The sequence below is a fragment of the Rutidosis leptorrhynchoides genome, chromosome 3, assembly GCF_046630445.1.
Source record: "Rutidosis leptorrhynchoides isolate AG116_Rl617_1_P2 chromosome 3, CSIRO_AGI_Rlap_v1, whole genome shotgun sequence".
In the NCBI taxonomy this organism is placed as follows: Eukaryota; Viridiplantae; Streptophyta; class Magnoliopsida; order Asterales; family Asteraceae; genus Rutidosis; species Rutidosis leptorrhynchoides.
In genome coordinates this window covers 680854650-680926738 of record NC_092335.1, presented here as the reverse complement: position 1 = coordinate 680926738, position 72089 = coordinate 680854650, and the positions used below count along the sequence as shown (strand labels likewise).

Here is a 72089-nt window from a genome sequence, read left to right as displayed (position 1 = left end):
GCGTTCGGTTTCTGTTTTGTTTCTCAAGACCACCACCGTAAATCTTCAACCTTGCTACTCCTACTATCGCATTTAAACATTATTAAACCACCATATAACCGTTGTACTTTCCTGTTTCAATTCTCTATTTCTCTATATATATACACACTTACCTACAATGCATCCTAAAACACAAAACCCACTTCTGTGTATCTATTTCCATCGAGACCCAACCACAACCATCTACAACCACCTTCACACTCTCCTTCCATCAATCAACCATCGGTCACAACCACCATCGTTGCCAGCATACACCATCACCTCACCACCATTGAAACCTCTGGTACCACCACTCTCATCGCCACACCACCATCATTTTCCGTTTTCTTCAACAAATAACAACCTTGAAACCCACTTTTATCAAACCATCGAAAAACCATAAAAACCATTTCAAACCTTGCTATATTATTTTTTTTTCTGTTGGGAATCGAAAATACCACCTTCTTGTTTCTGGAAAGTTGTCGTCATAATTACCAGACGTGAATCTAGCTGATTTAGCATCATATTTTTTTTAATCGAGCAATTTAAAGTGGAGTTTAAAAACCTTGCCACTTTAGATTTAATGAATATTAAAATACATTGCCTTGAGACAAAGTTATGCTTGTGGGACAAAACTGCAGCTCATGGCCGACCATATTGGAGTATTTAATTTTTTTTCTTCTTATTGTTGGTGCATAAATCCCGAGTTCTATTACGTTTATTATTCTATTTGTTATGTACTTGATATTTCAGTCATATATGTACGTGGACATTTATACTTTGTGTTTAAGATGCTTAGTATAATGTCGTGAATAGGTCAAGCAGTCGGTTGGCTGCTCAAGACCATCGACCGATGGTAGGGACCATCGGTCGAGGGACTGTCACCATCGGCCGAAGGTCCCCGACCACCGGCCGATGGTCACTGTATTTAGTATAAATACGGGTTTCGTGGTTTTGTGTTAGGTTACACACCATAAACCCTTAGGCCGTCGTATTACTTGCTGCTAATCGTCCCAAAACCCTTACCAACCGAATACACAGTCTTAGGCATCAATTCTATCAATTATTCATTGGTTAATTTGATCCCGTTAGTCTAATACGTATTCGACTCATTCTAATTAGTGTTTCCGCCATTAATCTAGATACAACGTATGATCTAAGGTCCGAATTACTTCTTCAAAGTGGTATCAGAGCGTTGTGTTGCTGATCCATACGTTTTTTGAGTCGAATTTTTGATTTTTGTGATTAGGGTTTGTGTCAAAACGGGTTTCAATTAAAAGGTTGGAACTTTTACGTTTAAATACAGTGTTTTCGAGTGTTTTTGTATTCAAAGGTGTTTTTGTGAAGTTTTCATCGGTTTTGTTTGAGTCCAGAACGTTAGAATCAATCATAATTTGAGTTTTGGCCAAAAACCCTAGTTTTTTTCTGCCCAGATACGTAAGAAATACCCTCGGCCGGTCGTCATTGACCATCGACCGAGTGTCTTGACCTTCGACCGATAGTCACTCACACTCGACCGACCGTCTTAAGTTGAACCGGAGGACAGTTTGTGATAACCTTGAACCGTTTGTCTAGACCATCGACCGTTCGTCCTTAGACCATCGACCGATTGTCTCAGTCCTCCGACCGATCGTCTCAGTCCATCGGTCGATCCTCTTTTAATCCAGAATAATTTAATTAATCCATAATTAATCACTTAATCAGTTAATGATGTCTGATACAAACGAGAAATTAACAAACGAATACAGTGCACTTGTTATTGCACCCGGAATTCAAAGACTATTATTAAGCGAAAGTGAATCAGGATCTAACAATAAAGTTCCGAGGCTTGAAAACTTAAAAGACTTTTTAGAATGGAAAGTTAGGTTTGTGATTTACCTTAATGGACAAGATTCTCGACTTTGGGAGTGTATTGTGACTCCTTTTGTTTGGCCATCAGGGGCTGACGGTGAACCTAAAGAAACTCATGATTTTGATCCCGCAGAACGCGAAGGGTATAATCTTGAGTGTCGGTGTTATGCTCAGTTAACGCAAGCCTTGTCTAAGGAAATCTTCGGTCAGTTTAAGAACCGTTATAAGACGTGCTATACTCTTTGGCAGGCTATTGTGTCCGCAACTGAGGGTACTGCTACTTATAAAGCAACTAAAGGTAAAGTGTTGAAGGATGAGTGGAAGGTGTTTGCAGCCCTTCCAACAGAAACTTTGAGCCAGACCTTAGAAAGGTACAGGTTATTGGTTGCCGAGATGACGGATTATGGGATTGAGGTAAAAGATGATAAGGCAATAAAAGTGTTGGCACTTGGTCTTCCTGAGAAGTGGGATTATGAAGTAGAGAAGATCCAAAACCTATATGTTGCTTCTGCACGTCCTTTGACATTGACTGCATTTACTTCAAAGTTAATGGAGAAGGATATTCAGGTTGAGGCCAAAAGGAAAAGGCTTGGTACTGTAGCAGCCAATGTCACATCTAGTGCTTCTTCTTCTGGTCATGCTCCATTGCAGACAGCGTACATCACAGCAAATGCAAATCAGATATCTGCACCAAAGTCACAATCTGGTTACTTTAATGCCAAAATACAGAACTCTACAATTAAGATGATTGAGGACGTTCCGACTCAGCAGACTCAGATTCCACCTCAGACTCAGACTCAGAGTCCTATGTTTCAAACTGACAATATCAGGAAAAGATCTATTGAGTCCATTCAGGAGGACATGGCTTTAGCTGCTATCGTTGTTAACTCTTACAACGATATGATTAGTGGACAGGTTCTTAACAATCATCTCGAGAATGAAGATTATGATCAGATCGATGAAGATGAGCTAGAGAGGATGGACATTCTGTACTGTATGGGTAGCATTGTTAGGCGTGCAAGGAAGTATTTAAAGAGAACTGGTCAACGATCTTTGAGTTTAAACAGGAATTCTAAGTTTGGTTTTAACATGGCGAAGGTTAGATGTTATAACTGTGATGAACTTGGTCACTTCAAGAAGACTTGTACTAGACCACCAAAGGCTGGTTATCATGATCCTTTTCTTAGTACAACCATCTCAGTGACTCCCCAACACGTCATTGTTGAGAAGGAATCATCTGGTTTTGCTCAACCTAAAGCCTTAACTGGTTCCACAATATATCCTGATGAAGTTTGTGACTGGTCTATTCCAGTTGATGCTCAGAAAGCTAATGTTGTATTTGTGGGAAAGAGTCCGGCTGAAATTGAGGAAGAAAGAGTAGTTCGAAGAAGAGCAGGTTGTAAGGGTAAAGATAATCCAAACTGCACATGCTACGTGTGCAAGTGTGATGCAAGGTTAAAGAGAGTTGAGGAGCTTATGAAATGGTGTTTCAGAAAGAGGGTTAAGGAACAGCTGTATGATAAGTTCCGGAAAGCCAAGGATTTGTCAGACATTGAGTTTACTACTGATCCATCCGATGAAGAAGAAGGTAAAAGTTGTCATGAGGGTACTTGGTTCAGAGAAGAGTTGGGTCATTTGCTCAACCGTGATTTTGTGAGTGGTGATAAGAAAGTTGTGACGGTTCAAAGTCAAGTTAGTTCAGATAATAGTGAGGGTAAGGAAGGTTATGAAGCTGATTATTCGGACAGCACAAGTTCGGAGTACGAATCAGAGTCAGATGCAGAATCACAGGATGGAAGGAATAACTATGCTTTTATGGCTAATACTTCAAGTAACGATAAGGTATGTACTGATTCAATTTCTAAATGTGCTTATTGTTTTGGTTATGAACAGGAAATTGAAAGACTTGAATGCGTTATTTCTAAGCTAAGTGAAATACCTGTTACATGTGAGACCTGCCCTAAACTTAGGACTGACCTTAAGAACCTAAGCTTAGAAAATCAGACCAACAAGAAGAACTATGAAGATGCCCTTTTCTACCTTAACAAACAGAAAGAATATGTTGAGGTGATTAAGTCTCTAGAAAACCAAATAGGTCACATGAAATCAACGATTAGAGATGATGAAAAGGTGATCACAATGTATTTGGGGCAAATAGAGACTCTTAAGGCTGAAAAGGATTCTTTTAAGTTAAAATATGAGTCTGAGAAAGCTAGAATAGATAACTGGCAGATGATGTCGTATGTGACTCAGACTTTTAATCATTCTAATCGGGAGGGTCTGGGATATTCTGAGGTTGCACCAACTCTTATGGGTGAGTATGTTAATAAGCCCGTAGAGAAGTTTAAGGAACCAGTGGTGGAACCACCATATGGTAAACCTAAGGAGACCCCAGTGGTTAGTGCTAGTAAGGTTGTTGATTCTAAGAACCCTACAGAGGTTGTTTATGAGACTGAGTCTGATACTGACATAGACACTGAGAAAGATAGCAAACCATTTGTACCAGTGACTAAGCCAGTTACGATTCTTAAGAATCCAAAACACAGTGAGAATAGGAGTGAGAGTCTTAAGACGCCGACAAAGAGTGTAGAAAGGCCCAAACAGAGTAAGAAAAAGACCACTTTGTCTACTCCTATTAAGTTTGTTAAAGAAAATAATTCAGGAAAACAGAAGGTTAGTGTTCCTAAGGTAGAACAACCACCTAAAGGTGGGAGTTCTAATTCTGAGATAGTGTCCAAGTATGTTCCGCCTAGTCGGCGTCAGACTGTTGAAAAACAGGTTTTGACACCCCCTACGATTAGACAACGTACTGAACAGCCTAGGAGACAGTTTTCACCGATTAGACGCAGGTTGTTTAACGTTAATGATTTTGATAATGTTAATTGTTTCAAATGTGGGAGGCTGGGACACAGGGCTGTGGAATGTGGACCCATTAGACAGACACCCCGCAGGAAGATTGATCTCAGTCCAAATCGTTCTTTTTATAGAAGATCATCTTCTCCTGTGCACAATTCAAATGTGAAAGTAATTGATTCAAAGGTTTTTCAAACTAACGATTATTATAGAAAACCATTGCCTAAAAATACAGTTTGGAGACCAAAATCTGAGGTGAAGGGTGTTCAACGTCCTGCAGGTCCTTCGGGATCCAAGGGACAATGGGTGGAATTGCCAGTTGTTGGCATTGACGGGAAACCCACTGCCATTAGGGCATGGGTTGCCCTTTCTAACTAATCCTCTTACTTTAATGTGCAGGTCGCCTACAATCCACGCTGCAGTACATGGATTGTTGATAGTGGGGCGTCCAGGCACATGACAGGGAACTTGTCCTTACTTTCTAATGTGAAAACAGTGGATGGTGGACCGGTTTCTTTTGCTGGTAGTGAAGGAGGGTTTATTACTGCTCAAGGTGTAATCGCGAATGAAAATGTCAGGTTTGATAAGGTTAATTTTGTGGGGCAGATGTCAAACAATCTGCTTTCAGTCTCTCAGGCTGCTGACAAGAAGTATACAGTAGCATTTGATGATAAACAATGCTATATTTTGAAGAAAGAATTTGTTATTCCGGAAGACATGATTCTGATGACTGCTCCTAGATGCAATGATCTCTATATCCTTGACATGTGTAAGGCTCATGTAAAGGAAGCTACTGGCCATCAGGCTTTCGTTTCTAAAGCTACTGAACAAGAGTCTATCATATGGCACAAGCGTATGGGTCATTTGAGTCTGAGGAAGATGAACAATCTAGTCCACAATGGATTAGTTGATGGTGTTAATCTTAAAAGTTTTCATATTCCTGATGTGTGTCTTCCATGTAAACAGGGGAAACAAACGAAAAAGTCACATGCTACCAAAAAGCATCATTCTGTTAACATTCCTTTGGAGCTGTTCCATATGGATCTCTTTGGTCCAGTCAACTGTAAAACTCTCACAGGAGAATCCTATTTCTTGGTAGTTACTGATGAATATTCACGTTTTTATTGGGTGGTGATGTTGAAGAATAAGTCGGATACTTTTGAGCATATTAAGGTGCTGATTCTAAAGCTCGAAAGTTTATATAAATTGAAAGTGAGAAAGATTCGTACTGATAATGGTACGGAGTTTAAGAACAATCAGATGCTGCAGTTTTGTAACGAAAAGGGGATACAACAGCAGTTCAGTCCTGCTTATACACCACAGTCAAATGGTGTTGCTGAGAGAAAGAACAGGACTTTGATTGAGACCGCAAGAACAATGTTAGCTGATTCATGTCTTCCGATTGCCTTCTGGGGTGAAGCAGTGAGTACAGCGTGTTATGTTATGAACCGAGTTCTCGTGGTGAAGCGTCATGGTAAAACTTGTTACGAGCTGCTGCATAAGAGAAAACCTAATATTAAACATTTCGAACCCTTTGGCGCACCTTGTACTATTTTGGTACGTGATGCTGGAGGAAAATTTAATTCAAAGGTTGTTTCTGGTATCTTCTTGGGTTACGGGAATCCGAAAACGGGTGTACAACAATGAGACAAAACGTCTGGAAGAACAGTTTGAAGTTGATATTCAGCGCAATGCACCGCCTCGTGTCAGTAAAGGTTATGCATGGCAGTTTGAGTATGATAAGCTTTTTGATTCATTCAATCTTCCACCAGGTGCTATAGAGGAAGAACTTCTGACTCAGATATTGTTTGATTCTCGAAATTCTTCAGAAAATGTTATCACTATTCCTACGCAGGTTCAGAATCCGGTTTCTAGCGTGCAACCAAGTCCACAAAGTGTTCAAGGTAATCTTGAGTCTAATGAGGACGGGGTAGTTGATACAGATGAAGATAGTGAGTTAGATGATGATGTGGAACGTACAGTATTGACAGAGAGACATCTGAATCCTCTATATAACCAACCATCTACTATGACTGATCCAGAACAGATAGCAGATGCAGGAGGTGTACGGAGATCGAATCGTGTTATTCTGCCACCAAAGCGTCTGGCAGACTATTATGTGGATACAAGAGGACTGCCTAGTGTCAATCCTCCTCAAACTACTACATCTGGGGCATCCACGTCAGGAGTTATCTCTACATCCGAGGTTCCCGCGGTTACTGAAAATATGACTGCAGTTGAAGATGTTCAAAGTGAAAGTGCGAATTTGGTGACAGCTTTTTATTCATCATTGAACAAGATAGGGAGAGTGTTTATTCATGCCCACTCGTGTTATGTGTGTCAAATCGAGCCGGAAGATGTATACGAAGCTTTAAAGTATGATGAGTGGGTAAGTGCTATGCAGGAAGAGCTGTTGCAATTTAAACATCTTAAGGTTTGGAGGTTAGTCAATCCACCGCATGGTTGTGTACCCTATGGTCTTCGTTGGGTTTTGAAGAATAAGAAAGATGAGCAGGGTATAGTGATTCGTAATAAAGCTAGATTGGTGGTTAAGGGATATCAGCAAATCCCGGAAATTGACTATGATGAGGTTTTTGCTCCAGTTGCGAGACTGGAGGCTATCAGGATTTTCTTGTCCTTCGCGTCCTATATGGGTTTCAAAGTTTATCAAATGGATGTGAAGAGTGCGTTTTTGTATGGTGAGATAAACGAGAAAGTGTTTGTTGAACAACCGCCTGGTTTTGAGGATCCGCATTTCCCAGAAAAGGTGTATCGACTAGAAAAGGCGCTATATGGTCTACACCAAGCTCCTAGAGCTTGGTATGCAACGTTGTCCAACTACATGCTTGAGAATGATTTTCGGAGAGGTGTCATTGATCAGACACTTTTCATCAAGAAGAAAGGACAACATCTTATGTTAGTGCAGGTCTATGTTGATGATATTATTTTCGGGTCTACAGATCAGAGTATGGTTGATGAGTTCGAGAAGGTTATGCAACGGAAGTTTAAGATGAGTTCCATGGGAACTATTAAGTTTTTCTTAGGTTTGCAGGTAGCTCAAACGGATAAAGGCATCTTCTTACATCAGACGAAGTATGTTGCTGATATCCTTAAGCGCTTTCAGGTAGATACAGAGAGACCAGCTAAGACTCCGTTGTCGGTTAATCATGGGATTTCACCAGATAAGGAGGGTGCTCCAGTGGACCCTACTTTGTACAGGGCTATCATAGGTTCTCTAATGTACCTAACTGCTTCTAGACCAGATATAATGTTTGCGGTGTGCCTGTGTGCTCGTTATCAGGCAAACCCTAATGTTCATCATATGTTAGTGGTCAAGAAGATTCTGAGGTATCTAAAAGATACTCCCAGCTTAGGGTTATGGTATCCGTGTGAGGATGGTTTTGATCTCACAGCGTACAGTGATTCAGACTATGGAGGTTGCAAGAAAGATTTCAAGTCAACATCAGGAGGGTGTCAATTTCTTGGTAGCAAACTAGTAACCTGGCAGTGTAAGAAGCAGACAGCAGTGGCTCAGTCCACTTGTGAAGCAGAATATATTGCCGCGGCCAGCTGTACATCACAGGTTATCTGGATACAACAGCAACTACGTGACTATGGTTTGAAAATCTCTAACACTCCTATTTATGTTGATAATACTGCTGCCATAGCTGTCACTAAGAATCCCGTAAATCACTCTAAAACGAAACATATAGGGATTAAATACCATTTCATTAGAGATTGCTATGAGAAAAAGTTAATTGATGTAGTGCAAATTGACACTACAGCCCAAAGGGCTGATCTCTTCACAAAAGCTTTTGATAAACCACGTTTTGAATTTCTATTAAATGAGATAGGTGTTAAGTTGCTTCAAGATGTAGTTCCTGAAACTGAAATTCCTGAAACTGAGGTACCTGACACAGAGGAATCTAAGCCTGAGACTGAGTTGTGAATGGTTAGAAACTGCTTGTAGAGTTTGAATAGTTGTGCATGATAGCTTCTAGATCATTTGCATTTTTCGTTTGCATGATAGATTAGTTTTTACTGAAATTTGCATGTTTGCTTAGGTTTTTAGATAGTTTTATGCTTTTGTACAGAGAAAATCAAAAAGCCATAAAAATTGAAAAACCAGAAAAACAAATAAAAATTAGAAAAATAGAAAATCCATAAAAAGTGAAAAATCAGAAAATGAGTTGCTTGTTATGTTTGTGGGGAACTGATTGCAATACTGAACTGACATGTAAGTTGTGAAAAACAAGTAATACAGGATGATTGATAATATGTTGGTAAACTTTATTGATCTAATTCTAGATAGAGATGATCACACTAATAACGCGTAAATATCATGATGAGGAAATCGTGGAAAGGTTTACAGCGGTTGAGGGTAGTCACCTACTTATCACTGAATATGTACCGAGAAATGATTGAACAGAAACTCGACAGACGGTTGAGGTCTCCCCTACTACGATTTATACTCGGTAGCAAAAGGATAATTTTGTGAGTTCCCAAGGTGAGCATATTTTGTCTAGGATGCATACTTGTTTCTATTTACCTTTATTACTTGGACCGAAATCCAACAACATACATATCGGGTACCCAAAGGGAGGTGTTTTCTCTAAAAGGGTTGAGAAGTGCAGTTTTGTATCACAGACACAGAATGATTTTTAAAAGGCAACATCATCGGGTTCTAGATTTCCACATACGAAGATTGGTTTTCCGTGCAGTTATAACAAATGTCAAAGACAGTGGTGCGTCATCATCATGTTTAGTTGTAATCATTTATTTATTTATTTTGTTTATGTATTGTAAGGAGAAAATGCAACATCAGAAAATCCAAAAAAAAAAAAAAAAAAAAATGCAAGTTATGGATTGCTTATGTTTATTTATGTATTTATTTCAATTTGTAAATAACATGATGCACTACATAGCTGCAAGAGAATCATGGATCAAGAATTGAACAGAGTTTCAGAGATTTCTCTGTTATCAATGTTTGAGACAACATACATTCCAATCGGAGACTTATTTGAACGATTTCGTTATCTACATCCGAGGGGGAGAATTTATCAGATCATTAGATATAGAGAACTTAAATCATTTAGTTCACATCTCAATTAGTGAACTTTACATCTTTTGTCTGTGATATGGGATTGTGCCTATTGACCTGGATAGAGGGAATATCTTCTGGAAGGTATCTTAGCGTTCCATCACTCAAATATTTATATCACTTCCATCCATCCAACACCATACATCATACTATTTCCGTTTAAGTATGGGGTTTATAGCGGCCGGTATGCGTCCTTAACAGAGTATGCAATAAATTTGAGATTAACAATGTTATCTGAAACGAAAGGTATAAGTTTAAGGTAGAAGCCAAAGGCTGACAGGGTTGCTAGAAACATCGTGAGATGGTTCTGTTCAATAGAATCGAAAGTACATTGATGATATAAGAGGACAGCGTCAACAGGTTTGTGCTCAATTGTTCTACCCGAGAAATCGTGCGATCTCAAACGAGGACTGACTTTGTGATGTAAATCTGACATTGAAAAATGTTAAAGTAATTAATCTAACGTGATCATCGAAGTCTAGGGTGAAAGTTGATGAATGTTTATTGATATATTTGAAGGTTGTTCTGTATATGCTTTAATGAATAAGTTCGTGAATGAACTATGGAATAACATGTCAATATAGTTCAGTTCTGATCCCCGAATCAAAAGGGTTCAATCAATTTTATATGCCAACTCAGAAAAGATATGTTATTCTTCTGGAAGTGTGACTAATGATAAGCAGTATTATTTGTTCCTATGCTGATAACATCATGAATTTGTTAATGTTAATGCTTTATGAAACTGATGTTAAAGGTTTATTATCCACAGATCTAAAAGGTTAAATGTTACTGATTATATCTGTTATTATATTGCTGATCATGATACACTTGATCTTGTACAGTTATTTGCTTTGTGTATTTGCATGAGCATGCTTTTCTGAATTAGTTTGCATTCATGTGTTAGTTGCATGTGCATTTATATTTCATCTTTTAAGTCCACAACTCAGTTCTGGGTAAGGTTTACTGTGAAAGGAACCTTAGGTTTCTTATTGTTTTGAATATAAGTTGTTTTGAGCTTAAAGGAACAAAGCGTGATGTTTTTTATTGTGGAGATCAGTCCCAGGGGGAGTTAGTGTAAATGGGTAAAAGTCTGATATTGAAAAGTGTTAAGTTTTAAAAGTTTTCAAATGTCAGACCACCGGCCGACAGTCCTTACATACGGCCGATGGACTCAGACCCTCGCCCGAGTGTCAAGACCATCGGGCCGACGGACTTGACCATCGGCCGATGGTCACTGACAGGGTATAAAAGGACCCAGCGACGAACGGGTCAGTCACTCTGGCCAAAATTGTGTGATTTTACCCTAATTTTCTGAAGTTAAGGAGAAAGGTTTTGATCCAGTTTTTATTATTCATCTTTTCTTTGTGATCTTAGCGCCGTAAACAAGGTAACATAACTCTTAATCGTTTGTTTGTAATCGATGATTTAGTGTTTGAAGTATAAACTTTAAATCGGATGAGTTTTATTTGAGATCTGTTGAAATTGATGTTTGATGTATGATAAACGGCCCCTTTAGCATCTGTTATAACAGGAATTTGAACTAGAAACGTCAAATCGGACGATTTGATCAATTTCGAGTCACAGATCTGATGAACTACCTCCGGCCGAGGGTCTCTGACCATTGACCGATGGTGTCCATCGATCGTCCGGACATCTTGTCACTCGGCCGAAGGTCGTTATTTGACCAGCGTGTGTATGTGGTTAGACCATCTGCCGTAGGTCTAGACCATCGGACCGATGGTCTCCACCATCGACCGATGGTCATTCTGTTGGACCAATGGTAGATTATTTTGATTAATTTTCATTGAATGATTGGTCTCTGATAATTTCTGTGATGCCCATCTAATGCTAGTGTTTGTAGTTTGTATTAGAATGTCAGGTGGCTCATTTGTTGGTCAATGGATGTTCAACATCGATCGTAGGAGAATCCTAGCTAGATATCGACCAATCTTAGTAGAACAAAAGGTCATTGCGACTCGACAGACTTATAGTCCTTGGGAACAGATTGGGTGTCAAGCTTTCATAGATATTGGGGATTATTACTGTCCTGCTCTACTTAGAGAATTTTACGCCAATGTTGCTTTAGAGGATGGTAAGAAGAAGTTTGTACACTCGGGTCTATTTAATCAACAGTATAGGTGGACTTTAGAGGAATTCTCAAACCTGTTAAACGTTCCTCATACTGGGGTTAAGATACTGTACCCTAGCAAAGATATCAGAAAGATTCCCAGTAGATTCAGATTGTCAGATGTTATTGTTAGGATATGCAAGCCAGAGAAGGTAGTGTATACTGGTAGAGTTGAGGTTAGTGATGAAGATATCTTGCCACAATATGAGATACATTTGAGAATCATCAAAAGAAATGTGACTTTTAGGAGAGAAGGAGATCATTTGCTGTCTGGTACTGAAGTCTTGTTTCTATATTGCCTACTAGAGGGTATTCAAGTGAATGTGGGACACTTTCTCATTCATGTGATGAAAGATTTTCTTGAATCAGAAGAACCATTCCCATATGCAGCTTTACTGTATAACTTGTTTGAGAAACTTGGTGTGATTCAACATGAAGAAAAGTTAGTGCCAGAGGATCCCATAATGGGATGATTGATTCTGATGTTATGTTTATGTTTGATTATTTTCAGATTATTGTGTAATTTGATAATGCTAGCCTGTTAGCATTGATACGGTATCTTATGTCTGTAATGATCTAACTTTGAACATGTGATTATGTAACCGTGATCGTATTAATGTGATATGTTCTGTGATGATAAATCAGTGATACTTAATTACTCATGAATTTAACGCTGATTAAGAATTGTGTTTGCAGTTTTTGTTAATCATGTCAGGTGCACAAATGGATCAAGAACAAGCTGTCCACAGTTCTGAGACTGAATCATCAAGGGGACCCACATCTGCTAGTCTTCCAGGGTTGAAGGCGAGCCCTAACTCTAATCTGATGGCGTGTCTAAATGACAAAGGTCCAAATGCTAGCAAGTACAAGACTGTGATTGAATTTTTGAAACGTTCAAGGATATTTGTTGCGGTGTCGATGCCATGTACTGCTTACTATTCTCATCAGAGAGAATTATGGGCTAACGCTAGAGTGGAAACTGTTGATAATAAGCCTGTGTTAGTAAGTCGAGTATGTGATCAAGAGGTTAAGATATCTGAGTATACTATTCGGAACACGTTTTTGTTTGAGGATGATGAGAAAATGCCCAAGAGACTGTCGAAGACTAAGATTACTGGATGTGTGCTGAGATGTGAGTATGCTGGTGATATTACACGTGCTACGATCAAAAGAAGCGGATTCACTTGTCACGACCCTGAAAATTTCGACTAATTTTAAACCAAACTCTCGATACGATGTAATATTCTTGACACAATAAGAGAAATCTGTTAGGTTGAGTCTCAAAAATTTTGAAGTGTTTCATTTAATCATTTGACCTTGACTATTTCCGACGATTCACGAACCATTGTTTGTAAATAAAAATATGTGTATATATAAATATATGAATATTACTTGTATATATATATTGTTACATTAAATTTAATTACTTAACATGTATAATTAATATATTTATTTGTGTGATAAAACTTGCCATTTAAAACTGTTTATATATAGAAAGAGAATTTATTAATGATAATTGATTTCGAACCTTTTTTTTTTATCAGGTTTCAAATAGTTAACGAGTGAAATAATTAATTTTATTTAGTTTAAAAGTTTGAGATTTTTCGAAACACTCATATACATTAACTGTTTAGCAATGGACACTGCACGTAAAAAAAAATTATTATTGTTAGGATACAGCCAACTTGATGATGGCTTTACTATTATAACTTTTGACATTTGGCACGATATATTTTCTGGTTACTATGCCCTTTTAGACTATCTTAATATTGAATATTATTTTATATATGTATAATTAAACGTTATTCTTCATTTATAATTTGTACTAGCAACTAGCAATAATATCATGTTTTCTATCAATAATAACAAATTTTTAAATAAGTTAAACCAAATTTATTAAAAATTACATTTCGTAAAAATAAAAGTAAGACTACTTGCTGTACAGATTAAGATAATGATCACAATTTAAAATATATGATAACAGCTGTATGTACTTGGCTATATATGACATTGATCATATTAAATAAAGCATATCATTCAAAACCCCTCTCTCTCTCTCTCGTTTTAATCATGGGTTGTTTTAATCATCCACCACCATCTCTACATATCCACGACACCATCACTAGCAAGTCATCTTCTTGAACCTTACACCGTGATCACCTTAACCTTAGCCGGTTACCACCAACATGGTCACGACCACCACCACCTTAAATATCTACCACAACCTTCACCACTTCACCCTTCCAATCTCCACATACTATGTCTTCTCCATCGACTTCCTTGACACCTTTACAACCATCACCCTACCAAGAACCACCGTGAGTCACCACCGTACAACACCTTGATTTGTTAATCACCTATCTCGCTATCTCTCTCAGTTGTGACCAAGAACCAACCATTGTCTGCCACCACACCTTGGTACACCGTTATTCTGTTCAAATTAAAACCAAACCGCCACCCTTTGATGAACATGTTTTCTGTTTCTTTGAACCCATCACTGTACGTTGCTGCAAAAGAACTCATTGTTTCCTGGTTCTGCTATAATCGAACTCCAAATAACCATTAATAAACACCACCTGTTACTTCCTTCTGTTTACAGCTCGAGAACCACAACCATCAAGAAACTTGCTCTCTTGTTCCTCTCAAACCCACTTCACCTGTATGTTTCTGTTTTCAATGTTAACCATCGACCACCGCCACCATAAAACCACCTTGAACCACCCACGTTTTGTTTATACAGGCCGTTTCTGTTTCCTTTGACACCCACACCTACTATTCATCATCTTGTTCGAACAAACCCACCTGCAACAAAACAAATGATCGGGTTTTCTATAGGACATTTACTATTCATGCTTCTGTTAGAAAATAACGAGTGGTGATGAAAATAAAACAACGATGAAGCATTAATTGCTGCTGTCTCTCTCTCTCTTGTTGAAAACCGCCATTGATCATCACCAATCACCACCAACAGCCACTATCTGCAACCATTCTAACCTCACCACCTGCAATTGTGCTGTTACTATTTTTGTTTTGAAGATCCGCTGCTCTATTTCTGTTTTAAGCCATCGAAAACACCACCTGCTATCTTCCTTCTCTCTCTTCGCTAAACAGACTGCTGCTGCAGTGCTTTTCCCGTTTCTGTTTCTATAAAAAAAAAAGATAAGAATATGATAAAACGGTAGGGTTATGATAATGATGTGCCTATATGATGTTATTATTGAGCTGTAAAGATGAGGATGGATTGAGAGCCGACAAAAGTGGAAAAGTTAAAAGTCGTGCTATATTTTTTTATAATCAAACTGGGCATCGATTTGTTTTAGTAGGCCGTAATAGTTATAGGTTTTGGGCTTCGGTTTATAATGTATAGTTGGGCTGGTTCTCGGACTTGCTGGGCTGGGTATCTGCTGTATACTTGTTGGGCTTGGGAACTGAGATGGGCTGAAGTAAAATGCGGCCCGAATGTTAACAGATAGGCATAAGCTACATAAATAAATCGGGGACATCAATTCATAGAAAAACTGCACAGATTGGTTGGTAAGGCGTGTTGTGGTTATGTGAGCGGGAGGTCATGGGTTCGAGTCCCGCTTGGTGAATTTTTTTTAGAAAGAGCTCTAGAAGGTAGTTTTCTATATTATAAATATCACTATTAATCTTTATCACATGTTATTATTAGTATTATTATTATTATTATTATTATTATTATTATTATTATTATTATTATTATTATTATTATTATTATTATTATTATTATTATTATTATTATTATTATTATTACTCTTAAAATTATCATTTTTGAAATAAGTATTATTAACAAAAGTATTTTTATTAAACTCATCATTTTTATTATTATTATAAGTATTATTATTTTAGTATCATAATTATTATTATCATCAATATTAAGAATATTTACTAATATTATTATTATAAAATAATACAACTTTTTATTATTGATATTATTTTATCAAATGATTTTTATATATATAAACTATAGTTAATACATATAACATATTTGTATTACAATAAATACTAATTATTTAAAGTGCAAATATTTAAATTGGTTGCTAATGAAACATAAAAATTTATTTAAAATAACAATTATACCATCATTAATATATAACTTTGTTCGGTTACAATTATATGTGTTAATAGATATATAAATGATATAGGTTCGTGAATTCGAGGCCAACCCTGCATTGTTCCATATAATCATATGTATTTTTACTACAAAATACATTAGGTAAGTTTCATTTGCTCCCTTTTTAATTGCTTTTGCAATACATATTTTTGGGACTGAGAATACATGCGCTGCTTTTATAAATGTTTTACGAAATAGACACAAGTACTTAAAATACATTCTACGTTGAGTTGTACCATGGCATATCTCTTTATACTTGGTAGCTAATATTTACGTGAGGAGCGTAAACGCGAATCCTGTTGATAGATCTATCGGGCCTGACAACCCCAACCGGGCTGGACGACCAGTTTTAAACGGTTGCACAGTACTTCGTTTCGTTACTACACTTGGTACGGTGTAGGGTTTATTTAAGAATATGCTGCTGTGATTTAAATGTTAAGTATGGTTACCAAGTTCTCAACGACTTTTTCATACACTTGCGAGTGTATTATGTTTATGATAACGGAAATCTTGTGGTCTATTAATATATTAAAAAGATTGTTATGATAAACCTATGAACTCACCAACCTTTTGGTTGACACTTTTAAGCATGTTTATTCTCAGGTACGAGTTAAGTCTTCCGCTGTGCATTTGCTCATTATAAGGACATTACTTGGAGTCGATCAACGCAATGTGACCAGATGTTGATGATTTCGTCCAGGGGGATAAGGACGGGTTGTTACATCACTCCACCGTACAGATATCTGTCTTTAGTGATTGTTAAGTGTTTGAGTACGTTACAAAGCGGATTTGATGAGCTGAGTGAGATTTATCAGGGAATGTTTGCTGCCTTGATTCTGAAAGCAGATTTCAATTTTTCGGGTGTTATCTTTGATCTGTTGATGGAGAATGTTACGAGCCTACAATACTTGATTTATCCGATGTTCCTGCAGATAATGATTAATGCTCAAACTATGGATCTGCCGAGATCAAAGAAGGACGTCATCAAGCTGAAACATATGACGGATCTTACGTTTAATCGATTAAATCAGAAGAAGAGTGCTAGTGATGGAAAGCTGGTGTGTCATCTTGCGAGGGAAGATTATCAATGTCCACCAGGCAAGAAGTGGAGGAATGAGAACAGTCTATCTGGTCATGAGCCTGATTTTGAGCTAGTAAACAGTGATGAAGAGGTTGATCAGCCGATGAATACGCAGGGTACAGGTGGTTCTGGTACTGGAGGTTTGGCTGATGAGCCCGTTGATGTTAATACTGGTACTGGTGAAGAAGCTCCTAGAGGTGAGAGGAGACGTCTGGTAGAAGATGAAGGTTCTCAGGTTTCTACAAAGATGAGACCGAGCAAGAGGTTTAAGTTGGTTTTGAAGAATCCAGGTGGTTCTGCTACAGGTGCTACACAAAGAACTGCACCTACTCAAGCACAAAGTCAACAACAGCAACAAAGTCAGCCACGGCAACAAACTTAACCGCAACATCAATCACAGCCAATTGTTCAACAATTGTCTCAAGAGACTGTGTCTACTCCAACTCCGGAGGCACCACATACAGGAGCAGAAGGAGGAGTTAGTTCATCTGCGCTTCAGAATCTGAATGATTTGTATGTTCAAGCTATGGCTGATAATCTGAGAATGAAGAAGGATATGGATGCGAAAGTGGAGGAGTTGAGAGAAGAGAATCGTGTGAAAACTGAGGATGTTACTAGGTTGAGAACTCAGGTTGATTTGTTACAGAAGAAAGTTGGTGATCAATCATTGTTGTTAACTGCTGCAAAGAAAGAAGCTTCTGAAGCTAGAAAGGTGGCAGAGTCGGCTTTGGCTAGGATTACTGCTTGGGAAGAGAAGTTTGATCTGGTTGAATTGCCAGAGGGAGAAACTGATGTTCAAATGGTGGTGGCTCCTGGTACTTCAAAAGAAACAGCACTGTCAGTAATTCCTTTACAAATTGATTATAGTTTTAGTGAATTCTTGTCTAAACAGGATGAGCTCAAGCATTCTGTTGTTTATGATGATTTAGAGGAGGGGGAGATCCCTCACAACTTCACCAGAGCTGAGCTGGACGAGCTGGTGCGTCTAGAGCAAGAAGAAGCTAAAGCTGCTGACGCACAATCCGATGATCCTCCATCAGAGGATGATTCTTTTGGCCCTGAGATTTCTAAGGATATCGATGATGGGGAAGTTGATGGTTTAATGGAAGATGTTACTTTTGAAGAATATCCTACGTATATGAATGATAGGAATGATGATCTTCCTGGTTTTGAGGAGTTGTTTAGAACAGATGACGAAGTTTTGAATCGAAGGTGTAAAGAGAAAGAGAGAACTGAGGTTTTGCCTGAAGGGTTCTTGCCAGTCAAGTATAATGATGAGGTTGCTGCGAAGTTAGAAGCTGACTGGCGTGATATCTTGAGGATTCGAAAGTATTGTGAAAAACCGAAGCTTGAGCCAAAGTATTTGAAGATGATAAATTTGAGGAAAGGTGCGAAAGGAAGGATCTTGGCCTGGGCATACATTGAAGAATTCAATATGTTTGCAATTAAACGAGAGTTTGGAGTTGACTACATCAAACATGGTCATGAGTTCAAGTCACTGCCGTATTTTGAGCTTATGCAGATTGCCAGGTTAAAGATGTTGTATTGTGGAATGAACGATCGCTCATCATTGTTGGTTAAGAAAATTCGAATCGCGTACAATTCGAATAACTGGAAGGATTTTAGACCACAGTATCCGAGGATTAAGTACAGGGTTGATCCTATTAGTGGAGTATCTCGACAAATTTTGAAGTATAAGCCGGCAAAGACTATGAAGAAGGTTCCGTTAAGAAAATTGCCGCATAATTGGAGTCAGAGATTTCGTTGGTGGTTTTATGATGATCGTTCTGAGGAAGCTGTGATTGTTTTAGATAAGCTGAAGGAAGATGATATCGATTGTATTCGTGTGTTGGATCCGATCTGGTTAAGGAACTGTACCGAGGCTGATATTTTTACTTTGTACTATAACCGTATGCATTATCGTCGTGGAAACAGGGTACAGGCTGAACAGTATGTTAAAGTGGCTAAGCTGTGCTACTTGAACAACATGGTGATCGATCCGTATGATGACTGAAGACTTATGGAATAGAACTAGGTCTTAGGGGGAGTTTGTTGGTGCATAAATCCCGAGTTCTATTACGTTTATTGTTCTATTTGTTATGTACTTGATATTTCAGTCATATATGTACGTGGACATTTATACTTTGTGTTTATGATGCTTAGTATAATGTCGTGAATAGGTCAAGCAGTCGGTTAGCTGCTCAAGACCATCGACCGATGGTAGGGACCATCGGTCGAGGGACTGTCACCATCGGCCGAAGGTCCCCGACCACCGGCCGATGGTCACTGTATTTAGTATAAATACAGGTTTCGTGGTTTTGTGTTAGGTTACACACCATAAACCCTTAGGCCGTCGTATTACTTGCTGCTAATCATCCCAAAACCCTTACCAACCGAATACACAGTCTTAGGCATCAATTCTATCAATTATTCATTGGTTAATTTGATCCCGTTAGTCTAATACGTATTCGACTCATTCTAATTAGTGTTTCCGCCATTAATCTAGATACAACGTATGATCTAAGGTCCGAATTACTTCTTCACTTATTAAACGAAATTGGTGATGATAGAGGAGAAAAGTAGGTGTCGTAATTGTGTTACAATTCCTATTTCGGTTATGCTATCAAACCGTAATCCAATTTAATTTTGTAAGTTGGGCCGAACTATCTATTGAGCTGATTGTTTGGGCTACATGTATCTACTTTCTGTTGGGCTGTTGAGGTGAACTACGGCCCAATTATCAAACTGATTAATATCTAGCCATCGGTTAATATATTAAATACGGGAATTACTTCAAGAAAGACACTAGCGGAGTAGTGGTTAGGGGTGTTTTCGAAAAACGAGAGGTCTTGGGTTCGAGCCCTGTATGAGGCATTCTTTTTAGGGAAAAAGCTTTTGAAGGTTCGTGAATCTGAGGCCAACCCTGCATTGTTCAGTTCCGTCGTATGCATATTTTTACTACAAAATATCGTATTGTGAGTTTCATTTGCTCCCTTTTTAATTGCTTTTGCAATCTATATTTTTGGGCTGAGAATACATGCACTTTATTTTAAACGCAATGGATACAAGTACATACTAAATTCTACACCGAGTTTGAACCGAAAATCCCTTAGCTTTGGTAACTAGTAACTGCCGATTATAAGAACTGGTGGGTGCGAGTAGTTATATATGGATCCATAGGGCTTGACATCCCCGTCTGTTCCAGGTATAGAAACCTAGCTTGAACTATAAAGCGGACGTATGCTATTTGAGTTTAGTACACGTTGGTTGGCGTGTATTGTACATGTTGGTTGCATGTATGTTAAAACATGGGTACTTATTATATATACGTTAAAGTTTAGTTACCAGGGTGCTTAATCTTGTAGAATATTTTGATAAACGTTTCTGGATGAAACAACTGAAATCTTGTGATCCACCTTTATATACAGATTATGCGCAACATTAAAACTATGAACTCACCAACCTTTGTGTTGACACTTTTAAACATGTTTATTCTCAGGTTCCTAGAAGTCTTCCGCTGTTTGCTTATATGTGATACAAGCTATCTGCATGGAGTCATACATGCTTTATTCGAGAAAATGTTGCATTCACAAAATCATCACCATGTATCTTATTTATATTACATTATCAACGGATGTAGTATTGTAAACTATTATTTACGGTGATTGTCTATATGTAGAAATCATCAAACGTCAAAAACCTTAGAATTTGATATTCAATTATGGTGTGCCTTTTCAAAAGAATGCAATGTTTACAAAACGTATCATGTAGAGGTCAGTACCTCACTATGAAATCAATGAATGATGTATTCGTCCAAATGGATTTGGACGAGTCATCACATAGCTGGATGCTCATTTTGGTAGGGTTAAGGTTTCCAATTTTGAGTCTCTGGAAAAATGAGTAGGGCATGAGATTGATGCTGGCACCAAGGTCAGCGAGAGAATAGATAGTACCAGATTGGTAGATAGAACAAGGAAAGGTAAATCTTCCGGTATCCCCTAGTTTTCCAGGAAGTGTATTTAAGAGAATGGCAGAACAATCCGCGTTCAGCGGAACATTGGGTACTTTGGGTACATTATCCTTGGTTGATAGGAGTTTCCTAAAATACTTCTTACTATGAGGATTTTTAGACACAGTGTCCAAAAATTTACCGTTAAGCTTGAAAGATTTCATCTTTTTATGTCTTTGCTTAAGATGGCCTGAGAATGGAATGAGTGCTTTCCCAGTAGGTTTAGGTGATGACTCAATGACTACTACCGAACGGGTATTAATTAGTTTCTTCTCCATAGAAGAAACTGAAGGTTGGCTATGTGCCACCTTTGAATCATTTTTAGCACAACCTGGAGAATCGAGACGTTGATTTAGCTTGCTTATTTTATTTTCAAGACTATTCAAGTGATTATTCATGACTAAGTCAGCTGCATCTTGTCTTGTTGTGATCATGTTGATGATTCGCAGTAGGAAATCATCTGAATTTGTCTCTGATGGGGTAGTGGGTTTGGTAGGTTGGTTATGCAGATGAGCTAGGATCTTATCGGAGTAGACAACAGAGTCCTCATATTCAGCCTCGTATACCTTGGCCGGATGTGGGTCAGTACAATTCAGGCATAATTGCACATGTTGCGGGAGTTTCTTTAGCTCTCTGACTTGTTTGGTGAGGGTTTCTATTTGGTCCGAGAGAAATTTAATGGTTTTATTTTTGATAGGATCGGAGGCGGAAAGTGGTGTTGCTGATGAAATGTGCTCTTCCGTGTTCCAATCGTGATGGTGCATAGTCATCTCTTCGATCAATCTCCATGCCTCATCAGCAGTGAAGTTCATGAAGTTACCCTGAGAAACAGCATCAAGAGTAGACTTATTGTTCTGATTCAGACCTTTGTAGAAGGTCAGAATCTGATCAGAGCTCTCAAGACGGTGGTTTGGGCATATTCGCAGCAAGTGTTTAAATATTTCCCATGCAGTGTAGAGTGATTCATCGTATGCTTGTTGAAAGTTTACGATATCATTCCTGAGTCTGATTTGTTTTGATGGGGGAAAGTACTTGATTAAGAAAGTTGTTGCCATTTCCTCCCATGAGGTGATAGAGTTGGGTTCTAACCCCTCGAACTAGGTTTTTGCATGAAGAGTTAAGGAATATGGGAATAGATACAGATGAACTATATCTTGTTCAACCCCGTTTTACTTATACGAGTTGGATAAGGAGAGGAATCTATCTAGGTGAGAGTTTTGATCGTCAATTGGTAAGCCGTGGAACTGGCAATGGTTGTGAATGAGTTGTATGATGCTATGCTTAAGCACAAAAGACGCTCTGTTAACCTCTGGATAGAGTATTGGTCCTCCTCGTCCTTCTAACGAGGGTTTGGTGATGTCAACGAGAGTGATGCGTGCGTCCATCGTCGAACTATCGGCAGGTAAGTGTGGATCTCGTCGGATGGGTACAATGTATGATATCGGATAGAAGAAAGGATGTGTCGGAAGAATTCTTAGGGATCTAAGTAGGTTAAACCATCCTAAAGGTTCACTAATAAGGAAGTCCATTTTAAACTTTTTAATTAAACTAAATTAAGCTAATATTATCTGACCTAACTACGGTAAACTAGTAACTTCTGACAAAGTTAGTCTTAGTCAAAAGGTTCTCTTAAAAACTAACTATTTTAAACAGGCTCCAAATCGTACTACCGCTCCCCGGTGGCAGCGCCAAAAATTAACTACTCCTATGATATGCCCGAATCGGACGGTTTATTTATGCGGTATCGTTAGGTCGCAAAACGTCCATTCTGGATATCAACGGAAGAAGTTGATTGTTAAATTTATATATGCTGAGCCTAAATCTATTATTCCTTTCTATGAGTTAGCAAGGGCAAATATAACCTAGGGTCTTTCCTTGAGCGGTCGAATTTGAAACGGAGCTTATTCAGATAATTTAGTAATTAAGATTGAGTTTGTACACAATTTAGAATCCAAGACTAGTGGCCAGGTACACCTTGTGTGGAGAGGCGGGATCCTTTTGGTCCCAATAAATTGGCGACTGTTAGGAAAATCCAACAACGAAGTCCAACCGATTTATTCTAGACTCCACTTTATCCGGAATATCAAATTTTGTAAAGGCAATAGTTGGGTTGATTTGATTTATAATTGTATTTAAAATATTAAAACAATATAATTAAAATAAGCTAGCTAGCATGCAACAACCAAGGACAAAGAAGACGTGGTTCACCATGATTTAAGATAACGTAGTGTCGGGATGATTGCGAGACACTCATTGGTTAGATATACCTTGGTGTAAACACTAGATTCCCTATTAATTGATTTTTCGATTAGCATATCACGAGGAACTAGGCTATCATGATTCTGATCGGATGGACTATGCTCAACTCCCGACGCTTTATCCAGTTTAAGGATACAAGCGGCCCATCTTGAATGCAGTGCATACCTTGGGCGCACGAATAAAGTAGCATAACCATATATATAGAATATCCAACCTTTATTAACACCTTAATGTATCACCCAAGTGAGTGGTTATGATTGTGTTTCGAATTCTTTTCTGTCAATGATTTGCTAAAATTTAAGGGTTTGTAGACAAATTAGAACCTCTGATAGTTCTCAGTCATCCTTAAAGATTTATAAGCTTAGTTTGTATTGTAGTGCGTTAAATTCACATTTATGATTTAAACCAGCCCTTACTTAAATCTACCCAATAAATCCCTTAGTTATCACCATGTACTAAACTTATAGTGGTTCCATAGCTTCTAACCTTGACCATGCCCAAGTGGTACTATAGGACATCAACACTGTACTCTGCTGTTGCAACAGTATTTCTTCGAGTCTTATACTCTTGACCAATATCTTGATCTGATCCTACGGTAATTCCCCATGTACTTTATAGTATTTCCGATGGGTTCATACCTTGACCAATGTATAAACACAGATAATTAATTACCTTATAATTGTCGACTTTATAAAAGGTTTTAATCACGTTTATTGGTGGAAGGACGATAATAACGAGGTTTAATATCATAGATAGAAAGCGAGTATGAAACGGTAATCATCTCTAACTAATATCATTAAATCATGGCAAACAATCAAGCAATTACTCACACATCATGGCAACAAGCATTTTTAATATTAATAAATCACAAACATTGAACAAGAATATTATAATAAATTAATAAAAGAAAAGATAGATATTACCGAATAATGTCGGCAGAATAACACTTGTATTTCTTCATAATATCCGTAGCGTTACAATGCTCGATAGCTTCTACTACTAACTACATACTAATATCCTATTGATCACTAGAGAGCGACAATAGAGAGATAATTATTTTTCTAATCTCTGTACTTTTTTCTCTCTAGAATCTAGAGAAAGAGAAAGTAGGGAGAGAACTAATCTCCTGTAGATCACTAGAGAGCGACTATAGAGAGATATTTAGAGAGAGAAATGAAGAATGGTGTGTGTTGAAATGGTGGGATGAGCCACCTATTTATAGGAAAGCTTAATGGAAAAGTTGTAAACAAAATGGCTGAAAAACCCCTGGCAAGTGGTATGGCAGGTGGTTTGCATAGGGGGTATGTCTAAACCCTAGCAAGTAGGACGGCAGGTGGTTTACATAGGTAAGATTTTGTTGCAAAAAATGGCTGGCAAACGGCTGGCAGACTGTTTGGCAAGCCGTTTGCCAGGCCGTTTGCAAGGCCCGTTTGCAAGGACAAGCCGTTTTGTATGCCCGTTTGCCAAGGTTGGATGGCAAGCCGTTTTACATACTGGCAGGCTGTATGGCAAGCCGTTTGGCCTGCCTGTTTCCTGGATCGTAACTTGATTTCTTGTCTTTCACCGTTTTCGCTCTAGAATCTTCATTTAGCTCCGATTCTCGTGATTCTTTTTGCAACGTCTTTGTAATTACTTAATCTACAAATTTAACCGAAAATGTTTATTTTATCGACAATTCTGGAACTTTATGCTTTTTGGGACTCAATATCGGGAGTAAAAACGTGATTTTTAGCCGATATCAGTCGGTGTCACAAAATCATACCAAACTATATTGTGTATAGAGTATTAAAATTTAATTGTTAAGCTACGTAGTAATATATATTAACTAATATACTGATATTTATTTATTGTTTACGATGGCGTGATTGAAAATAACCCTAATTTTTAGGGTACTTTTGTATACTTTTTTCCCTTTTAAAAAATCTTTTCCGCCTAAATTTTTATTACTTTTTTTTACCACTCTTTTTAACTCATTTACATTTTAGACATTTACTAACCCGACCGTTAACTTTTTTTTCCCGTTCAATCAATAGATCATAAACCATTTACTGTTCACGATGGCGTGACTGAAAATACCCCCAACTTTGGGGGAATTTTTGTATACCTTTTTTTTTGTTTTTAAAAAACCTTTTTTCACCTAAATTTTTTATTACTTTCTATTTACCACTCTTTTTTACTCATTTACTACATTTTAAACATCTAGTTCAGTACAAATGTAAACAAACAGTTACATTTAAACATAAATGTCTCTTGCATTGTTTTAACGTGAAACGGATCATAGCTGCTTTAAATGTAATACTAGCAAGTGTTTTTCTATATCACTTAAAAGTCAACCGTTTAAAAAAATGATCATCCGTTCGATCACACAATTTAATTTTTACGAGGTTTATTGTCAAAAATCACGTCTCAACCATTGCAATCCAACATGCAATGTTAGATCAAACTTTAATAATCAAGAGACATCGCAGTATACAAAATGTTCTTCAGTTACAACAATCTATTTATCAAGGTCTAACAATTTCAATTAAGTTAGTAAATTTTTCATCTCATCATAATAGATGTCAACCTCACTCTTAAGATTATCCCTTTCCACTTAAATTAAATTCATAGGACACTTAATGTAGTTGATCAGCATAGATACATTAAACATGTTGGTTTATTTTTGATTGAAAAATGGTATGGTTACTTGTCCTACATTGATGGATGGAAGAACTGAGGGATGTAGTCTTCAGCTATAAAGATGGAAGAAAGTGTGGGTGACTCCCTTGGTTATAAAAGGAGGTCATGGGCATACTTTCAATTTGCACCAATCAATACACTTTAAGTATTTGATTATTTCTTTCTTACCCTTGTTTGAGAGTTGTATTAGCTAAATACTTTGAAGAGTCTATGTCATTGTAACAATTTGTGATATATTGTATTTCTCTGTTTGAAGGCCCATGATTTTTCTCCTGTTTTGGAGTTTTCACGTTAAATTCTTGTGTTGTGGATTGTTCTTATTTCATTACTGTCTTTCATTGGGCTGGATGGTGGGAATTAGTGAGGCCGTAATTTCCCAACAACTGGTATCAGGGCGTCAGGTTTGGCGGCGGGTCTCAGTTATAGAAGTCGGAGAATGCTATGTGGTCGCGGCTTAGTCCGAGTTTCCACATCAGAAACTACTTCTATTGATCGTATAGAGTATCTGGTTAGATAATATTTTTTTCTGATTCGGAGTAAGTGATGTCAAGAATTTGTAGTGGACTTGGTTGCTAGATTTTCCAATTTAACGGATCATGCCTCTCCACTACATCTGTCGGCCAGTTGAAACGTGGGCAAAATCAGAGAAAGTGTTGTTCATAAGATATAGATACGATGTCGAAGTTCAGTCCAATGAGGTTTGATGTAGAGAAATTTGATGGGATGATCAATTTTGGCTTGTGGCAAGTTCAAGTCAAGGATGTGTTGATTCAGTCCGGTTTACACAAGGCACTGAAAGGTAAAGCCACCCTTTTTTCGGCAGTGATTCTATCTGTAAATTCGTTGAAGAAGATTGGGATGATATGGATTTGAGGGTGGCAACTGCGATTCATTTGTGTATTGCAAAGAAGGTACTTGCAAATGTGCACGGGTTATCAATGGCTAAGGAGCTTTGGGATAAACTAGAGCAGTTGTACCAGGGCAATGGCATCTCAAATCGGTGTTGTCTTAAAAAATAGTTCCATACTTTGCATATGGATGGAGGTTCAAAGATTTCAAATAATCTGAGTATTCTTAATGGTATTGTTTCGGAACTTGAAGCTATTGGAGTTAAAGTGGATGATGAAGATAATGCTTTGAGGTTGATGTTATCTTTGTCATCGTCCTATGAGCACATGAAACCTACTTTGATGTATGGGAAAGAAACTCTGAAGTTTGAAGACATTACTAGCAAGCTCCTATCCGAGGAGAAAAGACTGGAAGGTAACAGGGTCTCGTCATCAGACAATACGGTACTGTTGTGTTCGGATAGGCGGAAGAGAAACTCCGGGAAGAATCTAGTATGCTGGAAGTGCGGAAAGACTGGACATGTAAGGGTTAATTTAATTGTCCAGGTGGAGCTAATTTGGCAAATGGCTCCAAAGGCGCTAATGATGTCTCCGTTATTACGGAGAATGACGAATTCCTTTAAAGTCATGTTTGTAGTGACCCGAACTTTTCCATGTTTATATATATTAATTGAGATTGATGTTTACATGATTAAATGTTTCCAACATGTTAAGCAATCAAACTTGTTAAGACTTGATTAATTGAAATAGGTTTCATATAGACAATTGACCACCCAAGTTGACCGGTGATTCACGAACGTTAAAACTTGTAAAAAAAACTATATGATGACATATATATGGTTATATATATAGTTAACATGATATTATGATAAGTAAACATATCATTAATTATATTAACAATGAACTACATATGTAAAAACAAGACTACTAACTTAATGATTTTGAAACGAGACATATATGTAACGTTTATCGTTGTAACGACATTTAATGTATATATATCATATTAAGAGATATTCGTACATCATAATATCATGATAATATAATAATTTAAAATCTCTTTTGTTATTATAAACATTGGGTTAACAACATTTAACAAGATCGTTAACCTAAAGGTTTCAAAACAACACTTACATGTAACGACTAACGATGACTTAACGACTCAGTTAAAATGTATATACATGTAGTGTTTTAATATGTATTTATACACTTTTGAAAGACTTCAATACACTTATCAAAATACTTCTACTTAACAAAAATGCTTACAATTACATTCTCGTTCAGTTTCATCAACAATTCTACTCGTATGCACCCGTATTCGTACTCGTACAATACACAGCTTTTAGATGTATGTACTATTGGTATATACACTCCAATGATCAGCTCTTAGCAGCCCATGTGAGTCACCTAACACATGTGGGAACCATCATTTGGCAACTAGCATGAAATATCTCATAAGATTACAAAAATATGAGTAATCATTCATGACTTATTTACATGAAAACAAAATTACATATCCTTTATATCTAATCCATACACCAACGACCAAAAACACCTACAAACACTTTCATTCTTCAATTTTCTTCATCTAATTGAACTCTCTCAAGTTCTATCTTCAAGTTCTAAGTGTTCTTCATAAATTCCAAAAGTTCTAGTTTCATAAAATCAAGAATACTTTCAAGTTTGCTAGCTCACTTCCAATCTTGTAAGGTGATCATCAAACCTCAAGAAATCTTTGTTTCTTACAGTAGGTTATCATTCTAATACAAGGTAATAATCATATTCAAACTTTGGTTCAATTTCTATAACTATAACAATCTTATTTCAAGTGATGATCTTACTTGAACTTGTTTTCGTGTCATGATTTTGCTTCAAGAACTTTGAGCCATCCAAGGATCCATTGAAGCTAGATCCATTTTTCTATTTTCCAGTAGGTTTATCCAAGGAACTTAAGGTAGTAATGATGTTCATAACATCATTCGATTCATACATATAAAGCTATCTTATTCGAAGGTTTAAACTTGTAATCACTAGAACATAGTTTAGTTAATTCTAAACTTGTTCGCAAACAAAAGTTAATCCTTCTAACTTGACTTTTAAAATCAACTAAACACATGTTCTATATCTATATGATATGCTAACTTAATGATTTAAAACCTGGAAACACGAAAAACACCGTAAAACCGGATTTACGCCGTCGTAGTAACACCGCGGGCTGTTTTGGGTTAGTTAATTAAAAACTATGATAAACTTTGATTTAAAAGTTGTTATTCTGAGAAAATGATTTTTATTATGAACATGAAACTATATCCAAAAATTATGGTTAAACTCAAAGTGGAAGTATGTTTTCTAAAATGGTCATCTAGACGTCGTTCTTTCGACTGAAATGACTACCTTTACAAAAACGACTTGTAACTTATTTTTCCGACTAGAAACCTATACTTTTTTTGTTTAGATTCATAAAATAGAGTTCAATATGAAACCATAGCAATTTGATTCACTCAAAACGGATTTAAAATGAAGAAGTTATGGGTAAAACAAGATTGGATAATTTTTCTCATTTTAGCTACGTGAAAATTGGTAACAAATCTATTCCAACCATAACTTAATCAACTTGTATTATATATTATGTAATCTTGAGATACCATAGACACGTATACAATGTTTCGACCTATCATGTCGACACATCTATATATATTTCGGAACAACCATAGACACTCTATATGTGAATGTTGGAGTTAGCTATACAGGGTTGAGGTTGATTCCAAAATATATATAGTTTGAGTTGTGATCAATACTGAGATACGTATACACTGGGTCGTGGATTGATTCAAGATAATATTTATCGATTTATTTCTGTACATCTAATTGTGGACAACTAGTTGTAGGTTACTAACGAGGACAGCTGACTTAATAAACTTAAAACATCAAAATATATTAAAAGTGTTGTAAATATATTTTGAACATACTTTGATATATATGTATGTATTGTTATAGGTTCGTGAATCAACAGTGGCCAAGTCTTACTTCTCGACGAAGTAAAAATCTGTGAAAGTGAGTTATAGTCCCACTTTTAAAATCTAATATTTTTGGGATGAGAATACATGCAGGTTTTATAAATGATTTACAAAATAGACACAAGTACGTGAAACTACATTCTATGGTTGAATTATCGAAATCGAATATGCCCCTTTTTATTAAGTCTGGTAATCTAAGAATTAGGGAACAGACACCCTAATTGACGCGAATCCTAAAGATAGATCTATTGGGCCTAACAAACCCCATCCAAAGTACCGGATGCTTTAGTACTTCGAAATTTATATCATATCCGAAGGGTGTCCCGGAATGATGGGGATATTCTTATATATGCATCTTGTTATTGTCGGTTACCAGGTGTTCACCATATGAATGATTTTTATCTCTATGTATGGGATGTGTATTGAAATATGAAATCTTGTGGTCTATTGTTACGATTTGATATATATAGGTTAAACCTATAACTCACCAACATTTTTGTTGACGTTTTAAGCATGTTTATTCTCAGGTGATTATTAAGAGCTTCCGCTGTCGCATACTTAAATAAGGACAAGATTTGGAGTCCATGCTTGTATGATATTGTGTAAAAACTGCATTCAAGAAACTTATTTTGTTGTAACATATTTGTATTGTAAACCATTATGTAATGGTCGTGTGTAAACAGGATATTTTAGATTATCATTATTTGATAATCTACGTAAAGCTTTTTAAACCTTTATTGATGAAATAAAGGTTATGGTTTGTTTAAAAAAATGAATGCAGTCTTTGAAAAACGTCTCATATAGAGGTCAAAACCTCGCAACGAAATCAATTAATATGGAACGTTTTTAATCAATAAGAACGGGACATTTCAGTTGGTATCCGAGCGTTGGTCTTAGAGAACCAGAAAATTTGCATTAGTGTGTCTTATCGAGTTTGTTAGGATGCATTAGTGAGTCTGGACTTCGACCGTGTTTTCTTTAAAAATGATTGCTTAACATTTTTGTTGGAAACTATATATTTTTAACATATGAATATTATGTGATATATTAATCTCTTAACGTGTTTGATATTATGTGATAGATGTCTACCTCTAGAACAAGTCCCATTGACTCACCTAATAATAATGAAGAGTCAAATGTAAATTGGAATGATTTGTGGACTGATTCACAAGTTCCCGAAGAGGAACCGGAAGAAGAGTCGGAACCGGAAGAAGAATCGGAACCGGAAGAAGAATCGGAACCGGATGAAGAAATAGAACCGGTGGAGGAAATAATAAAACGGTTAAGTAAAAGAAAATCCTCAACCAACCGACCAAAGTTAATTATGGTCAATGGTGTTTCCGCCAAGGAAGCAAAATATTGGGAGGATTACCAATTCTCCGATGAATCGGATTCCGACGAGAATTCCGATGATGTTATAGAAATTACCCCAACTGAATTTAAAAAGGCAAAAGAAAATAATAAGGGAATGGGCATAAAAATAGAGAAATCTAATTCCAACCCTGATGAACTTTATATGTATCGTCAACCCCCGAAGTCCTTAAGTTGTAACAATGACCCGGGAACCTCTAAACCACCAGGTTTTTCTAAACCAATGTGGACAACGACGGCTCGTATTAGGGGAACATCATATATCCCTAGAAACTTGGCAAAACGAACCAAAACCGAAGAAGAAGAAACGAGCGAGTCGGAATAAGATAGTTGTATTCGTGTGGTGTAATATATGTAATATAGTGTTCTTATGCTTTATGATATATGTAAAAATTGCTTGTATTAATAAGTATTTTTTTATGAATCTAACTCTTGTCTATTTTACAGTTTAAAAACACAAAATGGATAGACAACCCAATATTTTAAGAGACCTACCCGGAGACATGATTGATGAAATCTTGTCTAGAGTCGGCCAGAATTCTTCGGCACAACTATTTAAGGCGAGATCAGTTTGTAAGACATTCGAAGAACGTTCCAAGAATGCCTTGGTTTATAAAAGGCTTTCGTTTGAAAGATGGGGGATATCACATTGGGAAACCCATAAGTTACGATGTGTTTACTTTGACGCATATATTGCGGGGAACCCAAATGCTATTTTACGCAACGGGTTAAGAAATTATTTTGACTCAATATATCCGAATATTGGACTTCGTGATTTAGAAAAAGCGGCTAACATGCAACATAAAGAAGCATGTTATGCTTACGGATTAGTAATGTTCGCTTCTCACCAAAGTGAGAACAAGAACATCGGGCTACAACTATTAAACAAAACGTTTCCACAAGTGACGGAGTCGGTAATTGGGGTAAGAAATGAGGTTTTTAGATTATTACGGGACTGTTGGACATTACGTAACCCTCGTCCCTTTGATGACGTTACAACACGCTGTCTTATCAACGGCCATAACGGTTATGTTGCACAAGACCAAGGATGGGAAGTAGTCCTAGTAAAACCAGAATGCATGACTTGTTTCTGGACGTATGAATTACGTGTATTTATTGCCTTTGCTGAACGACTTGTGTACTAGCTAGAATTGTCTTCACAACTATCTTGTATCAAAGTTATTGTGTGCTATATTTCATGCTTTATGTAAAATAAGCGGTATTGTAAGTTTGTAAAATATTGTATAAAAGTTTGAACGCGAAATATTATTATAATCAGTTTTTCATATAGAATTGTAGTAGTTGAATTGTATATTAGCTACTAAGTATGAACTTAACGGGTAGGTACTACCCGAATTTAAACTTATAAAACGCTAATATGAAGAAAAAGCTTTTATAAATGAGTTCATATTATGCTACGAAATACTATTAACTACTCTTAATATTCTGTATGATTAACTTGTTCCATTTAACTATTTTGAAGGAAATGGCACCGACTACTCGACACACCGTGAATATGAATGAAGAGGAATTCCGTACTTTTCTAGCTTCAAACATAGCCGCAGTACAGGCTGCGCTACATACCAACAATAACCTTGGATCTAGCAGTACAGGAAATCGTGTAGGATGCACCTACAAAGAATTCACTGCCTGCAAACCTTTGGAATTTGATGGAACCGAAGGACCGATCGGATTGAAACGGTGGACCGAGAAGGTTGAATCGGTGTTTGCCATAAGTAAGTGTACTGAAGAGGACAAAGTGAAGTACGCTACGCATACCTTCACAGGTTCTGCGTTAACATGGTGGAATACCTATCTAGAGCAAGTGGGACAAGATGATGCGTACGCACTACCGTGGTCAGCATTCAAGCACTTGATGAACGAGAAGTACCGTCCCAGAACCGAGGTCAATAAGCTCAAGACAGAACTTAGAGGGTTACGAACCCAAGGATTTGATATTACCACGTACGAAAGACGATTCACAGAATTGTGCCTATTGTGTCCGGGAGCATTCGAAGATGAGGAAGAGAAGATCGACGCGTTTGTGAAAGGATTACCGGAAAGAATCCAAGAAGATATAAGTTCACACGAGCCCGCCTCCATACAACAGGCATGTAGAATGGCTCACAAACTAGTGAACCAGATTGAAGAAAGAATTAAAGAACAGACTGCTGAAGAGGCCAATGTGAAGCAAGTCAAAAGAAAGTGGGAGGAAAACGGTGATAAGAATCACCAATACAACAACAACAGCAATTACAACAATAATCGCAACAATTATCCCAACAATCGCAACATCAATCGCAACTACAACAAACGGCCCAACAACAACAACAACAACAACAACAACAACTACAACAATCATCCCAACAATAATAATAACCGCAACAACAACAACAACAATCAGAAGCAACTATGCCAAAGGTGTGAAAAGAATCACTCGGGGTTCTGCACCAAATTTTGCAACAAGTGTAAAAGAAATGGTCATAGCGCGGCGAAGTGTGAGGTCTACGGACCAGGGGTTAATAGAACGAAAGGAACAAATGGTGTCGGAACGAGTAATGGCGGAGCAAGTAGTGTCGGAGCAAGTTATGCCAATGTAGTTTGTTATAAATGTGGAAAACCAGGCCACATTATTAGAAATTGCCCGAACCAGGAGAACACGAATGGACAAGGCCGTGGAAGAGTTTTCAATATTAATGCGGTAGAGGCACAGGAAGACCCGGAGCTTGTTACGGGTACGTTTCTTATTGACAATAAATCTGCTTACGTTTTATTTGATTCGGGTGCGGATAGAAGCTATATGAGTAGAGATTTTTGTGCTAAATTAAGTTGTCCATTGACGCCTTTGGATAGTAAATTTTTACTCGAATTAGCAAATGGTAAATTAATTTCAGCAGATAATATATGTCGGAATCGAGAAATTAAACTGGTTAGCGAAACATTTAAGATTGATTTGATACCAGTAGAGTTAGGGAGTTTTGATGTGATAATCGGTATGGACTGGTTGAAAGAAGTGAAAGCGGAGATCGTTTGTTACAAAAATGCAATTCGCATTATACGAGAAAAAGGAAAACCCTTAATGGTGTACGGAGAAAAGGGCAACACGAAGCTACATCTTATTAGTAATTTGAAGGCACAAAAACTAATAAGAAAAGGTTGCTATGCTGTTCTAGCACACGTCGAGAAAGTACAAACTGAAGAAAAGAGCATCAATGATGTTCCCGTCGCAAAAGAATTTCCCGATGTATTTCCGAAAGAATTACCGGGATTAACCCCACATCGATCCGTTGAATTTCAAATAGATCTTGTACCAGGAGCTGCACCAATAGCTCGTGCTCCTTACAGACTCGCACCCAGCGAGATGAAAGAACTGCAAAGCCAATTACAAGAACTTTTAGAGCATGGTTTCATTCGACCAAGCACATCACCGTGGGGAGCTCCTGTTTTGTTTGTCAAGAAGAAAGATGGTACATTCAGGTTATGTATCGACTACCGAGAGTTGAACAAACTTACCATCAAGAACCGCTACCCACTACCGAGAATTGATGACTTATTAGATCAACTACAAGGCTCGTCTGTTTATTCAAAGATTGACTTACGTTCCGGGTATCATCAAATGCGGGTGAAAGAAGATGATATTCCAAAGACTGCTTTCAGAACACGTTACGGTCATTACGAGTTTATGGTCATGCCGTTTGGTTTAACTAATGCACCAGCTGTGTTCATGGACCTTATGAACCGAGTGTGTGGACCATACCTTGACAAGTTTGTCATTGTTTTCATTGATGACATACTTATTTACTCAAAGAATGACCAAGAACACGGTGAACATTTGAGAAAGGTGTTAGAAGTATTGAGGAAGGAAGAATTGTACGCTAAGTTTTCAAAGTGTGCATTTTGGTTGGAAGAAGTTCAATTCCTCGGTCACATAGTGAACAAAGAAGGTATTAAGGTGGATCCGGCAAAGATAGAAACTGTTGAAAAGTGGGAAACCCCGAAAACTCCGAAACACATACGCCAGTTTTTAGGACTAGCTGGTTACTACAGAAGGTTCATCCAAGACTTTTCCAGAATAGCAAAACCCTTGACTGCATTAACGCATAAAGGGAAGAAATTTGAATGGAATGATGAACAAGAGAAAGCGTTTCAGTTATTGAAGAAAAAGCTAACTACGGCACCTATATTGTCATTGCCTGAAGGGAATGATGATTTTGTGATTTATTGTGATGCATCAAAGCAAGGTCTCGGTTGTGTATTAATGCAACGAACGAAGGTGATTGCTTATGCGTCTAGACAATTGAAGATTCACGAACAAAATTATACGACGCATGATTTGGAATTAGGCGCGGTTGTTTTTGCATTAAAGACTTGGAGGCACTACTTATATGGGGTCAAAAGTATTATATATACCGACCACAAAAGTCTTCAACACATATTTAATCAGAAACAACTGAATATGAGGCAGCGTAGGTGGATTGAATTATTGAATGATTACGACTTTGAGATTCGTTACCACCCGGGGAAGGCAAATGTGGTAGCCGATGCCTTGAGCAGGAAGGACAGAGAACCCATTCGAGTAAAATCTATGAATATAATGATTCATAATAACATTACTACTCAAATAAAGGAGGCGCAACAAGGAGTTTTAAAAGAGGGAAATTTAAAGGATGAAATACCCAAAGGATCGGAGAAGCATCTTAATATTCGGGAAGACGGAACCCGGTATAGGGCTGAAAGGATTTGGGTACCAAAATTTGGAGATATGAGAGAAATGGTACTTAGAGAAGCTCATAAAACCAGATACTCAATACATCCTGGAACGGGGAAGATGTACAAGGATCTCAAGAAACATTTTTGGTGGCCGGGTATGAAAGCCGATGTTGCTAAATACGTAGGAGAATGTTTGACGTGTTCTAAGGTCAAAGCTGAGCATCAGAAACCATCAGGTCTACTTCAACAACCCGAAATCCCGGAATGGAAATGGGAAAACATTACCATGGATTTCATCACTAAATTGCCAAGGACTGCAAGTGGTTTTGATACTATTTGGGTAATAGTTGATCGTCTCACCAAATCAGCACACTTCCTACCAATAAGAGAAGATGACAAGATGGAGAAGTTAGCACGACTGTATTTGAAGGAAGTCGTCTCCAGACATGGAATACCAATCTCTATTATCTCTGATAGGGATGGCAGATTTATTTCAAGATTCTGGCAGACATTACAGCAAGCATTAGGAACTCGTCTAGACATGAGTACTGCCTATCATCCACAAACTGATGGGCAGAGCGAAAGGACGATACAAACGCTTGAAGACATGCTACGAGCATGTGTTATTGATTTCGGAAACAGTTGGGATCGACATCTACCGTTAGCAGAATTTTCCTACAACAACAGCTACCATTCAAGCATTGAGATGGCGCCGTTTGAAGCACTTTATGGTAGAAAGTGCAGGTCTCCGATTTGTTGGAGTGAGGTGGGGGATAGACAGATTACGGGTCCGGAGATTATACAAGAAACTACCGAGAAGATCATCCAAATTCAACAACGGTTGAAAACCGCCCAAAGTCGACAAAAGAGCTACGCTGACATTAAAAGAAAAGATATAGAATTTGAAATTGGAGAGATGGTCATGCTTAAAGTTTCACCTTGGAAAGGCGTTGTTCGATTTGGTAAACGAGGGAAATTAAATCCAAGGTATATTGGACCATTCAAGATTATTGATCGTGTCGGACCAGTAGCTTACCGACTTGAGTTACCTCAACAACTCGCGGCTGTACGTAACACTTTCCACGTCTCGAATTTGAAGAAATGTTTTGCTAAAGAAGATCTCACTATTCCGTTAGATGAAATCCAAATCAACGAAAAACTCCAATTCATCGAAGAACCCGTCGAAATAATGGATCGTGAGGTTAAAAGACTTAAGCAAAACAAGATACCAATTGTTAAGGTTCGATGGAATGCTCGTAGAGGACCCGAGTTCACCTGGGAGCGTGAAGATCAGATGAAGAAGAAATACCCGCATCTATTTCCAGAAGATTCGTCAACACCTTCAACAGCTTAAAATTTCGGGACGAAATTTATTTAACGGGTAGGTACTGTAGTGACCCGAACTTTTCCATGTTTATATATATTAATTGAGATTGATGTTTACATGATTAAATGTTTCCAACATGTTAAGCAATCAAACTTGTTAAGACTTGATTAATTGAAATAGGTTTCATATAGACAATTGACCACCCAAGTTGACCGGTGATTCACGAACGTTAAAACTTGTAAAAAAAACTATATGATGACATATATATGGTTATATATATAGTTAACATGATATTATGATAAGTAAACATATCATTAATTATATTAACAATGAACTACATATGTAAAAATAAGACTACTAACTTAATGATTTTGAAACGAGACATATATGTAACGTTTATCGTTGTAACGACATTTAATGTATATATATCATATTAAGAGATATTCGTACATCATAATATCATGATAATATAATAATTTAAAATCTCTTTTGTTATTATAAACATTGGGTTAACAACATTTAACAAGATCGTTAACCTAAAGGTTTCAAAACAACACTTACATGTAACGACTAACGATGACTTAACGACTCAGTTAAAATGTATATACATGTAGTGTTTTAATATGTATTTATACACTTTTGAAAGACTTCAATACACTTATCAAAATACTTCTACTTAACAAAAATGCTTACAATTACATTCTCGTTCAGTTTCATCAACAATTCTACTCGTATGCACCCGTATTCGTACTCGTACAATACACAGCTTTTAGATGTATGTACTATTGGTATATACACTCCAATGATCAGCTCTTAGCAGCCCATGTGAGTCACCTAACACATGTGGGAACCATCATTTGGCAACTAGCATGAAATATCTCATAAGATTACAAAAATATGAGTAATCATTCATGACTTATTTACATGAAAACAAAATTACATATCCTTTATATCTAATCCATACACCAACGACCAAAAACACCTACAAACACTTTCATTCTTCAATTTTCTTCATCTAATTGAACTCTCTCAAGTTCTATCTTCAAGTTCTAAGTGTTCTTCATAAATTCCAAAAGTTCTAGTTTCATAAAATCAAGAATACTTTCAAGTTTGCTAGCTCACTTCCAATCTTGTAAGGTGATCATCAAACCTCAAGAAATCTTTGTTTCTTACAGTAGGTTATCATTCTAATACAAGGTAATAATCATATTCAAACTTTGGTTCAATTTCTATAACTATAACAATCTTATTTCAAGTGATGATCTTACTTGAACTTGTTTTCGTGTCATGATTTTGCTTCAAGAACTTTGAGCCATCCAAGGATCCATTGAAGCTAGATCCATTTTTCTATTTTCCAGTAGGTTTATCCAAGGAACTTAAGGTAGTAATGATGTTCATAACATCATTCGATTCATACATATAAAGCTATCTTATTCGAAGGTTTAAACTTGTAATCACTAGAACATAGTTTAGTTAATTCTAAACTTGTTCGCAAACAAAAGTTAATCCTTCTAACTTGACTTTTAAAATCAACTAAACACATGTTCTATATCTATATGATATGCTAACTTAATGATTTAAAACCTGGAAACACGAAAAACACCGTAAAACCGGATTTACGCCGTCGTAGTAACACCGCGGGCTGTTTTGGGTTAGTTAATTAAAAACTATGATAAACTTTGATTTAAAAGTTGTTATTCTGAGAAAATGATTTTTATTATGAACATGAAACTATATCCAAAAATTATGGTTAAACTCAAAGTGGAAGTATGTTTTCTAAAATGGTCATCTAGACGTCGTTCTTTCGACTGAAATGACTACCTTTACAAAAACGACTTGTAACTTATTTTTCCGACTAGAAACCTATACTTTTTTTGTTTAGATTCATAAAATAGAGTTCAATATGAAACCATAGCAATTTGATTCACTCAAAACGGATTTAAAATGAAGAAGTTATGGGTAAAACAAGATTGGATAATTTTTCTCATTTTAGCTACGTGAAAATTGGTAACAAATCTATTCCAACCATAACTTAATCAACTTGTATTATATATTATGTAATCTTGAGATACCATAGACACGTATACAATGTTTCGACCTATCATGTCGACACATCTATATATATTTCGGAACAACCATAGACACTCTATATGTGAATGTTGGAGTTAGCTATACAGGGTTGAGGTTGATTCCAAAATATATATAGTTTGAGTTGTGATCAATACTGAGATACGTATACACTGGGTCGTGGATTGATTCAAGATAATATTTATCGATTTATTTCTGTACATCTAATTGTGGACAACTAGTTGTAGGTTACTAACGAGGACAGCTGACTTAATAAACTTAAAACATCAAAATATATTAAAAGTGTTGTAAATATATTTTGAACATACTTTGATATATATGTATGTATTGTTATAGGTTCGTGAATCAACAGTGGCCAAGTCTTACTTCTCGACGAAGTAAAAATCTGTGAAAGTGAGTTATAGTCCCACTTTTAAAATCTAATATTTTTGGGATGAGAATACATGCAGGTTTTATAAATGATTTACAAAATAGACACAAGTACGTGAAACTACATTCTATGGTTGAATTATCGAAATCGAATATGCCCCTTTTTATTAAGTCTGGTAATCTAAGAATTAGGGAACAGACACCCTAATTGACGCGAATCCTAAAGATAGATCTATTGGGCCTAACAAACCCCATCCAAAGTACCGGATGCTTTAGTACTTCGAAATTTATATCATATCCGAAGGGTGTCCCGGAATGATGGGGATATTCTTATATATGCATCTTGTTATTGTCGGTTACCAGGTGTTCACCATATGAATGATTTTTATCTCTATGTATGGGATGTGTATTGAAATATGAAATCTTGTGGTCTATTGTTACGATTTGATATATATAGGTTAAACCTATAACTCACCAACATTTTTGTTGACGTTTTAAGCATGTTTATTCTCAGGTGATTATTAAGAGCTTCCGCTGTCGCATACTTAAATAAGGACAAGATTTGGAGTCCATGCTTGTATGATATTGTGTAAAAACTGCATTCAAGAAACTTATTTTGTTGTAACATATTTGTATTGTAAACCATTATGTAATGGTCGTGTGTAAACAGGATATTTTAGATTATCATTATTTGATAATCTACGTAAAGCTTTTTAAACCTTTATTGATGAAATAAAGGTTATGGTTTGTTTAAAAAAATGAATGCAGTCTTTGAAAAACGTCTCATATAGAGGTCAAAACCTCGCAACGAAATCAATTAATATGGAACGTTTTTAATCAATAAGAACGGGACATTTCAATGTTATCCTCATGGTGTGTCCGCGCCACCATGGAAAGTGATGTTCGTTAGCGGTTCCACAATTGCACATGGGCATTGGTTTGGCGTTGATGCAGGTTGTATGGTGGAAATAGATGTTCTAGCTGATGGAACTTCCGGTAAATCCAAACGGGGAAGTTGCACCATAATAGTTCAGCTGGTTATACAACATGTGCCGATGTGAAATGCTTGGAATGTGATATTCTAATTGCTATACTCTTTATGGTGGAGTATGATAATTCTGTTAAGAATTATTATTGTGTGTGAAGACAATGATTGTCGGGTTTTGATAATGTTCGATGAGGATGCAAAGTTTTGTCTCTTGGGAGATAATGTCAACGTCATGAGGATCTTGAAGTTGTCGTCGAGGAAGCATCTGCGTCGGTTATTTTTGCAATGTGAAAGTATGATTATCTTTTTTCTGTCAAAAAGGTGGAGATTTGTTGGTTTATTTTTAATTGAAAAATGGTATGGTTTATTTTTAACTGAAATAGATACTGTCTAATAAATTAAGTTGTTAGTTCCATTTAAAAAAAAAAACAAAATCATCGATAGAATAGAATATATTATTAAAAAACATTTCTAACAAAGAGCTAGGGAAATTTTGAAAAATGCTTTTAAAAACAATGAGTTCCAAATAAAATCAAATTTCCCTCTAGTTATAATCCATGTAAACGGCAATAAACAAATAAGATCAAATTAAGAAGTCATTCTTCATTGGGTTAAAATTGAATGTGACACTATTGCAAAAATTTCAAACGACCCATAACAAAGCCGTCATGATAGCATAAACATGATCTTTATCTTGATTTGATTTGTGCCGATCTTCGAACCAGTTTGACCAACCAGACCGAGAGTTGAATATGGGTATAATCGCAACAACCCAAATTGAAAGTGGTACAACGATTCAACCTCCAAATAAAACCTTCAATGTCGCAAGAAAAGAAAGTGGTACAACGATTCAACCTCCAAGTTGAAAATAGGGCATCATGGCATGAAAATGTCTACTTAAAATGTTCACTTATATCTTGTTTTACTATTGACGAGTAATGAGATTACTGCGTATTGGTGTAAAAAATCGTTTGCATTTACATAATTTCACTATATATATTAAACATCAATTTTGTAGTTTACGATTACAATGCACATATCGATAATTTGTACAAAACTATGATAAACCCTAATTCGAGTTGGGTAAACTCCAGAGAGAAATTAGAAGAGAAAACTGAATGTTGTTATTAATTGGATGCGTTTACAATTTTCAGACACAGTACTTATACAATGACTATTGAATCTCAGCCATACAAAGCTAACAACTAATTGGGCAGATTTTGCCACGTGTACAATTAACAACTAATTTCAACAGCTAAACTGCCCCGTTTCTTCTGTTATCAACTAACTTGTAATCCTTCATCTTAGCTGGTAATTTCACTTCTCTTCTTGGCCTGCCTTGAATCCTTTCTGAACTTGCTTCGTTGACTTTAGGGCTGACTTTTGTTGACTCCTGATTATGGCTATGACCAGGCCTATCATTGCCTTCCCCATTAAAATTGACCATGTCCTCATGGTCCAAACCCTTTTGCATTTGAAAAACTTCATCTTCATCAATCCAAGTAGCTTCTTCCATTGGCAGCAATTCCCACTTAACCAAAACTTGATTGATGAGAGCACCATTCCTTAACACTTGTCTAGAATCCAGAATGTGTTGAGGTACTAAAACTGGTCCACTGAAATTGTCAGATTCTGGCAAATGCTGACATTTAACTGGTTCATCACCCCTAAACTTTTTAAGCAAGGAAACATGAAACACTGGATGAATTCTTGAATAACTAGGTAAAGCTAGCTGATAAGCTACCGGACCCAATTTCTTCTTAATTTTATATGGACCAAAATACCTTTTGCTTAACTTCTGATACACCCTTTTGACCACAGATAACTGTCGATATGGGTGTAATTTTACCCATACTAAATCACCCTCTTGAAAGTGTTGCTCAGTCCTATGCTTGTCTGCAAAAAGTTTCATTTTAGCATTGGCTTGCAGTAAAGACTCCCTTAAAATCTTTATCTTGGCACGTCTTTCCATCATTATGGAATGTAAGGCATCCACAGATGTAGAAGTCTACAGATAATCAGAAATGACTGGAGGTGGCCTGCCATACATAGCTTCAAAAGGGCTCATCCCTGTAGCTGAGTGAATTGCAGTATTGTAATGAAATTCTGCAAGTGCTAAAAATTTATACCATTGCTTAGGTACTTCTGCTACAAAACACCTCAGATATTGTTCCAAACAACGGTTGATCACCTCTGTTTGACCATCTGTTTGAGGATGGTATGAGGAAGATAGCTTCATTTTTGTTTGGTTGATTTTGCAAAGCTCTGACCAAAATTTGCTAACAAACACTTTATCCCTATCCGAAACAATGGACTTTGGCATGCCATGGTACTTATAAACCATATCAAAAAACAAACTGGCTACTGTGGTAGCAGAATACTTAGAAGTTAAACCTCCAAAATGCACCCCTTTAGTTAATCTGTCCACTACCACACAAATGACTTCATAACCATGTGAATTTGGTAGACCAGTAATAAAGTCCATACTAATTTCTTCCCAAACCTGCTATGGTACAGACAATGGTTGCAATAAACCATAAGGTGCAGTATTCAAAGTCTTAACTTGCTGGCATGCAACACAGTTTTTAACAAAAGTTTCCATATCACTCTTCATTCCCAACCAATAGAAATTTGCAGCCAACCTCAAGTAACTTCTATGCACACCAGCATGACCTGCAATTGGTGTATTATGAAATTCGGCCAATAGCTTTTGTTTCAAGTCACCAATTTCTGGAATGAAGAGCTTGTACTTGTAATAAATCAACCCCTCTTTTACTCTCCAATTTTCCTTGACTTCTGGTTTCTGCACAATCTCTTTGATTAAAGCTTGTGACTTTTCATCATCTTGAATAAATTTTCTCAAATCATCTACAAAATCAAACTGCACTACAGATAAAGCCATAAAAGATCCTTCATGTGTACACCTTGATAAAGCATCTACAGTAGTGTTAGTGACCCCTGGTTTATAAGCAATCTCATACTGATATCCCAAAAGTTTAGTGAGATAGTGTTGTTGCTTAGGTGTTTGTATAGTCTGCTCCATCTGACCCTTTAAACTTTTATGGTCAGTGAAAATGGTAAATTTATTACCCCACAAGTATTGCCTCCACTTGGCAACTGCAGAAGTCATTGCATGTAATTCTCTTATGTAAGTTGATGCTCTTTGTAACTTTAAGCTCAACTTTTTGCTAAAGTAAGCAATGGGGTGTTTATCTTGTAATAACACAGCCCCTATAGCTACACCACTGGCATCTGTTTCTACTTGAAATGGCTGTGTAAAATTAGGTAACATCAACACAGGAGCAGTAACCATCTTTTCTTTCAATTGTTGAAATGACCCATCAGCTTCCTGGGACCACACAAAGCTGTCCTTTTTCAATAAATTGGTCATAGGGGCAGCTATTTCAGCATATCCTTTAATAAACTTTCTATAGTAGCCTGTCAAGCCTAGAAACCCTTTCAATTGTTTGGTATTTTTAGGGGTGGGCCACTCAGTCATAGCCTTTATCTTGGAAGGATCAGGAGCTACACCTTTTGCATTGATTATATGTCCCAAATAATGAATTTGAGGTACAGCATAGCTACATTTGCTAGCTTTGATAAAGAACTGATGAGATCTTAAGATCTGCAGAACCAATTTAAGATGTTCTACATGTTCTTCCATAGTGTGACTATACACTAAAATATCATCTAAAAACACTATCACATATTTTCTTAACAACCCAGTAAAGATGGTATTCATGGTAGCTTGAAAAGTTGAGGGTGCATTTGTCAAACCAAAGGGCATGACTCTAAACTCATAATGGCCAGAGTGAGTTCTAAAGGCTGTTTTATGGATATCTTCTTCCTGCATTCTTATTTGATGATACCCTGCCCTTAAATCAAACTTAGTGAATACTGTTGCCCCATATAACTCATCTATCAACTCATCTATGGTGGGGATAGGGAATCTATCTCTTAATGTGACTGCATTCAAGGCCATATAGTCAATGCAAAAACGCCAAGTGCCATCCTTCTTTTTGACTAAAAGTACAGGAGAACTGAAGCTGTTAGTACTAGGTTGAATCACCCCAGACTCAAACATTTGATTAACTTGTTTTTCAATCTCATCTTTTTGAAAATGAGGGTATCTATAAGGTTTTACATTTACTGGCTTAGCCTCTGGTTACAGATGGATTCTATGATTTAAGAATCTTTTGGGTGGTAACTCTTTAGGTTCAGCAAACACATCCCCAAAATATTGCAACACACTAACAATGGATGGATCCAAATTAGCTGGTAGTGGTAAGGGTTCTTTGATGACATCTAACCCCAAATCATTCAATTGTAATTCCCCCATTGACCTTTCTTCCACCCACAGCATATAATAGCTAAAAGAATAGTCAGTTCTGGACATTCTTTTAAATTGCTTTCCAGAAATAGATTCAAGTGTTTTAGTAAGAATACCTTGCAACATAATGCTTCTACCTTCTGCTATGAAACTCATAGTTTTCTTCTTGTAATTTGTGGTGACATCTCCCAAGGTTTCCATCCAAGAGAGTCCCAAGATTGCATCAGCACCATGTAAATCTATAACAAAGAACTCAGTTTCAAACTCATATTCTTGAATGGTGACACAAACTTTAGTACACTTTCCCAAACATCTCAAATGTTGACCATTCCCCACCATTACTTGAAACTGATCTGATGGTTGCAATGCCAAATTCAAGTATTTGACCATTTTTTCTTGTATGAAATTGTGGCTACTACCACTATCAATCATGAGCTGGATGCCTTTATCTTCAATATACCCCTCCATTCTCAAAGCTCTTGGATTAGCTTGGCCTAAAAGAGCATGCAGACTTATTGCAGGTTGTTCAACAGGACCCATTCTACCTTCATTTGGGTCATTTTCAACCCATGAGTTTTTTCCTGAATCTTCTTCTGAATCTGAATCTCCTTCTTCTTCAATTACCATCAAATGTAAATTTGGTTTGTTTGGACACTTATGATATCTATTCCATTTTTCATCACAAGTGTAACATTCACCCTTTGCATCTTTTCTTGCCTTCTCAGCATCAGATAACCTGTTTGTTAATCTTGGAATTCTATTATTAGCACCTCTGGAACCATATGAATCAGCACTTTTATATGCAGATGGAGTGGGTAAAATACCCTGCTGTTTATTGCTCCAATAAGAACTTCCACCTTTATCAAACAATTTATCTTCATACATTTTTGCTAAGCCTATAGCTTGACTCATAGAAAATGGTGACTTTGCTTTAACTTCTCTACGAATCTCTGGTTTTAAACCAGCAATAAAGCAACTCTTTAAGACTTTATCAGACAAATCCTTTGTTTTACAGCATAATCTCTGAAATTCAGCTTGATATTCTTTGACAGTGCCTTTTTGTGTTAATCTTGTTAACATTTCAATTGGATCTTCATAAGAAGAAGGTCTAAATTGTACCTTCAAAGCGATAACAAAATCCATCCAAGATTGAATCTGATTTGTCATCTCCAGCCATTGAAACCAATTGCTGGCCAGCCCATCCAAATGCATTGACACTAAGGTTAACTTTCGATCTTCTGAAATGTTATGAAACAGAAAGAACTTTTCAGCTTTGTAAAGCCATTCCGCTGGATCTCCTCCACCAAATCTTGGAAAATCCATAGTTAACTTCTTTGTCTTATACACTGGATCAACGTTGGGATTCATATTTTGTGTGTGAATGAAATTGTGTTGTGTTGGAGTATGATTTGCAGTGTGAGGTGTTGATTATGAAGCAATTGCGACTAATGCATTTTGGATTGGTTGTAGTGCTTGAATGAAACGCTCGGTCATACGTTCGAGCATCTCAGATTGAGAATTTGATGATTCCGCCATTGTTACTTGAGCTGGAAGCTCAATGGAAGCACCAAAATGATAAACCCTAATTCGAGTTGGGTAAACTCCAGAGAGAAATTAGAAGAGAAAACTGAATGTTGTTATTAATTGGATGCGTTTACAATTTTCAGACACAGTACTTATACAATGACTATTGAATCTCAGCCATACAAAGCTAACAACTAATTGAGCAGATTTTGCCACGTGTACAATTAACAACTAATTTGAACAGCTAAACTGCCCTGTTTCTTCTGTTATCAACTAACTTGTAATCCTTCATCTTAGCTGGTAATTTCACTTCTCTTCTTGGCCTGCCTTGAATCCTTTCTGAACTTGCTTCGTTGACTTTAGGGCTGACTTTTGTTGACTCCTGATTATGGCTATGACCAGGCCTATCAAACTACATGCTTTTCATTAGACTAAACAATATAAAAAAATGGAAAAATGAAAAAAAAAAAAAAAAGTTAGAACGCCAAATATGACCACATGTCCATAAAAACCGGCAAAATGACAACCTGTAAAGCATGAAATGACACACATCCTCCTCAAAATTGGTACATATGAGTTAGACCACAAATAACGCGGCGTTTGTCTCCTCTTTGCCCCCTACATGTCACGAGAAATGCAGACGCTTGAAATGGGGCGTTTGTATTTGGGCTTTTGTCAAAAAAAAAAAAAAAAAAAAAAAAAACGCATGAGGGTGGGAGAAGTGAGGTGAGGTGGCAGCCCATGATTTGTCCTAGATATTTTCTCTCTCCAACTTTAATTTATTTACATCTCAAATACCAATTAAATTTTAACACATTACAATCAAACTTCTTACAAAAGCCCCTATTACAACTCTCTCATTCTCATGTCACTGCTATATTCAATAAGTACACCTTATCCACTATACCTCAACATTACCATTATCAATGGCCTTAGCGAAAAGCCGCACGTTGCTCCGAGGTAGTTATTATGCACTATACAAAATTTCAATTATTATAAAAAAATAGATAGGTTCGTTAGATTTATTTATATGAAAGTATTCCTATATTGCTGAATTTGCAATATTAAAATCAAAACAAAACAAGGAAACATGACACTATTTTATATATATATATATATATATATATATATATATATATATATATATATATATATATATATATATATATATATATATATGTGTGTGTGTGTGTGTGTGTGTGTGTAAATACTAGTGTATGAGTGTGTGCGTTGGATGGTAATTAAAAAAAAAAAAATTATATATAGCTTAATAAGATTAAAACCTTCGTTACTTTATAAACTATGTCAAAGAATATAATATATAATAACAAAATTTCAATTACACCGTGTTGAAGGAAATATGTAAACGATATTAGCTCCAATTCATGTACTGGTTCTTCAGCAAGTCACATTAATTTAAGCTTAGCTATGAGTCATGCATTAAAGTATCCAATATGTTCTGACATCATCGAAATAATATCTTCTTTAGTAAAGACATTACTTTTTAAACTTTGCAGCCGTGCAATGCACGGACGTTGAAAAAAATATACATAAGCAATCTAGATAGATTACATACAATTATATTGTACCTTTATATAGTATATACAAATAACGAATGTAACTTAATTAACATGATGGTACTAAGTATAACTTCAAGCCCGTTTTAATAACTCATACGACCCTGTTTTACGAAAAACTGGTCTCAGTTTTTAAGAACATATTTAATTAAGAAATTCATCAATGCCTTTCTTAAGGAACCCGTTTTTTATTCGAGTCAAGTATCCATTATTGAGAATTTTAGACGATGAATTTATTTGGATGAAATTGTACAAGCAGACTTTTTAAATATAATTTTATTGTTATGTTAATGTTACACGTGGGAACATAGTTGCATAATTAGTTTAATGTGCAATAATTTTTTTTTTTTAAAAGCAAGGAAATTTTATTAATCACGAAAACGAATATAGACAATGAGGCCAAGCGGCCACCTCAAGTCTTTCACGAAATACAAACAATAAGAACAAAAATTACAAGGTTAGTGTAGAGATTGTACCCCACCCCGAACATTAAATGAGAACTAAGAAGATAGATACACTTTCGGATTATTCAACCAAGTTAACCAATCGAACTTCTTTTTCTTTGCACGAACAGAGATCCATTCAAAAGATTTGATTTGTATTTCATTTAGAGCCACTGGGGAGCACCATGATTTACCATGGAACACCTTGTTGTTCCGATTTTTCCAAATGAAGTACGCACAAACCCACTCGATCGCTTGCCAAATAAGCTTCCCTTCACAAGTAGTAGAAGCCGCGGTATTACCCCTTAGGATTTCGTTCAGACTTAGGTTTGTGAACGGGCCACGACCCCACCAGTTATGTACCCGTTCCCAAATTTCCATACAGAATTTACAGAAAATAAAGCAATGCTCAATTGATTCCACATCATCACCATCATCATCACAGAGAGGACATCTTACTGAATGTAAATCTATCCCCCTCTTGTTTAGTTCTGATCTAACCGGCATTCTTCTTTTAATCACACGCCACGCGAAGATTTCAATTTTTTTAGGCAGAAGATGATTGCGAAGAGTGCCTACCGAATCAGTGATGTATGCGAAAACCTTCTGATCATTGATGGAACTCATTTTTTTCACGGTATATGTGCCGTCGCTTGCTGCAGCCCAACTCCATCTGTCACGATTTTCAAACACGAACTCGAAACCTTGTAGCATCTCGGTTAGTTTCATCAGGTCACTGAAAGCCCGCCTTTCCGGTGTCCAAACTCAATTCCATTGAAGAATTAAACCCCATGTTGAACCGTGGTTTGAATCCGTCGTAGTACCCGAGTGTCTCATAACCCTACCATTAATAAGAACATCTTTCGAATCCTCCAGGTTGTAAAGTCTTGGGAAGGTAATGCTTAGCTTGTTGTCGCCGATCCAATGGTCGTTCCAAAAAGATGTTGATGAGCCATCTCCGATGCTTTTGACAAACAAGTTTTTGAAAGTAATGCTCAAGTCTTCTATCTCCGTTCCTGCCAACACAATGTTATGCCGCGTGCCTAGGGATTGTGAATGGTGTGACCCATTCATAATCTCAAGACCGCCACACGAACCATAAATACTACGAATAACTTTGACCAAAAAAGAATTGGTTTCGGTTTTAAACCTCCACCACCATTTGCACAATAACGCAATATTTTTTGTGTTTAAAGACCCAATGTTTAACCCGCCCTTATCGTATGAACATAAGAAATTTTCCCATTTGACCCAAGACATTTTAGAACCCGAACCCGACCCACCCCAAAAGAAAGAACGACGTAACCTCTCAAGTTTTTTAATCACACAAGACGGTGCACGGAAGAGCGAGAAGTAGTACAACAAAAGGCTAGTAAGGACCGACTTGATAAGAACCAAACGACCCCCAAATGACATCGTACACATTTTCCATCCCGATAACCTATTTTGGATTTTGGTGATAACCGGTTCCCAATCTTTTGCTTTTTTCATTTTCGAACCCACCGGCAAACCAAGGTATGTGAAGGGCAATTTTCCCACTTGACAACCCAAGTCATTAGCCACCACCGAGACTTCATCCTCACTAACTCTAATACCCTACAAATAACTCTTATGAAAGTTGACTTTTAATCCGGACGCTCACTCAAAGCATTTTAGAAGCTTAAGTAGGTTAATTACATTACCCCTACTCCATTCACCAACGAAAATGGTGTCATCCGCGTATTGGAGATGCGAGATCGGAACCTTGTCATTGCCTACTTCTATCCCCATGAAAAGCTTTTTTTTCCAATGCCGCTTTTGTTAAGAGGTTAAGCCCTTCCGCCACTATAATGAAAAGAAAAGGTGACAACGGATCTCCTTGTCAAACTCCCCTTTGGAACATCAATTCCTTAGTAGGTGACCCATTTACAAGAATAGAAATAGAAGCTGAGCTTAGACACGCAAAAATCCATTTTCTCCATTTATCCCCGAACCCCATATTCTTCATTACGTCCATGAGAAACTCATAATTTAGACTATCGAATGCTTTTTCAAAGTCCACTTTAAATAACAAGCCTTTATTTCATGAACGCTTCAAGAAATCGATGCTTTCATTAACAATCAACACACCGTCTAGAATAAATCTATTTTTCACAAAAGCACTTTGCTCCGAACCCACAAGAGAAGGAAGAACCTTCCTTAGCCTCTTAGATAGTAATTTAGAAACAATTTTATAATAGCTACCGATGAGGCTATTTGGACGAAAGTCCTTCAAACCTTGTGGGTCATTCCTCTTAGGCACCAATGTTACAAAAGACGCATTACACCCTCTTGATAATTCTGCATTTTCCCAAAACCAAGACAAGGACTCGCAAAGATCGCTTTTAATAAGATCCCAATATTTTTGAAAAATCTCATATTGAAGCCGTCGCGACCCGGGGCTTTAGTGCTACCACAATCTAATATGGCCTCGTGTATTTCATCAATACTAAAAGTCACTTCCAAGGCAGAAGCTTCGTCATGACTGAGTACCGGATACACAAGATCTTCAAGACAAGGCCTCGAGATCTCAGGTTCTTGAAAAGTTGCCTTGAAATGATCATGAATTGCGGTTTTAATTTGGACCGGGTCTATTGAAATGTCCCGTTCTTATTGATTAAAAACGTTCCATATTAATTGATTTCGTTGCGAGGTTTTGACCTCTATATGAGACGTTTTTCAAAGACTGCATTCATTTTTAAAACAAACCATAACCTTTATTTCATAAATAAAGGTTTAAAAAGCTTTACGTAGATTATCAAATAATGATAATCTAAAATATCCTGTTTACACACGACCATTACATAATGGTTTACAATACAAATATGTTACATCGAATTCAGTTTCTTGAATGCAGTTTTTACACAATATCATACAAACATGGACTCCAAATCTTGTCCTTATTTTAGTATGCAACAGCGGAAGCTCTTAATATTCACCTGAGAATAAACATGCTTTAAACGTCAACAAAAATGTTGGTGAGTTATAGGTTTAACCTATATATATCAAATCGTAACAATAGACCACAAGATTTCATATTTCAATACACATCCCATACAATGAGATAAAAATCATTCATATGGTGAACACCTGGTAACCGAAAATAACAAGATGCATATATAAGAATATCCCCATCATTCCGGGACACCCTTCGGATATGATATAAATTTCGAAGTACTAAAGCATCCGGTACTTTGGATGGGGTTTGTTAGGCCCAATAGATCTATCTTTAGGATTCGCGTCAATTAGGGTGTCTGTTCCCTAATTCTTAGATTACCAGACTTAATAAAAAGGGGCATATTCGATTTCGATAATTCAACCATAGAATGTAGTTTCACGTACTTGTGTCTATTTTGTAAATCATTTATAAAACCTGCATGTATTCTCATCCCAAAAATATTAGATTTTAAAAGTGGGACTATAACTCACTTTCACAGATTTTTACTTCGTCGGGAAGTAAGACTTGGCCACTGGTTGATTCACGAACCTATAACAATATATACATATATATCAAAGTATGTTCAAAAATATATTTACAACACTTTTAATATATTTTGATGTTTTTAGTTTATTAAGTCAGCTGTCCTCGTTAGTAACCTACAACTAGTTGTCCACAGTTAGATGTACAGAAATAAATCGATAAATATTATCTTGAATCAATCCACGACCCAGTGTATACGTATCTCAGTATTGATCACAACTCAAACTATATATATTTTGGAATCAACCTCAACCCTGTATAGCTAACTCCAACATTCACATATAGAGTGTCTATGGTTGTTCCGAAATATATATAGATGTGTCGACATGATAGGTCGAAACATTGTATACGTGTCTATGGTATCTCAAGATTACATAATATACAATACAAGTTGATTAAGTTATGGTTGGAATAGATTTGTTACCAATTTTCACGTAGCTAAAATGAGAAAAATTATCCAACTTGTTTTACCCATAACTTCTTCATTTTAAATCCGTTTTGAGTGAATCAAATTGCTATGGTTTCATATTGAACTCTATTTTATGAATCTAAACAGAAAAGTATAGGTTTATAGTCGGAAAAATAAGTTACAAGTCGTTTTTGTAAAGGTAGTCATTTCAGTCGAAAGAACGACGTCTAGATGACCATTTTAGAAAACATACTTCCACTTTGAGTTTAACCATAATTTTTGGATATAGTTTCATGTTCATAATAAAAATCATTTTCTCAGAATAACAACTTTTAAATCAAAGTTTATCATAGTTTTTAATTAACTAACCCAAAACAGCCCGCGGTGTTACTACGACGGCGTAAATCCGGTTTTACGGTGTTTTTCGTGTTTCCAGGTTTTAAATCATTAAGTTAGCATATCATATAGATATAGAACATGTGTTTAGTTGATTTTAAAAGTCAAGTTAGAAGGATTAACTTTTGTTTGCGAACAAGTTTAGAATTAACTAAACTATGTTCTAGTGATTACAAGTTTAAACCTTCGAATAAGATAGCTTTATATGTATGAATCGAATGATGTTATGAACATCATTACTACCTTAAGTTCCTTGGATAAACCTACTGGAAAAGAGAAAAATGGATCTAGCTTCAATGGATCCTTGGATGGCTCGAAGTTCTTGAAGCAGAATCATGACACGAAAACAAGTTCAAGTAAGATCATCACTTGAAATAAGATTGTTATAGTTATAGAAATTGAACCAAAGTTTGAATATGATTATTACCTTGTATTAGAATGATAACCTACTGTAAGAAATAAAGATTTCTTGAGGTTGGATGATCACCTTACAAGATTGGAAGTGAGCTAGCAAACTTGAAAGTATTCTTGATTTTATGAAACTAGAACTTTTGGAATTTATGAAGAACACTTAGAACTTGAAGATAGAACTTGAGAGAGATCAATTAGATGAAGAAAATTGAAGAATGAAAGTGTTTGTAGGTGTTTTTGGTCGTTGGTGTATGGATTAGATATAAAGGATATGTAATTTTGTTTTCATGTAAATAAGTCATGAATGATTACTCATATTTTTGTAATTTTATGAGATATTTCATGCTAGTTGCCAAATGATGGTTCCCACATGTGTTAGGTGACTCACATGGGCTGCTAAGAGCTGATCATTGGAGTGTATATACCAATAGTACATACATCTAAAAGCTGTGTATTGTACGAGTACGAATACGGGTGCATACGAGTAGAATTGTTGATGAAACTGAACGAGGATGTAATTGTAAGCATTTTTGTTAAGTAGAAGTATTTTGATAAGTGTATTGAAGTCTTTCAAAAGTGTATAAATACATATTAAAACACTACATGTATATACATTTTAACTGAGTCGTTAAGTCATCGTTAGTCGTTACATGTAAGTGTTGTTTTGAAACCTTTAGGTTAACGATCTTGTTAAATGTTGTTAACCCAATGTTTATAATATCAAATGAGATTTTAAATTATTATATTATCATGATATTATCATGTATGAATATCTCTTAATATGATATATATACATTAAATGTCTTTACAACGATAATCGTTACATATATGTCTCGTTTAAAAATCATTAAGTTAGTAGTCTTGTTTTTACATATGTAGTTCATTGTTAATATACTTAATGATATGTTTACTTATCATAGTATCATGTTAACTATATATATATCCATATATATGTCATCATATAGTTTTTACAAGTTTTAACGTTCGTGAATCACCGGTCAACTTGGGTGGTCAATTGTCTATATGAAACATATTTCAATTAATCAAGTCTTAACAAGTTTGATTGCTTAACATGTTGGAAACATTTAATCATGTAAATATCAATCTCAATTAATATATATAAACATGGAAAAGTTCGGGTCACTACAGTACCTACCCGTTAAATAAATTTCGTCCCGAAATTTTAAGCTGTTGAAGGTGTTGACGAATCTTCTGGAAATAGATGCGGGTATTTCTTCTTCATCTGATCTTCACGTTCCCAGGTGAACTCGGGTCCTCTACGAGCATTCCATCGAACCTTAACAATTGGTATCTTGTTTTGCTTAAGTCTTTTAACCTCACGATCCATTATTTCGACGGGTTCTTCGATGAATTGAAGTTTTTCGTTGATTTGGATTTCATCTAACGGAATAGTGAGATCTTCTTTAGCAAAACATTTCTTTAAATTCGAGACGTGGAAAGTGTTATGTACAGCCGCGAGTTGTTGAGGTAACTCTAGTCGGTAAGCTACTGGTCCGACACGATCAATAATCTTGAATGGTCCAATATACCTTGGATTTAATTTCCCTCGTTTACCAAATCGAACAACGCCTTTCCAAGGTGCAACTTTAAGCATGACCATCTCTCCAATTTCAAATTCTATATCTTTTCTTTTAATGTCAGCGTAGCTCTTTTGTCGACTTTGGGCGGTTTTCAACCGTTGTTGAATTTGGATGATCTTCTCGGTAGTTTCTTGTATAATCTCCGGACCCGTAATCTGTCTATCCCCCACTTCACTCCAACAAATTGGAGACCTGCACTTTCTACCATAAAGTGCTTCAAACGGCGCCATCTCAATGCTTGAATGGTAGCTGTTGTTGTAGGAAAATTCTGCTAACGGTAGATGTCGATCCCAACTGTTTCCGAAATCAATAACACATGCTCGTAGCATGTCTTCAAGCGTTTGTATCGTCCTTTCGCTCTGCCCATCAGTTTGTGGATGATAGGCAGTACTCATGTCTAGACGAGTTCCTAATGCTTGCTGTAATGTCTGCCAGAATCTTGAAATAAATCTGCCATCCCTATCAGAGATAATAGAGATTGGTATTCCATGTCTGGAGACGACTTCCTTCAAATACAGTCGTGCTAACTTCTCCATCTTGTCATCTTCTCTTATTGGTAGGAAGTGTGCTGATTTGGTGAGACGATCAACTATTACCCAAATAGTATCAAAACCACTTGCAGTCCTTGGCAATTTAGTGATGAAATCCATGGTAATGTTTTCCCATTTCCATTCCAGGATTTTGGGTTGTTGAAGTAGACCTGATGGTTTTTGATGCTCAGCTTTGACCTTAGAACACGTCAAACATTCTCCTACGTATTTAGCAACATCGGCTTTCATACCCGGCCACCAAAAATGTTTCTTGAGATCCTTGTACATCTTCCCCGTTCCAGGATGTATTGAGTATCTGGTTTTATGAGCTTCTCTAAGTACCATTTCTCTCATATCTCCAAATTTTGGTACCCAAATCCTTTCAGCCCTATACCGGGTTCCGTCTTCCCGAATATTAAGATGCTTCTCCGATCCTTTGGGTATTTCATCCTTTAAATTTCCCTCTTTTAAAACTCCTTGTTGCGCCTCCTTTATTTGAGTAGTAATGTTATTATGAATCATTATATTCATAGATTTTACTCGAATGGGTTCTCTGTCCTTCCTGCTCAAGGCATCGGCTACCACATTTGCCTTCCCCGGGTGGTAACGAATCTCAAAGTCGTAATCATTCAATAATTCAATCCACCTACGCTGCCTCATATTCAGTTGTTTCTGATTAAATATGTGTTGAAGACTTTTGTGGTCGGTATATATAATACTTTTGACCCCATATAAGTAGTGCCTCCAAGTCTTTAATGCAAAAACAACCGCGCCTAATTCCAAATCATGCGTCGTATAATTTTGTTCGTGAATCTTCAATTGTCTAGACGCATAAGCAATCACCTTCGTTCGTTGCATTAATACACAACCGAGACCTTGCTTTGATGCATCACAATAAATCACAAAATCATCATTCCCTTCAGGCAATGACAATATAGGTGCCGTAGTTAGCTTTTTCTTCAATAACTGAAACGCTTTCTCTTGTTCATCATTCCATTCAAATTTCTTCCCTTTATGCGTTAATGCAGTCAAGGGTTTTGCTATTCTGGAAAAGTCTTGGATGAACCTTCTGTAGTAACCAGCTAGTCCTAAAAACTGGCGTATGTGTTTCGGAGTTTTCGGGGTTTCCCACTTTTCAACAGTTTCTATCTTTGCCGGATCCACCTTAATACCTTCTTTGTTCACTATGTGACCGAGGAATTGAACTTCTTCCAACCAAAATGCACACTTTGAAAACTTAGCGTACAATTCTTCCTTCCTCAATACTTCTAACACCTTTCTCAAATGTTCACCGTGTTCTTGGTCATTCTTTGAGTAAATAAGTATGTCATCAATGAAAACAATGACAAACTTGTCAAGGTATGGTCCACACACTCGGTTCATAAGGTCCATGAACACAGCTGGTGCATTAGTTAAACCAAACGGCATGACCATAAACTCGTAATGACCGTAACGTGTTCTGAAAGCAGTCTTTGGAATATCATCTTCTTTCACCCGCATTTGATGATACCCGGAACGTAAGTCAATCTTTGAATAAACAGACGAGCCTTGTAGTTGATCAAATAAGTCGTCGATTCTCGGTAGTGGGTAGCGGTTCTTGATGGTAAGTTTGTTCAACTCTCGGTAGTCGATACACAACCTGAATGTACCATCTTTCTTCTTGACAAACAAAACAGGAGCTCCCCACGGTGATGTGCTTGGTCGAATGAAACCACGCTCTAAAAGTTCTTGTAATTGGCTTTGCAGTTCTTTCATCTCGCTGGGTGCGAGTCTGTAAGGAGCACGAGCTATTGGTGCAGCTCCTGGTACAAGATCTATTTGAAATTCAACGGATCGATGTGGGGGTAATCCCGGTAATTCTTTCGGAAATACATCGGGAAATTCTTTTGCAATGGGAACATCATTGATGCTCTTTTCTTCAGTTTGTACTTTCTCGACGTGTGCTAGAATAGCATAGCAACCTTTTCTTATTAGTTTTTGTGCCTTCAAATTACTAATAAGATGTAGCTTCGTGTTGCCCTTTTCTCCGTACACCATTAAGGGTTTTCCTTTTTCTCGTATAATGCGAATTGCATTTTTGTAACAAACGATCTCCGCTTTCACTTCTTTCAACCAGTCCATACCGATTATCACATCAAAACTCCCTAACTCTACTGGTATCAAATCAATCTTAAATGTTTCGCTAACCAGTTTAATTTCTCGATTCCGACATATATTATCTGCTGAAATTAATTTACCATTTGCTAATTCGAGTAAAAATTTACTATCCAAAGGCGTCAATGGACAACTTAATTTAGCACAAAAATCTCTACTCATATAGCTTCTATCCGCACCCGAATCAAATAAAATGTAAGCAGATTTATTGTCAATAAGAAACGTACCCGTAACAAGCTCCGGGTCTTCCTGTGCCTCTACCGCATTAATATTGAAAACTCTTCCACGGCCTTGTCCATTCGTGTTCTCCTGGTTCGGGCAATTTCTAATAATGTGGCCTGGTTTTCCACATTTATAACAAACTACATTGGCATAACTTGCTCCGACACTACTTGCTCCGCCATTACTCGTTCCGACACCATTTGTTCCTTTCGTTCTATTAACCCCTGGTCCGTAGACCTCACACTTCGCCGCGCTATGACCATTTCTTTTACACTTGTTGCAAAATTTGGTGCAGAACCCCGAGTGATTCTTTTCACACCTTTGGCATAGTTGCTTCTGATTGTTGTTGTTGTTGCGGTTATTATTGTTGTTGGGATAATTGTTGTAGTTGCTGTTGTTGTTGTTGTTGTTGGGCCGTTTGTTGTAGTTGCGATTGATGTTGCGATTGTTGGGATAATTGTTGCGATTATTGTTGTAATTGCTGTTGTTGTTGTATTGGTGATTCTTATCACCATTTTCCTCCCACTTTCTTTTGACTTGCTTCACATTGGCCTCTTCAGCAGTCTGTTCTTTAATTCTTTCTTCAATCTGGTTCACTAGTTTGTGAGCCATTCTACATGCCTGTTGTATGGAGGCGGGCTCGTGTGAACTTATATCTTCTTGGATTCTTTCCGGTAATCCTTTCACAAACGCGTCGATCTTCTCTTCCTCATCTTCGAATGCTCCCGGACACAATAGGCACAATTCTGTGAATCGTCTTTCGTACGTGGTAATATCAAATCCTTGGGTTCGTAACCCTCTAAGTTCTGTCTTGAGCTTATTGACCTCGGTTCTGGGACGGTACTTCTCGTTCATCAAGTGCTTGAATGCTGACCACGGTAGTGCGTACGCATCATCTTGTCCCACTTGCTCTAGATAGGTATTCCACCATGTTAACGCAGAACCTGTAAAGGTATGCGTAGCGTACTTCACTTTGTCCTCTTCAGTACACTTACTTATGGCAAACACCGATTCAACCTTCTCGGTCCACCGTTTCAATCCGATCGGTCCTTCGGTTCCATCAAATTCCAAAGGTTTGCAGGCAGTGAATTCTTTGTAGGTGCATCCTACACGATTTCCTGTACTGCTAGATCCAAGGTTATTGTTGGTATGTAGCGCAGCCTGTACTGCGGCTATGTTTGAAGCTAGAAAAGTACGAAATTCCTCTTCATTCATATTCACGGTGTGTCGAGTAGTCGGTGCCATTTCCTTCAAAATAGTTAAATGGAACAAGTTAATCATACAGAATATTAAGAGTAGTTAATAGTATTTCGTAGCATAATATGAACTCATTTATAAAAGCTTTTTCTTCATATTAGCGTTTTATAAGTTTAAATTCGGGTAGTACCTACCCGTTAAGTTCATACTTAGTAGCTAATATACAATTCAACTACTACAATTCTATATGAAAAACTGATTGTAATAATATTTCGCGTTCAAACTTTTATACAATATTTTACAAACTTACAATACCGCTTATTTTACATAAAGCATGAAATATAGCACACAATAACTTTGATACAAGATAGTTGTGAAGACAATTCTAGCTAGTACACAAGTCGTTCGGCAAAGGCAATAAAGACACGTAATTCATACGTCCAGAAACAAGTCATGCATTCTGGTTTTACTAGGACTACTTCCCATCCTTGGTCTTGTGCAACATAACCGTTATGGCCGTTGATAAGACAGCGTGTTGTAACGTCATCAAAGGGACGAGGGTTACGTAATGTCCAACAGTCCCGTAATAATCTAAAAACCTCATTTCTTACCCCAATTACCGACTCCGTCACTTGTGGAAACGTTTTGTTTAATAGTTGTAGCCCGATGTTCTTGTTCTCACTTTGGTGAGAAACGAACATTACTAATCCGTAAGCATAACATGCTTCTTTATGTTGCATGTTAGCCGCTTTTTCTAAATCACGAAGTCCAATATTCGGATATATTGAGTCAAAATAATTTCTTAACCCGTTGCGTAAAATAGCATTTGGGTTCCCCGCAATATATGCGTCAAAGTAAACACATCGTAACTTATGGGTTTCCCAATGTGATATCCCCCATCTTTCAAACGAAAGTCTCTTATAAACCAAGACATTCTTGGAACGTTCTTCGAATGTCTTACAAACTGATCTCGCCTTAAATAGTTGTGCCGAAGAATTCTGGCCGACTCTAGACAAGATTTCATCAATCATGTCTCCGGGTAGGTCTCTTAAAATATTGGGTTGTCTATCCATTTTGTGTTTTTAAACTGTAAAATAGACAAGAGTTAGTTTCATAAAAAAAATACTTATTAATACAAGCAATTTTTACATATATCATAAAGCATAAGAACACTATATTACATATATTACACCACACGAATACAACTATCTTATTCCGACTCGCTCGTTTCTTCTTCTTCGGTTTTGGTTCGTTTTGCCAAGTTTCTAGGGATATATGATGTTCCCCTAATACGAGCCGTCGTTGTCCACATTGGTTTAGAAAAACCTGGTGGTTTAGAGGTTCCCGGGTCATTGTTACAACTTAAGGACTTCGGGGGTTGACGATACATATAAAGTTCATCGGGGTTGGAATTAGATTTCTCTATTTTTATGCCCTTTCTCTTATTATTTTCTTTTGCCTTTTTAAATTCAGTTGGGGTAATTTCTATAACATCATCGGAATTCTCGTCGGAATCCGATTCATCGGAGAATTGGTAATCCTCCCAATATTTTGCTTCCTTGGCGGAAACACCATTGACCATAATTAACTTTGGTCGGTTGGTTGAGGATTTTCTTTTACTTAACCGTTTTATTATTTCCCCCACCGGTTCTATTTCTTCATCCGGTTCCGATTCTTCTTCCGGTTCCGATTCTTCTTCCGGTTCCGACTCTTCTTCCGGTTCCTCTTCGGGAACTTGTGAATCAGTCCACAAATCATTCCAATTTACATTTGACTCTTCATTATTATTAGGTGAGTCAATGGGACTTGTTCTAGAGGTAGACATCTATCACATAATATCAAACACGTTAAGAGATTAATATATCACATAATATTCATATGTTAAAAATATATAGTTTCCAACAAAAATGTTAAGCAATCATTTTTAAAGAAAACACGGTCGAAGTCCAGACTCACTAATGCATCCTAACAAACTCGATAAGACACACTAATGCAAATTTTCTGGTTCTCTAAGACCAACGCTCGGATACCAACTGAAATGTCCCGTTCTTATTGATTAAAAACGTTCCATATTAATTGATTTCGTTGCGAGGTTTTGACCTCTATATGAGACGTTTTTCAAAGACTGCATTCATTTTTAAAACAAACCATAACCTTTATTTCATAAATAAAGGTTTAAAAAGCTTTACGTAGATTATCAAATAATGATAATCTAAAATATCCTGTTTACACACGACCATTACATAATGGTTTACAATACAAATATGTTACATCGAATTCAGTTTCTTGAATGCAGTTTTTACACAATATCATACAAACATGGACTCCAAATCTTGTCCTTATTTTAGTATGCAACAGCGGAAGCTCTTAATATTCACCTGAGAATAAACATGCTTTAAACGTCAACAAAAATGTTGGTGAGTTATAGGTTTAACCTATATATATCAAATCGTAACAATAGACCACAAGATTTCATATTTCAATACACATCCCATACATAGAGATAAAAATCATTCATATGGTGAACACCTGGTAACCGACAATAACAAGATGCATATATAAGAATATCCCCATCATTCCGGGACACCCTTCGGATATGATATAAATTTCGAAGTACTAAAGCATCCGGTACTTTGGATGGGGTTTGTTAGGCCCAATAGATCTATCTTTAGGATTCGCGTCAATTAGGGTGTCTGTTCCCTAATTCTTAGATTACCAGACTTAATAAAAAGGGGCATATTCGATTTCGATAATTCAACCATAGAATGTAGTTTCACGTACTTGTGTCTATTTTGTAAATCATTTATAAAACCTGCATGTATTCTCATCCCAAAAATATTAGATTTTAAAAGTGGGACTATAACTCACTTTCACAGATTTTTACTTCGTCGGGAAGTAAGACTTGGCCACTGGTTGATTCACGAACCTATAACAATATATACATATATATCAAAGTATGTTCAAAAATATATTTACAACACTTTTAATATATTTTGATGTTTTTAGTTTATTAAGTCAGCTGTCCTCGTTAGTAACCTACAACTAGTTGTCCACAGTTAGATGTACAGAAATAAATCGATAAATATTATCTTGAATCAATCCACGACCCAGTGTATACGTATCTCAGTATTGATCACAACTCAAACTATATATATTTTGGAATCAACCTCAACCCTGTATAGCTAACTCCAACATTCACATATAGAGTGTCTATGGTTGTTCCGAAATATATATAGATGTGTCGACATGATAGGTCGAAACATTGTATACGTGTCTATGGTATCTCAAGATTACATAATATACAATACAAGTTGATTAAGTTATGGTTGGAATAGATTTGTTACCAATTTTCACGTAGCTAAAATGAGAAAAATTATCCAATCTTGTTTTACCCATAACTTCTTCATTTTAAATCCGTTTTGAGTGAATCAAATTGCTATGGTTTCATATTGAACTCTATTTTATGAATCTAAACAGAAAAGTATAGGTTTATAGTCGGAAAAATAAGTTACAAGTCGTTTTTGTAAAGGTAGTCATTTCAGTCGAAAGAACGACGTCTAGATGACCATTTTAGAAAACATACTTCCACTTTGAGTTTAACCATAATTTTTGGATATAGTTTCATGTTCATAATAAAAATCATTTTCTCAGAATAACAACTTTTAAATCAAAGTTTATCATAGTTTTTAATTAACTAACCCAAAACAGCCCGCGGTGTTACTACGACGGCGTAAATCCGGTTTTACGGTGTTTTTCGTGTTTCCAGGTTTTAAATCATTAAGTTAGCATATCATATAGATATAGAACATGTGTTTAGTTGATTTTAAAAGTCAAGTTAGAAGGATTAACTTTTGTTTACGAACAAGTTTAGAATTAACTAAACTATGTTCTAGTGATTACAAGTTTAAACCTTCGAATAAGATAGCTTTATATGTATGAATCGAATGATGTTATGAACATCATTACTACCTTAAGTTCCTTGGATAAACCTACTGGAAAAGAGAAAAATGGATCTAGCTTCAATGGATCCTTGGATGGCTCGAAGTTCTTGAAGCAGAATCATGACACGAAAACAAGTTCAAGTAAGATCATCACTTGAAATAAGATTGTTATAGTTATAGAAATTGAACCAAAGTTTGAATATGATTATTACCTTGTATTAGAATGATAACCTACTGTAAGAAACAAAGATTTCTTGAGGTTGGATGATCACCTTACAAGATTGGAAGTGAGCTAGCAAACTTGAAAGTATTCTTGATTTTATGAAACTAGAACTTTTGGAATTTATGAAGAACACTTAGAACTTGAAGATAGAACTTGAGAGAGATCAATTAGATGAAGAAAATTGAAGAATGAAAGTGTTTGTAGGTGTTTTTGGTCGTTGGTGTATGGATTAGATATAAAGGATATGTAATTTTGTTTTCATGTAAATAAGTCATGAATGATTACTCATATTTTTGTAATTTTATGAGATATTTCATGCTAGTTGCCAAATGATGGTTCCCACATGTGTTAGGTGACTCACATGGGCTGCTAAGAGCTGATCATTGGAGTGTATATACCAATAGTACATACATCTAAAAGCTGTGTATTGTACGAGTACGAATACGGGTGCATACGAGTAGAATTGTTGATGAAACTGAACGAGGATGTAATTGTAAGCATTTTTGTTAAGTAGAAGTATTTTGATAAGTGTATTGAAGTCTTTCAAAAGTGTATAAATACATATTAAAACACTACATGTATATACATTTTAACTGAGTCGTTAAGTCATCGTTAGTCGTTACATGTAAGTGTTGTTTTGAAACCTTTAGGTTAACGATCTTGTTAAATGTTGTTAACCCAATGTTTATAATATCAAATGAGATTTTAAATTATTATATTATCATGATATTATCATGTATGAATATCTCTTAATATGATATATATACATTAAATGTCTTTACAACGATAATCGTTACATATATGTCTCGTTTAAAAATCATTAAGTTAGTAGTCTTGTTTTTACATATGTAGTTCATTGTTAATATACTTAATGATATGTTTACTTATCATAGTATCATGTTAACTATATATATATCCATATATATGTCATCATATAGTTTTTACAAGTTTTAACGTTCATGAATCACCGGTCAACTTGGGTGGTCAATTGTCTATATGAAACATATTTCAATTAATCAAGTCTTAACAAGTTTGATTGCTTAACATGTTGGAAACATTTAATCATGTAAATATCAATCTCAATTAATATATATAAACATGGAAAAGTTCGGGTCACTACATCTATGTTCCACACACCATTGATAGTTAATCCCCTGATGTTGCATTTGTTGCGATTGTTCCGGATGACTGAGTGAAAAAACTTTGAGTTTTCGTCACCATGAAGATTCCACCGTACCCTAGCCTTTTGACGCAACATGTTGGTTCTAGTTCTTTCTTTGTCTAACCACTGCTTACGCGAATTTTTCCAAAGTAGGAGTTCTGAGTCATCGAGAGCACATGTTTCTGCCTCTAATTCCAAATCTAATGTGGTAGACTTTAGAACCGCAATTTCCCCTTCAATTGAGTAATATTTGTTTCGACTCCAATCCTTTAAGGCGTTTTTCACATTCTTAAGTCTATTGCGAAATACACAATCTTTCCTTGAAATCATTGGTACTGAGCTAATCCACGCACTAACAATAACATCACTAATATCTTCCTCGTTGAGCCAAGCGTCAAAAATTTTGAACGGTTTCGGCCCAAAGTTTCGATCATCATCTTTTAACATAATGGGGCAATGATCCGATAAATCTCTGTCCATAACTAATGCTGAGAGACAACACCAAGTTGATAGGAAATCACTAGTGACAAGAAAATGATCAAGCTTACTATATTTAAGCCCGTCGTCGCTTACCCGAGTGAAATTCCTACCACCTAAAGGCGTATTAATTAGGCCCGAGCATGAGATGAAATCATTGAATCTTTTGGCACGATATTCAATAAAGTCACAGTTAAGTCTTTCAGAACTATACCTCACTTCATTGAAGTCACCGCATAATACACACGCTTCATTGCAATTAGTCACCAACCTCTCAAGATTTAACTAGAGACTTTGTTTACCGATGTTGTCGTGAGGCCCATAGACATTTACAATGTTCAACTTTACCCCCATTGTCCCTCCACGTACCTCTAACCCCGATTACACAATCAAATTTAATAACACTATCAGCTTCAAAAACACTAGTGTCCCAAATAAGAAGTTGCCCACCACTTTTCCCCACTTTTTCTTTTTGTATGAATTCACATCTGTTAGATCCCCATAAACGACTGATCCAATTAAAGTCGATACTCCTGAGCTTGGTTTCCTGTAAAGCTAAAAAAGACAGTGTTTTCTTATAACACAACCCTTTGACCCACCCGAATTTATCCACACGATTACTTTCCCCGAAACCCCTAACATTTAGAGAGATGATCTTCATTAAAAACAAAGTAAACTGCGAGAATGACAGAAGAAAAAAACTTATAAATTGGAAGCTTTTTGCTTCCACTTTAACCCCAGCTTGCTCCCGTATTCTTTAACCGAATTGGGATTGATAAAGGCATCCGAGGGATTACCGGGTTGAGAAACAGCCGCCTTGCCTTTCGATTGTCCAATTGTCAAAATCACTGGATTGGCTGCACAAGAAGAACAAGTAGAGATAATTGGTTTATTATCCACCTTAGGTTTCCTCGCTGCCCCCTTCAAATTCAACATTCTAGAAGAAGATTTCCACTTTCTTATATTCGTCCAACAACAATCTTTTCTAGCTTGTACACTCGTAAACCCATCACTGAGATTTTTAGTTTTGGAGCTTGCTTTCTGCTTCAGACTCCCTTTTTTATTCGGTGGACTTGTTTTATTTCTAAGTTTGGGCTTAGGGGTGTTGCAATTCTCCTTCTGGCCCACATTCTCACAAAAAGAATCATTATCACAATTAGGGCCCAAGTTGCTATATCCATTATCTTCATCAGAGTCCATACTGCCATCCAACATGGATTTAGGCCCACTATTATCTGCAACCGAGTGAGTTGCACCCATATCCGGATCCAGTCCACTAGTATCGACTTTCGGGCCCAAAACATTTGGGCTTCCATCACTTAGCCCATTAGTCTTTTCGTTGTTGGTTATATGATGTGTATCTACGCAATTAATACGTGCTGTATCCTTTTTTCTTGGAGAAAAAGAACCGCCGTCAACTATCTTGGAACTCCCCAAAACATCGAATGGTTGCTTGGCATGCAGCATGTTATCATTAATTTCTTGGAAAAGATTCCTAATGCCCAATCCACTCGACCCTTCATCTTCATCTTCGACCACCGTGTTTATGCCGGAAAACCCAAACGGACCGCCAACTTGACCAGAACCACATCCATGATCATCCTTTTTTCGGTTTTCATTGCTATTGGAATTCGAATACTAACAGTTCTAGTTATTCACGCACTCAATAGGGTCCTCATCATCTTCAGAGTTATAATCTGATATGAGATCATCATCTTCTTTGTCATAGGTGTCATCAACAAAATCAGTGACTTCTTCGTCTGACTCACTGCTCTTATCCCCTTCATCTGAAACACTACAAACAGCTTCATCTAAATCTTTTGGTAGTTCGACGATAGTATTTGTGTCCTCAAGTATGTGTATTTTGAGAGTATTTTCTCCAATATTGACAGTGATCCAATCATCCACACGACTAGGTTTTTGTACATGGATTAGAACTTTACCCTTCACCAGATTTTGATCATCACTATCAATGTTGCAATTGATTGTTTCCAGCACCTCACCATAAAGACTAGCAATCCCACGAAAAATTTTATCATTCCATCCCAGGACATGGACCCCTGTTATGTCGACCCAAACCAGTCTGCTCGATGTACATAGTTCACGATTCATCATGCTAGCATTTTTACACCATTTGTGCAGAGCATGTTCCTTGTTATTTAGCACTTGTTCCACTTCAATTGACGAGTAAAAAATGAATGCTAATTTGAGTCCACCAAGATATTTGATGTCGCAGTTGTTGAGTCCTTTCGCCTTGCACAGATTTTTAGTGTGAAAAATTATCTTCCAATCGGTAACACTCCCAACGATGGACCTTCGAATCAAGTGGTGATTAAGCACTTTTGGATTGAAAGATAATGCTTTTCCACACCTGCTAGCATCATCATCGGATTTTTTTCCCATGAATCCTATTAATAGTATCTCTCAAATCTTCTTTTCTTTTAAGCTTCTCTCTAAGATCACTTGTGTCTTCAGCTTGATTTCTCACAACGTTGTTGTATTTTCTATCATCCCTAAAAGTGTTGTTGTTGATGCCCGAATTGCCAACCTTTTTCTTCAAATGGAAGTGGTGTTCATCATCTCGTTCAGACCTTTCAGTTGCCTTAAAAACCCTGATCGGTTTATCTTCGGAAATTTTTTTACTTAAAGATTAGAGTAGGCAGTCAACATCCCCAACATGACCAAAGCGAACGAATGCAAATATATGCCCTCCTCTAAGCTTTTTGCCCGCCATGTACACATCTCTTAGATCTCCATATTTTTTGAAAACCCTCCATAAGTCAGCAACACTCCAACTATCGGGGAAGTTGAAGAACATGAAAGATGCAAAATGAATGCCTAAAGTTCTTATAAGTCGATCCTGGTAGCCTCCGTTGTCTCTATCCCTTGCTCGATCCGATCCAGTCTTGAAGGATTTTGTGACGATCGCACCAAATCCATATGGACGAACACGTCATTCATCGATTTCATTGCGAGGTATTTGACCTCTATATGATACGTTTTATAAACATTGCATTCTTTTGAAAAGGCAAACCAAATATGAATATTTAAATCAAAGGTTTTCGACATCTGATGATATCTATATATAGACAATCACTGTAAATAATAGTTTACAACAGTACTTCCGTTGACAATGCAGTCAAAATAAGATACATGGTGATGATTTGGTGAATGCAACGTTTTCTTGAAAAATATGCCATGTAAGACTCCATGCACATAGCTTGTCTATCATATAAGCAAACAGCGGAAGACTTCTAGAAACCTGAGAATAAACATGCTTAAAAGTGTCAACACAAAGGTTGGTGAGTTCATAGTTTTAATGTTGCGCATAATCTGTATATAAAGGTGAATCACAAGTTTTCAGTTGTTACATCCAGAAATGTTTATCAAAATATTCTACGAAATTGAGCACCCTGGTAACTAAACTTAACGTATATATAATTTGTACCCTTTGTATAATCATCTTAAAAATACACGCAAACCAACGTGTACGCTTCTCAGATAGCATAAGTCCGTTAAAAGGCTAGTGCTCTAGCTCGGACGGGGATATCAAACCCTATGGATCCATATACTACTACTCGCGCCCACCAGTTCTTATAACTGGCAGTTACTAGTTACCAAAGCTAAGGGATTTTCGGTTCAAACTCAGTGTAGAATTTAGTATGTACTTATATCCATTGCGTTTAAAAATAAAGTGCATGTATTCTCAGCCCAAAAATATAGATTGCAAAAGCAATTAAAAAGGGAGCAAATGAAACTCACGCATATAATTATTGTAAATCAGTTAATAAAGCATTTGCATGTATTCTCAGCCCAAAAATATATATTGCAAAAGCAATTAAAAAGGGATCAATGAAACTCACCTTAGCAGCATATAAAGTCGTTCACCAAAATGTGATCGAAACACAGATTACCAAATAACCGTAGATCTCAACGTATCAATATTGTGATTTAATATTATAGGAAGGTACGTAGACGCAACGGAGATGATAAACACTAGGTTTGTCTTGCGAATAGTACCCATGAATATTACCCATAACCTTCATAGTTATAACTCATACTTTCCTTAGTTCTATCCCGTTCGAAAACCATTTTGAAAGTGACACGCTCATGACCTCGTCGTAGTATTTTATGCATAATACTACTAATAATAATAAGATTAATAATATTATTAATCTTAATAATACTTTAAATAATAATAATAATAATAATAAGATTAATAATAAATATTAATCTTAATAATAATAATAATAATATTAATTATAATAATAAAAATATAAATAATAATACAGAGTAAAAAGAGAGTGAAATAGATTTAGGATATAAACTGGCTAAATGATCGAGCTTTATAATGTCTTCTGGAAATCCCTGCCATGCGATCGCATGGCATATGTGAGGGGAACCCATGTGATCGCATGGCCCATGGTGACAGCTCAAAGTTGCTTATTTTCTTGCTTGTCGACATAATATTATATAATATATATAATATATTTAATTTAAATAATTAATTATATATTATATTAAATTCACATGCATAGTTGACTTGTAATTTTCGTTCCGATAAGTCGTACGTTGTCACTCGACTTATGTCCCAGTTCCGGTTTTTCGAATGTCCCTTCGTACGCTGAGAAAACTTGTACATTACATTTTGGGACACGTACCTTAGTCAAAATATAGCCTTAAATTATCCCTAAATTATATCACTCAAAATATAACTTATACATTTGAGTGTTTTGGTCATTTACTTCTATAAATCATCGTCTCGCTATTTGTTAAAATACATTTTAAAATAGTGTTTACTGTAGCAATTTTACTGTAGCAATTCATTGTAGCAAAGTCAATTTCACTGTAGCAAATAGTGATTTTCGAAAACACTATAGCATTTTGGGTACTGTAGCAATTTGAAAATACTGTAGTAAATTAGTGTTTTACTGGTTCATCTTAAACGCTTTATTTAATTTATCTGAATATCAATCGAATCAATAAACGAATGTTAATATCGTTTACTAAATAACTTGAAATTATATATATGTATATATCTTTTTAATATACATAAATCAGTTTTTAAATACACATTGGAAGTTATTTATAAATAAATTTTAATAATAAATATTTCAACTTATCATATATATTCAAATAGATATTTAAACCAATAAGTTTAATGTACGGTATCAAACAATTAATACATTGTTACCTTTTCAAGTTATAGTATATATGTATCTATTTACATATAATTGTTCGCGAATCGTCGAAAACAACCGAAGGGTATTTAAATATATAAAGGTAGTTCAAAAAATTTGAGATTCAGTTTTACAGACTTTGCTTATCGTGTCGGAAATGTTAATGTTTCAAATATTGTACATATTGTCATGAAAGTGTTTTAGTAATGTTGTACTTAATGCTTCAAATACTGTACATATGATCACGGAGATATTTTATCATAATGTTGTAAATAATGTTTCATATATTATACAATGAACATGTTAATATTTTTATTAACTATAATTAATTATTTTAATGACATCATGGGTGTGTAAAAAACGTGCAAAAAATATAATTTGCAATTCATATTGGTATGTAAATAGCGATACTAAAAAAATAGAAAAAATATAAGAATTATTTAAGAGCTCGTGACGTTGACAAATTTTATAATTTCTTTTGAGTTTAAGAGCTCGTGGCGTTGACAACTTTTTAAAACTCTTTTTGAGTTTAAGAACACATGGTGTTAACGAATTTTAAAAGTGATTTTAGGAAGTGTTAGTAACTTAATGTCTACAATTTTTTTCTGACCATTAATATCTTTTAAATATATAAATTACATATTACGTAATATTTAGAGTACATTTGGAGAAATCAATTGATAACGATGTTTAATCAATTTCTAACCCATTCAAGTTAAGGTGTAAACGAGTTAAGAAATTTAAGTATTAAAAAATAATAAATGTATGTTGATATATTAATACTACACTATGTGCTAACAAATAAGATAATGAATATAAATATAAATATAAATATAAATATAAATATAAATAATTAAATAATAATAATAATATAGAGTAAAACTCATTAGCTAGTAAAACTCATACGAATAATAAATCTTTATATATACTTTATATTTATTTTATATAATAATAATAATTGGAATATATATATATATATATATATATATATATATATATATATATATATATATATATATATATATATTAATTTAATCAAGATGCAAGTAGATTTTAGGAGGAAAGGAGAAAGTGTTTTTTTTTAATTTGTTTTTCATAAATTTTAAAATTAGATAAAAATATGTACATTTAAAAAATACATATTGTGACTAATTTTATTAGAGTTTTGATAAATATAGTCCTAATGGCTTTACTTAAACATCCCTCCCTCCTCTTCTTCTTATTAAAAGAGGAGTCAAATTAAGTAATAATCTTTTGGATTAACAAATCTTGACCATTCATTATCAAGGATCATTAAAATCTAACCCTTGATTTGCATAACGAAAATATTATTACATAATCAATTTTCGTTTTCAAGTAAAAAGACATCATTACCCTCCATTTGAATTTGAATAAAAACGGAATTAAAAGCTTAATTGAATTCAAATTCAAAAAAATACGGAGTAGTAGAAAAAATCGGCATATAATTTGCAATATTCCATCAATTCCTATAATTAATTTTTTTCATTTAATAAAATTCCTTTATTTATCCCGTAAATAATGGGATTTAATTAAATTGCCAAATCTGCGACTCAACCACAGATCATTTTTACTCACCTATTTCAATTTTTTCATAATTCACCTACACCAGATTCACGAAGGATAATTTTGTATCCTTTTCATCGATCGCGAGCTTGGCAGAAATTATGATTTAGATCGTCAATTTGATTTGGTGGTTACGTTTGTGAGGAAAATTAGGGTTTTGGTTGATTAATTAGGTTTAAGGCAACCCAATTCAAATTGTTATCATCGTCGTGTTTGTTCGACTGGTATGTTGCTTCTTCTATTTGTTTTGTTACTTTATTTTAACGATTTATCTTTGAGGTGATGGTCGTTTTATTTTTTGTAGATGTATTTATTGACGATGAACTTACGGTTAAAGTGAAGCCTTTTGAGACGGTGTTTCCATGTTTGTTCGATCGTTTTGTATTGGGTCTTGCATTCT

The 72089-nt window shown here is 36.1% G+C and overlaps 1 protein-coding gene across 1 annotated transcript; it reads right to left on the bottom strand.

The window, feature by feature from the left end:
• Nucleotides 1–48760: 48760 nt before the first annotated feature.
• LOC139902671 (uncharacterized) lies at nucleotides 48761–49432 on the bottom strand. The gene has a single exon (XM_071885276.1). It carries the CDS (start codon nucleotides 49430–49432, stop codon nucleotides 48761–48763), a length of 672 nt encoding a protein of 223 aa, XP_071741377.1.
• Nucleotides 49433–72089: the final 22657 nt, after the last annotated feature.

Coding starts and splice junctions, on each gene's coding strand:
- LOC139902671 (XM_071885276.1), bottom strand. CDS start 49,432: ATGAAACTAACCGAGATGCTACAAGGTTTCGAGTTCGTGTTTGAAAAT.